The sequence below is a fragment of the Pollicipes pollicipes genome, unplaced genomic scaffold, assembly GCF_011947565.3.
Source record: "Pollicipes pollicipes isolate AB1234 unplaced genomic scaffold, Ppol_2.1 Scaffold_2555;HRSCAF=2994_pilon_pilon_pilon, whole genome shotgun sequence".
NCBI lineage: Eukaryota > Metazoa > Arthropoda > Thecostraca > Pollicipedomorpha > Pollicipedidae > Pollicipes > Pollicipes pollicipes.
The window spans coordinates 10,471,766-10,542,173 of NW_023596136.1; the positions used below are offsets into that span (position 1 = coordinate 10,471,766).

Consider the following 70,408-nt stretch of genomic DNA (forward strand, 5'->3'; position numbering starts at 1 on the left):
TAGCGCGCTCCATATGTCCAGACTGTGCGGCTAAACAGCTATTCTGGCGAGGACACTGCGGCGCTGGACGGCTGCTCTGCTCCGGGCCGGGCGACTGCACTGCTGGACGACTGCTCTGGCGAGGACACTGCGGCGATGGAGGGCTGGTCTGCTTCAGGCCGGACGACTGCGCCGCTGGGCAGCTGCTCTGGCGAGGACACTGCGGCGCTGGACGGCTGCTCTGCTCCAGGCCGGACGGCTGTGCCGCTGGGCAGCTGCTCAGGACCGGCGGCTGCTGGGTCAGACCACTCCTCTGGTGCAGCCCCATCGTCGGCCCGGGCTGGCAGCTCGCCCGGCTCGGCTGTGGGACGGCGGGGCGGGCGGTGCTCAGCGACCAGAGACGCCCGTGCGCCGGCGGGCCCTGCAGCTGGTACTGACGCGAACTTCCCGTGCCTGCGTGCTCCACCTACCGCCGACCAGCACACCACATACAACAGCGTGCCGTGGTAGGGCCTTCGCATACCGCCTAAGACATAGTCCTATGCAGGCGTATGGATGGAATCTCCATGCTCTACGATACAGAAATCAGCAACGGCAGACATTCTCAATACTGACGCGAGAAATCAAAATATGTCGGGAAACGAACGGGACACTGAACAAGTCAATACGCGACGAATGCCACTGACATGGTCTGAAAATGAAGCTTAAAGGGAGTGTTCCACATTCGTATAGGGGTTTGGGCTGATAGAGCCATTTTGAAGATCATTCTCTACAGTTCGCAACCCCGCCTTTTCAAGACTTAAAATCCTCTAGTTTCTTAGCCTGAGGCCCGTGGGCTTGTGCAGACTATTTCGTGCAGGCTATTTGAAGGTTACCCAGGCACGCATGACGCCATAGAAACTTTGCGCAAACACTGCCACCTCAATGGCCATGTAGTGCTCACAACCAATACAAATATAATCGTTGAGCTATTCGTGTCTCGCGTACGTCGGTAAACTTTCTGGCATCCAAGGATTTCGGTTGGCCGTCAACCAATGCCATGAGTTGAGCGCAAGTTACGAACACGGTTTTGGGTTGCATCAAACAGGAATTTGACCAGCGGTACGCATTATGACGGAAAATGACTTATAATTGAATAACTTATTAATATCACCATAGCCGAGTATGTGAATGCAAGTAATCCATTTTCCATCACGGACGAATATGCCTGAACGCAACGAAAAAGGGACAAAACACCCGCACATGACGATATTTGGGTCTTGCAACCAACGCACCGATTAGCACAACATCTTTCGACAAGTTGAAGCACTACCAGTGAGTCAGCCCGCCCGCTACGACGGCAACTTGGCACAGCCATCTTGGCAGCCGCTGTGACGTCATTTCAACGTTCCATGGCGCAACCCAACGATAACGTAACGAGGAGCGTATTCACCAAAATCGTTTATTGTTTGTTGATTTAGGGCACAAGCAGTCCACCGGGAAAAGCCCAACTGCGGATCATAAAAAGTGAAAGAAACAGCGAAACTGCGTTGTCTGGAGAAGTCTTACTGTGAAGGTTAAGAATGCAATAGGTATTTAAGTGTTTCCAGTGAGCGTGGCTGACCTGGCCGTCGTGCGCGCCGGCCGACACTGGTCGGCTGTCGCTGACTTGGCCGACTGGCGGCTCCCAGCGCGGGCCCGGCGGTGGCCGGCCCGGCCAGCGGGACCAGAGGGGCCCCGCCTGCCACGGCGCGGCCATCGGCCCCGGCTCAGGGGCTTAGCAGGGGCCCTCCGCAGCTCGGACGTCACCACTGCCGGACGCCGATCGGACCGGTGACGCCCCTCACACCGAGCACACTCTGTACACAACACAGCACGGCGCAGCCGGCCGCGGCGCTGTTCACAACGGGCAACGCACAATCGTATGATCGTATACAGCTGCCAAATCGGCAAACGTGACCCGTTTGTAGCATGAGTTAAGGGCCTTTCTGTTGCATAAATGTACAATAGGAAGACTGTATCAGAAAAACAACAGGAAATACGATATATATATATATATATATATATATATATATATATATATATATATATGACACTGTACACAATTTGAAATATGAACCAAAACTACATTTATTATGTGGAGGATGGCAAGAGCTTGAAGCACATCAAAAAGCCATTTATTTATACAGCCCGTCACTGAGATTGATGGGCCACGCCTGCCTGAAAAGAGCGGTCTCTACCGGGGTAATCCCACTCCCAACCCGGAACTGGAGCTCCGCTGACAGACAAATGGAATCATTCTGGGGCCGACGTCGCAGTGGAAAGTCGTGGCTCACATGGAAATGTTCCCGAATGGCGCCACCATAAGTTAACGCCAGTCATGCAGTTCCCAGGATATGACATGCTATGTGAGAGGGATTGGCGTAATTGCCGAGGGTCTTATGCTTACAGTGTAATGCCGGAGGACATACCCGGTATGTATACGTGCGTGCGTGCGTACACGGGCGCGTGTGCGTGTGTGCATGCATGCGTGCGTGCGTTTGTGCGCGAGTGTATAACGGGGGTGGAAGCATACGTCTTTAATGTTTTCCCATTAAACGGTCACCCAGTAAGCTCAGACCGCTACTGACCATTGCCAGCATCGCTGGAGGTAAGATGACTGCAGGGTCAGATCCCACTGACCCCGCGCGCAGAGGCCTCCCGGACAGGCGAGGCCGTCCCTGGCGAGCAGACGGTCAGGTCACGGCCCGGCCCGGCACACAGAGGTCACGGGGACACGTCACGCCTCCCCCAGCAGGGGCACCGGACAACTGGTGCTCCCCCGCCCGGTCCAGCACGGCGCCGGCCTGTCTCCAACACCGCCCGGGAGGGGGCGGTCCTCTGGCACCCGCAGTTACGCGTGGGTGGTGACGTCACAGGATCAGGCGTCCCACATGAATGAGCTAAATTTATGGCAACGCCTACACTGTAAGAACATCGGCAGTATTCATCCATCACTAATGAAATAATTATTTAGGACGGTCGTACACACATGTGATATGTGCAGTCCAAATATGTAATGCCACGACGGTCGCCAAGTGTGAAATTACACCGGTGCACCCAGCGTCATATCGCACCGATACACTGGGTGTCATATTACATCGGTACGCCGAGTGACAGATTAAACCCGTACATCGAGTGTCAGATCACACCGATACACCGAGTGTCATATTACATCGGCACACCGAGTGTCAGATTAAACCCGCACGTCGAGTGTCAGATCACACCGATACACCGAGTGTCAGATCACACCGATACACCGAGTGTCATATCACACCGCAGGGTGCCATATCACGTCGGTACACCCAGAGTCAGATCACACCGGTACATCGAACGCCAGATCACACTGGTACACAGAGTGCATAGGCGTAAAAACTTTTCAAAAAGTGGCGGGGAGGGGGCAGGCTCGAGGTATACTTCGGATGCTTTTTTTCCGGAAAGCAAGCCCAATGACCGGGGAGGGGGGGGGGGGGGGAAGAGGGTAGAGATGGAAGTTGTTATCGCTCTTTATTCAAATGGCATGGCTGCTACGCTAGATATGCATCTAGAGCTGTTTCTCACTGGTGCAAATCTTGCCTTTTCAACTCATCTATGTCATTCGGCAAATAACGCTCTCAAACGTCCCCACATTATTCGTCCATTTCAACATCTTTCCCGTGGAGGCGAAATTCCACGAGCAAGTAGGCATTCTGGGTCATTAAGGAGGTATCTGCCTCTACAGGGTCAATGCCAAAATCCGACCAAAATGTGATAAAAGCCATAAAACTGGAGATGCTTCTTTTAGGAAGTCAAGCCACAGAACGATGGCCCTTCTGTCATATATTGCTTATCTGGGCCCTGCTCCATCCGCCGTCGGCGGCCACTGCCCTGGCTCCGCTGTCTCCTGCATGATTTGACCTCGAGCTGATCGTATGGCTGCTTTGTTGCATATTACTGGATCAGCATTGCTACTCATTAGTGTGTAAAACATGGCTCGGACACCTGCAGCACTCTCTTTTCCCGAATTATCTTTCATTACGCTACAACACCCCAGAAAAAAACCTCCAGTAAGAAGATGCTTGCCTTAGGTATGAATTGGCCCAACACACATGTAATTTCCCACAATTCAACGTAGACAACTTGACCTACTTTTGTGTGTAGGCAGGAGCGTAGCCAGAGCCTTGCTAAGGAGGAACACAGGATTGACAAACACCCCTTTTGTGGTGCTCCCCCCTCCAAAAAAAAACAATATGGCTCACTTGCTGACAATGAATACAGTCTTCTTCGTTTCATTGCTATTTTTTCCTGTGACCATAACAAAAAACAAAAGCTACCGTGAGATCGCTTTTGTTTGCATTTTAAAGTCAGTAAGCTGCAGAAATCAGGCATTGAACGACCGCATGGAATAAATCACCAGCGCCCTTAGTCTCTAAATGTCTAAGAGACTCATTAAAACCAATAAAAGTAAGCCTTTGTCAGAATGTTTCATCTGAACTCTACAGACATTGAAGACATCGCGAAGGTAGATTATAGGTCGATGTGCTTGATCGAAATTTGAAGATGAAAACTTGACTGTAGACCGAGTGGTCAACAATGTGTATTATCGTGACCAAGTCATGTTTGTCTGGATGGAAATGTTTAACATTCGGCCGGGATCTATTAGTGATACAATTTACGTAGCGTGTTTTTAATACAAACATGGGATGCCCTTGTTCGCCTTCGAATTATTTCGATTTACTTCGATATTTCGGTATTTAAATTATTTCGATTAAATTAATTTCCATCCACTCTATTCAATTATAATGAGACCCCACCCCACTCAACAATAATGAGATCCCCTATTTCCTTCCCGACAAGAGACCCCTTCGTCCCATCGCAAAGCGTCTTCTGGCATGCAATTCTGGCGACATGGGGTGGGATCTCTTTGTCATCCGGAGGCCATTAGGATATATAATATCACATTGTTCCCCTCCCTGACACGGCAGGCCTTTTGACCCGCGCAGTTGGCCCCGGATCAGCACAGGAACCCCCAATGACGCAACAGCATCCCTGATCGCCGCAGGTGGTCCAATAATTGTCACAAAGACTCCAGTTCCATGTTTTCTGTGCTCTTCACGGATACTAAGGACTCCCTGAACGTAGATTATAGATGAGATTGGGTCCCAAATTTGTGTTAGCATTGCTAATCCATGTTCATCCTAAAATGTTCAAGATTCAGTCAGAATTTGTTACTGATAAAAAAACTATGTAATATGGTTTTGAACATGCGCGCCCGCAAGCTGTAGCAAAAACAGCCTCGACGCCCGGCGTTGCAGCCTCTATACGCCGCGCGGCGTCGGCCAACGGCTGTGATACTAAACGATGGCCAATAAGCCAAAAAAAGTGGCGCATCTTGAGGAGGATGGCTGGTGAACTAGGTAAATCGGCATGTATGTCTAATGTGGCGCAAAAGTAAGCTAAACGCAACCTTAATCTGAAAAGTGGGGAGAGGGCAGTTAACACTGTTGGCCCAACACCTTGAAAAGTGGGTGGGGGGGGGGCCATGGATCCCCTGCCCCCCCCCCCCGTTCCCACACCCATGGCAGAGCGCCATATCACACCGGTGCACCGAGTCTCAGACAGTCACAGATAGGCAGACCCAGCGTGACCTAAACGCCAACACTTTAAATTGCGGGACATGAAAAAGGGTCATAGAGAACACGCGATGTTGTTTCAGGTAGCGCAACGGATTTCGCGCGTATGACGTGAGCAAATTTGGTTTTCAGCAAAAAAGGTTGGTGTGTCTCTCATCGCGAAATTCGGTGGAGCCCCTGCACGCTTGTCTCGTGCGCAATGCATTAAACTAGGACTCTAACAGCCCAAAAAACGGGGACGCTGAAGCAAAGGGAGGAATATTTTCAGCCACTGCCTTCCCCTTTCTTCGAAAGCGGTGCACTCCTTTCACCAATTCAAATCGCGAAATACGTCAGCCGGCAACGCAGGCTATCGCCGTCCCCATGCGGTTCAGTTCGAACATACAGCACTGGCGGGTGACCGCCACGTGGGCGGCATGACAAAGGCGGCGGATCCGGGCAGGAGGTGGGACATGGCAGCAGCCCCCAGCCGTCTGAAATAATCCAGCATTAACCCGAGTAAACAAACCAAAAACCGACCACGTCGCACGGAAGAGGCAAAAGTTGCGCTGTACCCTCGCCAATGTCCTCCGATGATGCTTCACGCCCGCTGTGCAGCTGTGACTCATATACCTCGCTTTGAGATTTGCTCATAGAAATTGATTGGCACTTGACCATGCAAGTGGCCACGGATGGGATGAGACGCTGTGGCAGCGCCCGGCGGGACGGACTTGGCACTGGCAATACCCGGCGGGATGAGCTTGGCACGGCAATACTCGGCGGGATGAGCTTGGCATGGCAATACCCGGCGGGATGAGCTTGGCACGGCAATACCCGGCGGGATGAACTTGGCACTGGCAATACCCGGCGGGATGAACTTGGCACGGCAATACTCGGCGGGATGAGCTTGGCATGGCAATATCCGGCACGCTAGTTGTGCACTGACGCCGTGTTCACCCATCCGCGAGTTACTGGAGGGAGGGCCGAGGGACTTATAACACTCTTCCCTTCGGCACCCCGGGAACCGTCCGTCACTATAGTTAAGTTGACTAGAGCAACTGCCTCCCGATACGGACAGCCGTCACAGGTCGGGTTCGATTCGCTTCAGGCGCTCGCTACATGCCCTTGAATGGAATGGTCTGCGGCCGCGCTTGAGACCAGGTGACGTCATAGGGCAGGACTGACCGTGCCTTTCACGATTAGAAGATAGGGGTCAGGACTCCCGCAACAAGCACTGTTTAGCATTAGCTCTGATCTCAGAGAGCCACCCATTCAAAATATACACATGGCACCGTGCCGTCTCGACACAATACTTAATGTTCGGTGACCTCGAAACCAAAAATAAGATCCATATATACATTATATACGTATATATATATATATAATATATATATATATATATATATATATATATATATATATATATATATATTCGTTGATACTTCGGCAACGTACCTTCACCAAAACGATTAGCAGAAGTGAAATAATCCGAGTTGTAGGTTACATAAAAATAACTATATAAATACAGTTACACACACAAAATAAGTGAATATCATATTGCGCTTTCTCCGAGGAATAAGGTCATTGCTACTGTCGTATCTATATCCATAATGTTCATCGCAAATGCACTTAACAACTTACGTTATGAATCGAGAATATTGTTCTTTGACGACTTGTTGCCCGCAGCCGAATGACCGGTGTGCACACGAGCTTATTTGTATCCCAAGGCTACGGGCATACTCCCTGTTGTCTAGCTTTGCTTTACATTTTAAGTTCATCGGACAGCTGACCTTAGGTCACACCAGTCCTACGGTGGCCCGATGTAAATCGGTTTAAGGACCAGTATGTAGTGCCTCATATGTTCGATAGTTTAAATTTTGCCACGATGTGAAATTTCAGCCTAATTTTCCACTGTTTACCCAGGTCAAAACTTAGACCATGAACCAGTTCCCTGCCTGAAGGTAATGTATGGTCAGATCGCAGACCCGGTGAACGGGTACCAAATTACATGTATGTGAGGTAGAATGGTGTAGAAACTCCGAAAAAGCTTTCTATTAAAACTTATTCATTCCTGTGTACCAATGACCTATGATGAGCTGAGTAAACGTAAAAAGTCCTGTTCCCTGGCCTGTATTTTGTAAAACAAGTAAAACATGGAGGCGTGCACGTCGCGCCCGCAACATGTTTTTCGGTTAAAACTTCATCTTTGATGCACAGCAGACACGCTATGGAAAAATGATGATGTGACGCTTCATTTACGTGTTAGCATGTGGCACAGCTTATAGATTGCATGAAAACACCACTTGGATCGTTTTAACGTCACAATGCGGTGACATCACTGTGTACTTCCAGCCTATGATGTGCCAGCGTGATGTGAAATGACCCGGCATGACCTATAACGACCTCATCCAACGTGTCTGAGCCTAACGCCACAGGAATGTCACCACATATCAAGCAATGTCATGGCACGACGCGGGCCCCAATTTCGGTCCCTTTATTACCCATTACGGAGTGATTGCGGCGCGGTCAAGGCGATCTAGATCACAACAATCTGACAAAACGTAGCTCGCGTGCCCATCTACGGATACAGACAACTTGACTTCCCTGGCGTTATTCACCCGGAAGTTACGATAGAAAAGCCGGCAGGGGAAGGGCGATCCATGCACCCGCCCCACACTAAGTCACGTGTCAAAATATTTCAGCAAATCAGTGGGAATGTTATTGTTCCATGGGGTTGGTAACGTCAGTACCATTGCAGCAATTTGTGCTTGGCAAGGAACTGAGCGCAAAGTCGTCCCTAAAGCATTCTGCCGAATGGCCCAATATAAACTAAATATGTCGCAATAGCTCAAAGAGCCGGAGCACTAGCGAACTCTGCATCACATTTATACAAGATGCCGTCGATACAGCTCAGGTGAGGGACAGCGCAAATACACCTAAAGAAAACAGATCAGCGACACAGCGGATGCCGCGACTGTCGTTGGTGAAACACATCCTAAACACCTGCGATGAACACGGAAACACGAAAACCAAGGTGAGGCGGATGACGGAAAGACAGAAATCTCTATTGCGTCTGACGCATAGCGTACAGCCAAACAGTTGGCTGCGGCCCCCTTACTCCAGCCATTCTCCACCGTCTTGGCGAGTACACGCCCTCGCGGCAGACTCCGCGGTGCCGGGGATGCCGAGGTTGGGGCCGGGTTGAACCAAGCTCGGATCTGCCGCCCGGTGGCAGCGGCCGGCGCATTCAGCTGTCGCTACCGATGGTGTTCGGGCCGGTGACAGCGGCCAGAGAGCATCTGCCGCGGGACAATGGCGGCTCGGCGGTAGCCGCGGCGGGGTGGGACGCCGCCGGACCCGTGGTACAGCCGCATTGTCGGAGTTACGTCGTCCGTGCATGGATCTGGCGCTGGCCTGGCAAGTAATCGTAGTTGCGCAAGCGAAGGGGAGCACTACAAGGGACAGGGTGGCCTGCGTTGTATGGGACCTTCCATGACATCAAAGGTCTTCTGTTCCTTTATCTATTTCACATATTTAATAACAGTGGAAAATTGTTAATGGGGCGAAAAATATGTCTTTTCAGTGAGAGAGAGAAGACAAAATATCTACCCTTGCTTCAGAGCGAAACCTAAAAACGTATCGTTAGCCATTCCTGCCGCACAATATTTGAGGTGATATCAATTTTCCGGGGCATTATACAAGATGGCATACAGTTAACGACTCCTTGCAGTTGATGAGCCTTTTGGAATGCGTGATCAAAGTCCAGAACAATACATAACTTAGCGGAATAAGGAACAACTGCAAGATGAAATACGGCATTGTTAACACTTGAAATTTCGACACTTGAGATCAGAAAAATACAATCAGAGCTGTTACAGCCCCTGCGATGGCACTGTCCATTACAGTATGCATAAACATGAGCACACGCATAAAGTTGGCCAGGAAGTCTCGCACCCCTGAAAACTGCATGGGTTTATAATGTTTCGAGGGTTTTGCCAAGTGCTCAAGTCCCACTGCCTTCATTACAGACCTTTTTTCTCGGAATAACTCCCTGGTTTACGTGCGCCCCACGTGCACAACTTTTTGGACAGTTTGTTCTCCGGCTGTCGTCAGACGTTAATTGATCGTAAGAATGATCGGCTGGTTTTCAGCTCTTAGCCATGCATGCGCCGCAGCCTCGAATATCTGTTAAGTGTATCTATTGGGGTCACGTACAATATCTAAACTTATGTGCTGCTTTACGCGATCGGCTACCGCTTCAGCTTTGGTCTTGTGTCATTTTTAAGGTCAGGCCTCGGCCTCGCCTTTGATTTCAAGCCATTTCTAAATCAGGACTACGGCTTTGGCTTAATGCGATCTTAAACTGCTGGCTCCGGCAGTGTGATGGTAGTTCTTTCACTGCACTTGCGGCTACACTTCACAAAAGTTTAGTGAAAAAGAAGCAATCCCAATAGGTCAGTTGGTTAGAGCGTCTGGTTTCCCGTTCACTCAACCGTGGTGGGTAAGGTTCAAGTCATTTAAGCGCTCGCTATCTGTCCCTGAGTGGCACGGCCTGCGGCTATCGGCAGCGGCCGTACTAACGGCCAGGTGACACCAGGGGCAGGATGGATCGCGCCGCACTTGGTGGCAGGTTACCCTCCGCCGCAATCTTTTGCCGTTGGCCCGGAATGTCACAATCGCATGGTGGGATCATAGCTCACGCAACAAGCGCTGCTTAGCGTGGGCGCCGATGCCAACTGTCCATCCAATCAAGCGATTAACACGCAAGTAGCCGAAGCCGAGTCCGGCCGTGTAAAACGGCTCAAAGCCGTAGCCGGTCCGAAGTTATCGAAGGGAAACTGCAACATCCAAACCCAAAGCGAAAGCAGTAGCCAAAGCCGTCGTCGTCCTCATGCCTGCTGACAGCTTATGTTTGTGCCGCCACGGATGCTCGGAGTAGTCGAGAACCTATCACGGTATTTATTGCTTGACTTATTGATTGGGGATGTCGAGCGAAGCTGCTACACGATCATATCATAGCGCCCATGGGTTTGCCAGACAATTCAAAAGTTTTATACAAGAGATGTGTACACGGAAGGCGCTACGGCGGACTGAACTAGTCCACATTTCCCGGTCGCAGCCACCAGGTTTCACCAGCTTCTACAAAGATAAAAGGCAATTGCTTCACGCGGTAGTCCGTTTCAGATGCAGGTGCGCGATTCCGCGGCTACGCAGTGGCTGATATTACGTTCATCACAGTGTATGGAGATCTTCACCATTAATTGCAGAGACGCGTGACGGAACTGACGCCGCGCAACCGGGCAGGTCTCTTGCGTTCGGCCGGCTTCGAGTAACATGCGAGGCGACCGCACAGGAGCGCTACTCCATGAAGCCTCGGCACGCAAACTGTCACTTCTTGCGGCTGGCCCACTCCCAGCATAAAGCTCACGAAATGCTCCGGCATCTTGCCACACTATTAACATTGAAAGAACGTGCCATGAAGAAGGGTTCACGGGTAAATGCACATGACAGCCCGGGGCGCGTGCATTGAGCGCCTGGCCAGGCCTCCATCACGTGCGGAGATCGGGACATCGATCACGTTTGGTCTGTTCCACAACGGAGGTAACCATTTTGGGCATCAATATTGCGATCATCGAGCCATTTGTAGCGGCAAAACCAAACGAGACAAAATAACGTTCACAAATTACCTGAGGGGTGACAGCACTGAAATGGCCAAGACTGCACGAGACGCAAAAAAAAAATCGGCGACGGTAATGCCCCACTACCACCAGACACAACCAAACGACACGAAAAAATCATAATAAATAACATGGAAATGCGCATGCTTACTTAGTGGATGATATCGCACGAAGTACTCAGCACTTACCTACCCTTTAAGTTCGACACGTTCCCATTAATTCCACCATAATCCATGGATGCTTTTGATTCTCTCGCCCACACAACTCGCTCACGGAGCTTCGGAGCAGGGCTATTCTCAATGCCAATACAAGTACGCCGTGCAAACTCTGCCTGTTCGGCATTTTCCTCGACGTTTCCCGGTTTGAATTTTCCTTTTTGCTGACCAGAAGCAGAACGACGTTTCCCGGCTTGAATTTTTCGTTTTGCTGACCGGAAGCAGAAACGAACGACAAAAAGACAGAAGCAATGGTGAGACCACGGCTACACCAAAACCATCGCTCTACATTGGTGGCGTAGTAAAATCTACATTCGTTGTCGCACGAAGTGACCCTGCTTTCTTCACCGATTCGCTACAGCCTTTTGATCCTTAGACCAGGCTTTACTTTCCGACGGCTGGTGTTATCTGACACGAACAATGTTGAGAGAGTTGAGCCAGTCGCATCACAAGCACACCAAAATTACTTTCACGTAAATTCCCAGTCTCGTCGGGATTGTGGGCAATGAAAGAGCAGACACCACAGCAAAGGCAACCGCGCGCAGAGGCCACCGCCCCCCGCCCTCCCCGCCATCAATATATTGGTTGGTAAAGTGAAGGCCGCACTTGTGACCTACATCCGCAAGTGGCCAAAACTTTGACGAACTCGTTCATCCGCTCAGAGCCATCAAACTACTTACTGGTGAGTGGGAATCGTTCCATCGTGCCATAGGCTTAGAGGTTGCTCTTTACCAACTGCGGCTGAGGCATACTTACACTAAGCGTTCCTTTTATTTATCCGATAATGACGCGCTTCAGCGCGGATAACACGGACAACGCTCGACTGACGAGCATGTTCTTGCCTCGTGCCGTCACTGTGCAGCGAATTGGAGGTGTAACTTCATTCCAGCGCATCTCTCTTGGCTTTTGGACCGTGACCCATGATGTGATATTGTTCACGCTCTCACATTCTTACCGCACGACTTAGGCGTTATTGATAGCCCTCCGACAGCGCGACTTTATTTATCTTAGATGACTTTTAACAGGAAGTCAGTACCCCTGACCTGACCGAGTAGGGCGGACATAACCATTCACGAGACCGCAAAATGGTCACGCGGTCCATGTACCGTAAACAACAACCATTATTATGAGTAGCAGTGTGGAAAACCGGAAAACGATCGTCGAGTGAGATCATAATGCAACTGGTCTCCTGTGCGATCACCAGGACTGCGTCCTCTGCAGTGGCACAGGCGCCGCTGGAATGGCACAAAGGATGGCTAAGCACCGTTCGGAGGCAGCTTGGCGTTGGGAGTGGCAGGGGTGTCGATTTGAGGGCCACACACCCAACGGTGGGATCGTAACTGGTAGCGGATCTGATTTAATGGATGGAGCGTGAGAGAATAGAAAACAAAACCATTTTTTCGTACAGCGCCATAGGCATGATGTTGATCCTCACGATTATCACGGGGCGCATGTCTCACTGCTCCCCACTACGGGAACAAACTATTCAAGTTATAATTTTTTATAGAGCGCGACGCACATCGTCACGTCTATTTCATGGCACATCAGCGACTGCACTGGCCATATTAGAGCTCTGGGCGATGGCGCATCCGGTATTCCACATGGGAGTCCAGCGCGTTAACCACTCAACCGTCACATCCCCTCGAGATCTAAGCCAAGGACTTGATTTATAACATGAAGTTACGGACCTTGCGCGCTTTACATTTGTATCGAAAGAATTCACGGACCGAAAGCAGTTCAGTCCATCTAATATTTCATCTTTGCCAATGCCCGTCCGGGTAGCTGGCTTGCTTGTAGCGTCTGTCTTCGGACTCCCCACCCATGGCGGGATGGGAACGAGTCGCCATTTGGCAATAACTGGGATGGCCTGCGGCGGGTGATAGCGGCCGCGCTAAAGATCAGGTAACTTCAGATGGTAAGGCATCCCGAGCCCAGCATTACGGCACCTTAAAACAGGCTGTAGAAGTCTCAGACATGTTGCGGAAACGACAATTTTTCGGGCGAATTCTCGCTCACCATCTTGGTCAATTTGACTTCCCATTCATGGGTATGCATATTTTGTTCGCTGATCCTCCTCTCGTTTCAAGGCATTTCGGTCTCCACCGCACCTTTGGCTGATGACATTTTGACTACACTGTCTTAAACTTTCGCCTGTCGGTAACCTGCATTTTCACGATCAGATGGAGGGGTCAGGACCCACACAAGCCCTGCTTGGCGGCTTGTCCTAGCCGCCCTGCTTTCCGGGCTCTGATCCCAGAGATCCCTCCAATCCAAAGGTTCGGACCAAGTCTCGAAAAATGGAAGATCGAAGACGATATCGATCGACCGATGGATCCACGAAAACGATATCGATCGACCGATGGATCCATTGAAAGATAAAGCAGCTTCATTTGGTTTCCGCCTCATATGCCTATATACAATTCAAAAACAAATAAGGTTGCAGTTTTGTGTCTTGCAATGTGTACTAAGGTCCAGCGCGCTTTCTGCTGGTGAGTGGGGCAAACAGGATATACACCTTCCTCACACCATCTCGGATCGGATCTCCGTCACCGCCTTGCGGAAGGGAGGCCCAATCAGCAGACTGGGCCACTGATCGGCCGACTGGGATTCGAAATGGGCGGACGGGCCCCCATCTTCCATCAGTCGGTGGCATAACCCTTGTCCCTTGCAGCTGCCCCCGGAACTTGTCTCGAAGTTCCGCACCGTGATTCCGACAGCACGGCCACGAAGGCCGCACAGATAACAAACTGCTGAATGCCTGCTGAACAGGCATGCACTAGACCCAGCTCGTCGATGGCGAACATCCATGATTCATGCTGCAAAGACAGCAATGAAATCCATCGCATATGAAAACCTCAACGGAATACCTTTCCACTAGGTATCGTTTACGTTGAAAAAACGCCCAAATTCGCTGCAAATAATACACGTTTCGCCGAACATGTCCGGCGTAGCAGCGAGAATCTTATCGAGAATCAAAAGAATCTTAGTGCTCGCACGGAAATTAAACCTCTCCGACTTCAGCGCACGGTCGGCACTAATTTCAGACAATACAGAACCAATGTTTCAAGGAACCGTGATGTTGCGGATCTGACTCCAGGCAGACATACTTCGACAACACTTCCCTGAAGCGAAACTTCAGCGCAATTTGGCACGACTTAAGTTTGACGCCGCGAGCGCGAGATTCGGCATGACACCGCTGCCGAGTGGGCGTCCGGCGCAGTGGACGATTTATGTGCAGATTGGCCACTGGGAGCAAGGTCACAAGACAACAACTGAGCCGAGATACGGTTTGATGAGATGTTCGGAAACATTTTGTTTCTCCGAGGCAGGTTGGGAATGGAGATGGGGATACGGTAAGGTGAGGGAGGGGGAGGGGCAGCGAGACGACAATCGCGCAGTTCATTGACCTACGCTGCCTTCCTCAGCGAACACGGCAACTGCGCGCTGCCAGTCGACAGCTATTTAGCTTGTGAGATGACTTCATCTATAACGCAGACGAGTATTCTGTTTGCCTGTTGGCAGTCTCTGAAAGCCAGGTAGCTGTATGCACGCCGACCCACTTTCAACACATTCCAACATCCAACACCGCCATTGCGCATACCTTTATCACTCCGCCGTCAGCAATTCCCTTCGTCGAGAAACGACGCCAATGTCCATGTGATAGTAAGCCATTAGCGCGACAAATGTATCTATAGCGCCAAGTTGTTTCAGGAATAAACTTCTGAATTCCTAATTTTGCAAATGCTACTCTACTTCATATGTATATACATGCTGGACTATGTGCAGCGAATTGGGGTAGTTTCATTTGATTATGCCCAGCAATTGCATGCTCTACATAACCTGTAATATGTTTGATGTCTTTGATTTTTTACGCTAAGTTGTTGTCGAAAATATTTTTGGTGCTATTCAGAATAATTGGGGAACATCTGTTTAAGGCTTTTCTCCGATATGTAAGTTCCAAAGATGCTTATTCGCTGGTGTCTTCGAACTCGTTTTCCCCGATAAAATTGAATTAAGAATTTTGGGATATCGCTTTCATGCAATTTTCATCCTTACTTTACGTCTGTTATATCTTAAGTTTTGTGGTTAAGGGATGGCTGTAATTGGTGATTGAATGTCAGTATCAAGAATGCGCCATTTTGAGCTCAGGCGTCGCCGTCGTCGATTTGGCGCTGGACGGGTGATGTGTCCGAAATCAGCACAGGAGAGGGCGGTTGACCTGCACTTCTTATGTTTTGTGTGATAAGGGGGCTTTACGAGACTTCCCGTCAACATATTTTATGTCGTGATCGCGCAGATGGATGACACCAGGACACCACTGAAGCTGGCGATTTCGTCCTAGAACGGTTTTAGTTCAGGTAGGCAATTTCTCGGTGCATGCGCAAGATACATGCGTGGGAATGCGTGTAACTCAGTTGGACTGTAAAGAATCAGGACATGCCCTAATAAACTGACTACTGTGCCATTTTTGCTGTTCATTTATGTTTTTGTTAAGTTTCGTTTTTCACTTGTGGCATTTCAGGCTAGATTAAGTTACTGAAGTTGCTGTCACCAGTTGCATAGTCTATACTATTTAAAGCTGCAAGGACTGCATGCATCACTAACCAGTTCTTGGTCAATGCAAAGCAGACCCAGAACTAGGTCTCCAACCCGAATAAACTTTAAGTGACTGTCAGCTGATGACAAACTTTCTTTAAAGTGCTCAATTTGACAAACACATTGTAGGTGAAAGCCAGGTTTTTAGGGTCATCAGTTACATAGTGGATCAGTCTACCTAAAGTAATTGTATCTGCTGGTCATACCAGATGTCTTCAAACAAATCAAGCGAGACAAAAGCTGGGGCATGTCAAAAAGTGTCCCAGTCATGCCATCCTAAATAAGGTGGGAGCCCTAAATAACAAGAATCTAAATCAAGCTTAGACCACATCTGCATTCATTGAGATAGGTCAGCATTGATAATTTACTCATGGGCAGGGGAAGTTGTGACTGATATTGTTGTTCCTCTGAACTCACTTCCATCTGATCTGAAAAGTTGGACACAATTTTTACATTTAAAATGAGAGCTTATGTTGAGTATGCTGCTAGAAAGTTAAAGCTAACTTTTAGTCAACTTTTACTTAACTTAACTTTACTTTTACTTTTTGCTTCTTCTTTACTTTTTACTTTACTTTAACTTTTAGTTAAAGCTAACCTGTGACAGTGTATAGCCTGTGATATGCAATAGCATGATGTAACATCTAATCTAATCTATTGATTCAAATGTTGAGCATACATTATGATACTTATGCACTTATCTAGCATGTAGCTATAAATGTTTTTAATGACATATGCATGCAGCTGTTTCCAAGCAGTGGACTCCTTTTGCTGAAAGCCTAGCACCAAAACCTAACAAAGTGCCCTGTTTTCCACATGGCATCCTTAGTTACTGGAACATGATTGTTTTAAACCACATCAAGCACATTAAGTAAATTAAACACATTAAACCACATACCATTAGCAGCAGGCATGTTCATAATTGACACAAATTATTGTCACATTTAGCTTGTTATCTAGCTAAAACTAATTTCTGCCACTTAATATGCCCAACCAATTAAAGCAGCATAACATAAAATGGTAAGTTTATTCACCTTGCATTACAACAAGGCCCTCTTACCTTATATCAACTTGAACCACTCTGGAGTAGAGCAGTTACAGTATTTACTAGTTAGCAGGTGCAAAGTAGATGCCAGGGAAATACAAAATATTATTGGTTACCCAGTGATTAAATCACTGGCTCATGCTCCAAGCAGAAAAGTTTGCTGCTCCATTTGGGGCAGGATTAAACCTTTCAAATTGTTTGCTAACTAGTCTGCCACCTTTGCAGACTGACATGCATATGTAGCAAACACTGATAGCTCTGCAAATGAAAAGAATTAACAGCAGCCAGTTCTGCTGCATATGGCATAAACCTGCTTGTTGCAACAAGTAGAAACTGCCTCTGTCCATTCTTTCTTCTTCTGGGCCAGGCTTCGCCATGTTTCTACCCTGGATCAGCAAGGGTTGACAGCATCCATCTCACTAATTTGTAATCTGATGTAAAAATTGGACATCAGCGAGGGCAATAGTTTGCACTTGAATAATGGTAAGGGCAATAGTTTGCACTTGAGTGATGATTACTGATATACATTGGAAGGTGATGCATACTCCTAGCAATTTCTGGTAAGTTGCAGTTCATGTTGTTGGTAAATGTGATACTAACAGTGCACAACTTATCATTTGCATTACTCTTTTTGTGATCCACTTCACCATATTACCTACCAGCATGTTCTGGCATGCCTTGGTTTTTGCCAGCTTCTGCTAGATTCTGCCACCAGTAGCTTCTGCCAGCCATGTTTCACTGGTGGATCATGACTGTCAGAAAGTGCTTGTCAGCTGTTAGCAGCATTTGCCTCCCTGATCTTGTGCTATGGTCACTGTTACTCTTTGAAACTTATGAACATAGAAACATAGAATATAGAACATCAAAACATATGGCGTGATTTTCATCAATTGTAAGGGTGAAAGGGGGGTCATGATCCTCACCAAACACAAGGTCAGTAGCTAAGTCTTTTAGGCCAGAAAGCAGGCCTGTAGTGTATTTGTGACCAGAGCCAGTAACCTTGTGGTTTGTCATCCCCACAGAATATGGAATGAGAAGTGGGGAAAGGAAAACTAAATGTTTTGTTGAATAACAATATTTTCATGCATGTCCATATTCAGCAAACACCAAAAAGACCATTGACAACAAATGTTTGTGTTTTACACATAGCTGGTGCATGTTGCAGCCATTTATGGTTTTGTTGCATGTTTCATTTGGGTTATCAGTGACGTGACGTGGAATGTTTCATAATGCAAACATATGGATCATCATCAGAAATCATGCTGTTTGGTTAGTGGGGAAAAGTGCACATGTAAGAAAGGATAGTCGAGGTAGCTCATTGGCTCATGCCAGTATTTCAGTTGTGAGTGTCTGTGTTTTGTTAGTTGGATTTCATTGTGTTTGTATTTTAGTGTTGGGTTGTGATCTCCACCTATTATCTCAAATCATTTGCTGGTGTAAATATTTTGACAAGAGCTGCAAATTATGAAATTTTCCTGACAACCTAGCTGGGAGAATGATGTGGTTTACTATGCGGCTAAGATCAGCTTGACTTTAAAGGCCTTCGAATGATTCTGCATTTCAAAGGCATACCTATTTGCCAAGCACATTTGTTTGTTTTTCTTAGAATATTGATATAAAAGCACAGGCTAGTCATGATAATTTAGTGCACTTAGTATATTTGGTAACCAAGATGATCTGCAGTGGCCTCATAATTTCCACACTGTACTGATCTCATTAACCTCACAGCTCTGGAATGGTCAATGGCGGCCAAAGGGACCCTGCTCAGGCCAAACCAAGGTGGGAGGTGGTGTGTGGGAGAGACTTTTTATGTAATTTGCCTATGTTTGACATTGTGCCATATGTCGCCTTGCAGTGAACGTCGGTCCTGCAGTAGGCATCCTGTCATGTTCAAGTCGAAGCGGAAGTCCAAGAAGCTAGAGATCTCGGCACCGACCGACTTCCGCCATCGCGTGCACACGGACTTTGACGAGCGGCAGAACAAATATGTGGGCCTGCCCCCGCAGTGGGTGTCGCTGGTGGAACGGAACGCCAAGGCGCTGGAAACCCGACCGCGCGGCGTCGTCGACCCCTCTCATGTCACGCCCACCGACATGATGGACTTCAAGGTGAGTGAATGCTCCCCTCCCCCCCCTTTTGTATGCGGCCAAGCCAGGCATCTATTCTTTTACTGGAGGACAGTTGCTGTTGCATTCAGAACGTTTTTCACCTCTAATCGTCTCGCCGCAAAGCGTTCTGACCGGTTTGCGTGACTTGTTTGTTAGTCAGACTTGTGTGGCAGCTATATGTGCGGATGACACAAGTCATTCATTACACACATAATGCATATTCTCGTCGTGGGGCTCTGTTACGCTGATAATTGACATCAGGCAACCCGGACTTCACCTCGCTCACGGCAACTTCAGTCTGGGTACACGCGGTGCATGGTCAATATAGGTTGTGATAGGGAGCAGCAATTGTTTGACGTGCTCATGCGCCAGTGGCCTCGGGTGCGACGCCCGCGCCGCGCCGTCTCTGACCCCGCGGTCGTCCGTCTGACTGGCCGTCTCCCGCCGGCAGCCGGTGGTGCGCGGCGCCAGCAGCCCCACCCGCAACGGCGTGGCCGTGCTGCCCCGCTCCAGCAGCGTGGCGCGCAGCAACTCACTGCGCCAGCACTCGCCGCCGCTGCGGGTGCGCGCTGCGCAGCGTGGCCGCCAGGGTCCGGCGCCGCTGCCGGAGGAGGGTGAGCGCGACGAGCCGCCGCCGTCCCACCATCGGCCACCGCCCGGTCACGGTCCGCCAGACGGCCAGGTCAGTGGCAGGCAGTCGGTTGGCGGCCGCAGCGGCTCAGTTCGTGGTATTTTCACCGCTCACTTTCCCAGTCATCCATTGCGGCTCAGCACCGAAGAGAACGTGCTCAATCTCTCAACAATGACGTAACTGTTAACTTTTAATGCGTGTTTCTCCATGTGCGACCTATTTACGGGTTGTTTGCTATCTAAGTTGCTGCGCGCTAGTGTCGTATTTATTTATGTGATAGGCGTGTGACGATGGGAGGATCTCACGCTGCCGAAGCCGCTCTGACACGTGTGGTGTTGACATGTGCCAGGTGCGGCCGGAGAGCTACAGTGACGGCCGGTCGTCGGCGCCGGTGCGCGCCCCGCACCCGTCCCAGCTGCCGCAGCACGAGCACCAGGGGCCGCGCGGCCCGCAGCCCTCCCCGCTGCTGCGGCCCCAGCGGCCCGGCTCACAGGGCCCGCTCGTCTACCCCGGCCACCCAGGCCACCCAGGTCATCCAGGGCACCCGGGTCATCCGGCACATCCGGGTCACCCGGGTCATCCGGGACACCCGGGTCATCCCGGACATCCCGGGCACCCCGGGCACCCCGGCCATCCGGGACACCCCGGTCATCCGGGACACCCGAGCTACCCAGGCCACCCGTCGCAGCAGCGCCTGACGCCGCGGCCCGGCTCGCAGCAGGGTCATCCGATGCACGCGGGCCAGCCGCCGCACGCCAGCCCGGCCGGCCACCCGGAGCCACCGGTGCACGCCGGCCACGGCGGGCCGCCGGGGCACGGCGAGCCGCGGCCCGGCTACCCACCACGCCCGGAGCACCTGGCGGCGGCCGGCTACAGCCCGCACCCGCCGGCCGGCCCGCTGTACGGCAACACCCGGCCGCCACCGCCGGCCGCGCTCAATGACAGCGCCGACGGCTGGCCGCCGGCGCACCGCCCGCCGTCGGCCGGGCCGGCCGGCGCGCCGCAGCCGCAGCCGCGTCAGCAGCCGCCGGCCGCGCACGAGCTGTACCGGCCCGGCCCGCCGCCGGCCGGCCAGGCCTCGCCCGGCGGCCACCAGCAGCAGCAGCACTTCCCGGCCAAGGTGAGCGGAGCGCGCCGGCCGCGCCCTCCCGCCACATACCGGCCCGCACGAGCACACGATCTCTGGATGAACCAGTCGGGCTACGTGGATCGGAGCGCAGTGGCGTGACTGGATAGTGTTCGCATGTTGTACGCAGACTACGGGCTTCCAGGTCTACTACTGGCTGTCTGATCACCACACGCGGTACTGTTATAGCGTGAGCGTGCGGGCGCGGGTACGTGCGTCACGGAAGCGCTTCCACGTGCGGATTGCCTTGCCTCTGGCACGCTGTGTTGATGGGTGGCGTGGTGTCATGGCCACGCTATCCCATGCTGGCGGTGTTTGGTGTCGGTGCCTGCCGCTGTGCATCCGGCGCTGCCTGGGCGTGCGTCGCTGACTGTATATGTGTGTGTGTGTGTCTGTGCATCAGCCGCCGATGCCGCTGCCGGAGCACCCGGCCGGCGGGGCGGCGGCCAACCACCTGCCGCTGGCCGCCGGGCCGCCGCCGCACGTACCACCCAAGCCGCAGCTGCTGCCGGCCGCGCCCGCCGCCACTGAGGACCACAACCAGAACAGCGTACTCAAGCCGTCGCCGGCGGCGCGCGACAACAAGCAGCACGAGCCGCAGCGGCTGTCTCACGAGCAGGTGAGGTCCGCCGGCACCAGCGGACCGCCGCCGGTCGACTGGGGTGTCGGCGCCGGTCATATCGGAGGTCCGGTCACCATGATGTGTAAACATGAACCGCAGTGTCGGGACGCGGCGACTGTAAAACCACTGCGCAGTGCTTGTGCTGCACTGCGTCGAAGTTCGCGATCGCAACAAAGCATTCTGAGGCCAGAGTCAGTATTCAGAATAAGGCGCACAGTGTACTCAGCGTGCCCGGCAGTTTGGGTCCGGTCGGCGGCTAGCCGTGCGTACCACGTCGCTCGGCAGCCCCCGTTGGGCCCTCCCGTGACCTGGCAGTGCCCGGTGTCTGACCTGGCGCCGTGTGCCGCTCCGCCCGGCAGTTCCGAGCGGCGCTGCAGATGGTGGTGAGCCCTGGCGACCCGCGCAGCGACCTGCACTCGTTCGTCAAGATCGGCGAGGGCTCCACGGGCATCGTGTGCATCGCCACCGAGCGATCCTCCGGCCGCCAGGTGGCCGTCAAGAAGATGGACCTGCAACGCCAGCAGCGGCGCGAGCTTCTCTTTAACGAGGTATGACGGCGGGGTCCGAGTCCGCGGTGCACCACACCCACTGCGCTACCGTTTGTTGAGGTGCAAGACGTCACCAGGCTGACGCGGAGCAGGTTTGGTTCCGCTCTCGGCTGGTATGTTGGCATTGCTATCGTGAAGGAATGTGGTGTTTTGAGAAGGGAAGTGTATTGCAATTTCTCATCGCTTCCATCTCATCGTCCTCTCACATCACCGGCATTGAGCATGGCGCCGTTGCAGGTGGTGATCATGCGCGATTATCCGCACCCCAACATCGTGGAGATGTACAACTCGTTCCTGGTGGAAAACGAGCTGTGGGTGATGATGGAGTTCTTGGAGGGCGGCGCGCTCACCGACATCGTCACGCACTCGCGGATGGACGAGGTGCAGATCGCCACCGTCTGCAAGCAGTGCCTGAAGGCGCTGGCCTACCTGCACTCGCAGGGCGTCATCCACCGCGACATCAAGTCGGACTCGATCCTGCTGTCGGCCGACGGCAAGGTGCGGTGGTCCGCGGCCGTAGCGGGCAGGTGGCCCGTGCTGCCTCTCACTGGGTGTGCGGGCGATCGTGCGCAGCGGTGGGGCGTGCGTCATTCTCTCGTGTTTGGTGCTTCCCGTCCTGCCTCTTACTGGGTGTGCGGGCGATCGTGCGCAGCGGTGGGGCGTGCGTCATTCTGTCGTGTTCGGTGCCTCCCGCCTCCCCCGATGTGCGGCGGCGGAGCAGCCTTGCAGCATGCTCTCTGACTCGACGGGGATGGATGTGATGCGATGTTGAGGACCCCGGATTGATAGGGGGACTCCGCTGGCGGCTGGGACCTGTCAGCAGTGCAGGCGCGCTCCGCCGTGTTCGACCTCGTCGCCACGTCCGGCTGACACCGCCCTCTCCGCCGTCAGGTCAAGCTGTCCGACTTCGGCTTCTGCGCGCAAGTGTCGCAGGAGCTGCCGCGGCGCAAGTCGCTGGTGGGCACGCCCTACTGGATGGCGCCGGAGGTTATCTCGCGCCTGCCGTACGGGCCAGAGGTGGACATCTGGTCACTCGGTGAGGGAGCCCGGCCCGCAGAGCTGTGCCGCCACAGCGCGGCGGACGGGCGCTGGCGAAATGTTAGACTCCTGACCGGAGTACTGTGGCAGAGTACGGCAGTCGCCCATATAGTTCGCAAATCGCGAGCATTCGATGTGATCTTGCTTATATGTGTATTATTTGTTCAGCAGCAGGTTCCTGTACTCGGTTCCTGTTGTACTCGGGTCCTGTGTGTGGGGGATTATCGTTGTCCATCAAGGCGTCCAATGTGGTCATGCGCGCAAACTATCATGCATGGTCCAGACCTGCCTCTGATGCACTCAGTTAATACCACCAGTGCTGTCCTTTGATCGTCTTCTGTGGCTGTGTCCTCACCAGGCATCATGGTGATTGAGATGGTGGACGGCGAGCCGCCGTTCTTCAACGAGCCGCCGCTGCAGGCCATGCGTCGCATCCGGGACATGCCGCCGCCCAAGCTGAAGAACGCCAACAAGGTGAGAACGCGTCCAGGCATGGCGGCACATCGCCAGTCGAGCTGTTTTGCGATCTCCTCGTTATCTTCTACTGATCAGCTATAAGCTGCTTTAGGGTGATACACGGCTAACGAACCAGTAAATCTACGAAAGGTAATTGAGTTTTGCTCTATAGGTGATGTTTCTCATTTGGCGATAGCAACCGTGAACAATATTTTCTCAAATGGTGCTGTGACCTGTACGCGTGTCCACCAGCCTGGCGCCAGACAGGGCGCGGGTGGCGTTCGCCGTAGAGTGGCTGGCGTTCCAGGGTGGCTGTACCTGGCACTGTCTGTTTGCCTGTTCACCGGCTTGGCTCCAGACAGGGCGCGGGTGGCGGTCGCCGCAGAGTGGCTGGCCTTCCAGGCTGGATGTACCTGTCACTGTGCCTGTTGGTCCACAGTCGTCGTCGGCAGTCGCCGGCCAGGTGTCGGCCCGTATGCAGGGCTTCCTGGAGAAGATGCTGGTGCGCGACCCGGGCGAGCGCGCCACCGCGTACGAGCTGCTGCAGCATCCGTTCCTGACGCAGGCCAAGGGTCCCGAGGTGCTGCTGCCGCTGATGGCGGCCGGCACGTGAGGCGGCGGCGCGCCGCAACCCACGCCGCCAGCGACGCGCCGCGACGCGACGGGTTCCGCCGGCTGCTGGGTCCCGAGCGGGGCGAGTGCGTGCACGTGAAGCGTAGTTGTTAGGACGCGTTCGTGACCTTAGCCTGCCGGGTCATGGTGAACGTCAGCGAGTGTCTGTGCGTGCGTGTGCGAGTGTGGCTTCTGGTTTGAATCATTCCCAGCAGATACTTTGCGCGGAAGCTGCACGCAACCGGTTGCCTGTAGATACTGACAGATCAAAGTCCATGTGGTTCATACCATCAGGTAGTTGTGTGCAGCTATATGATGATTCTTCCCAAGAATTGTGGCAACTTTCCAGACAGGAATTGACGGAGAATGCTGTGCAGGCTGGAATACCATTTAGTACTTTTTATATGACCACTTGGGACGATGGAGACGGAGCGAGGATGCTTCCCAGCTAGACCCCAGACCATGCGCCTCGTACTTATTACATGGGGTTTTGTGCAGTTAACTGTGTAGTCCTCGATCCCTGTTGCTGTAGACATGTGCATTGATTTTCTTATCGTGATGAAGCGCGCGTCCGTACCCTTTTCGTCCTCATCCTGAGATATCAGCACCGTCCGAGTCGTGCCTCGAGTAACGACAGCCGTCCGCGCGTGGGGCCTATGTGAAGTTGTGTGAGCCGCCGTCCGGCATCGGCCGCGCCTGGTCGCCAGGGGCGCTGGTGTCCGCACAGGGTCAGCAGCCGTTGGGTAGGACCGTAGCTTCGGCCGCGCCTGGTCGCCAGGGACGCTGGCGTCCGCACATGGCCAGCAGCCGTTGGGCAGCGCCGTAGCTTCGGCTCGCCTGGTGGCCAGGGAACGCTGGTGTTCGCTCAGGGCCAGCAGCCGTTGGGCAGGGTCGTAGCTCGACCCGTAATGACCCTGTGCTGGTGCGCAGACGCGTCCTTTGCTCGGCTGAGTGACCGGTGCCGACACCACCTGGCAATGTGAGAGGTGTTCACGCAATTCCTAGAAGCCGCCCAATGGTGTAGTAACTGAGGCCAAGGTCTACAAAGCATGATAGATGGGTGTTGTGCATGTCTGTCCGTCCATCCTTGTATATGTATTGTTTCATTGTTGGACATCATGAATTTTTTATTAAATTACTTGTCAAGTTGACCAGCAGGCACATGTACCAGAAGCCTATGTAGGGAAAAGGCTGTAGGGTCATTCTTCCAGCCTCGGACGTATCTTAATACGTATGTTTGTGCTATGTGAAATATCACCAATCTTCCGAATGATTCATGCCCCTCTAGGCACACTGGTCACGTCTGTCCATCTACATTCCCTCTCGGTTGTTTGTAAATGCCAGCGACCTGACTGGGATAATCACTTGTACTTTGTGTAAGTGATCAGTGTGTCAGGAGTCCAGGCCTTGCTTACAAAGGTTGATTTTTTAATATATATGCAAAACAAAGGTTGTTTTGGTGAAAGAAAACTTAGATGACATAATTGTGACTGATAACTTAGACTAGGCATGGAGTCAGTCTCCAAAACGAAGAAAGTCTGTCATCAATAATGTGTTGGAAGCCCGCTGACAGTCTTGTGCACCCAACCACAATAGAAGTGAGAAAATAACTATTAATCTGACAAAGCCGTGGTAATGTCAGCATATCCATACTGGCATGTGCAAAAGTGGTATGTGCCCCTGGTAGTACGCCTAATGGGTGTAATCACCTACCTAATATACACCTAATGGGTGTAATCACAACTGGGGTTGGTGGGGTGAGGACCCCATTAGCATATACCTCTTGCATCTTTAGTTCCCAAGTCATGCTGAAAACATCACTTATCCTCCGGAGGGTCCACGCGGGGGATCTACGTCCACGAGCATCTCTTGACAGAGGGCCAGACGAGCCGGCTGGTGACGAGCTGGACGGTGGCTCGCACCCCCAGGTGCGACAGGTCGTGCACGTGCCGAAAGTAAGCACGGCGCAGCGGCTCTGGGATCCACGGGCGCGTTATGCCGGTGGAGTTATCCATCACGAGCGTCCGGCCAGTGGGCAGGCGGGCGTCACGCAGCTGTAAACCGTGGTCAGAGACGCGCAACCGGACGAGCTCGTCTTCCACCTGCTGAGCGGCCGCCAACGCGTCGTCAACAAGTCGTCAACGGCTGGCTCAGGCCCGAGAATCACGTCGACGGCGCGAGACAGCACGTCGGCGGCGACGTTCATCTTTCCCGGCACGTGGCGGATGTCGGTGGTGAACTGGGAGATGAGGCAATGCGCCGGGCCTCGCGCGGTGAGGGCCGGTCGCTGTTGAACGAGACGGCATGGGTCCCTCGACGGCATGCCGGAAGTGACGGATAGCGAGGTAGATCACCAGCAGTTCACGGCCGAAGGTGCTGTAGCGCCTTTCGGGCTAGCGTAGGGAGCGAGAGAAGAACCCGAGGGGCTGCCAGCGTCTCCGGACGTGCTGATGTAGCACTGTGCCGACGCCCTGGTTCGGAGCATCGACTTGGAGGTTGATAGGCGCGTCGGGCGCTGGGTGAACGAGCTGGCACCGAGTCCGCGGGCGCCGTTATACAGCAGGCGAACGCCTCTTTGGCCTCTGTAGTCCAGGTAACCTCCAGCTTGCATCGCGACTGGGCCTTAGACGTGATGTGGAGTGGGGCGAGCTGCTCTTCCGCCGACGGGACTGAAAGCGGTGGTAAAATTCCAGTATCCCGATGAATCGGCGGAGCTGGCGTACTGTCCGGGGCAGCGTGAAGTCGCGAATGGCGGCCACCCTCGACGGCAGCGGAATGATGCCCTCCGGCGTGATGAGAACTCCAGCTGAGGCGCCCCCAGGGACGCACTTAGGGCCGGTTGACCACGATGCCGTAATCGTTGAGACGGGAGAAGACGTCCCGGAGTCGGCGCTCGTGGTCGGTCAGGGTGACGTTGGCCACCAGGATGTCGTCTATGTACACGAAATCAGCCAGGTAGTCCGTGGAGGACCTCGTCCACCAGGCGTTAACACGTTTGGGCAGCATTACGAAGCCCGAACGGCATACGTGTTGCCTCATATGAAACGAATGGGGTGATGATGGCTGCCTTGTTGATGTGGGTCGGCTCCACTGGAATTTGGTGAAAGGCCCGGGAGAGGACCAGCTTTGAAAAGAAACTGCAACCGTGTAGGTCTGCGGCGAAGTCCTGGAGGTGTGGCACAGGGTAACGGCCCGGGATGGTGACTGCGTCGAGGGCGCGATGGTCGCCACAGACCCGCCAGTGGCCTGACTGACGCTTGGGCTGCAGGTGCAGCGATGGTCGCCGTCATCTAGCAACTGCTTCACCTCGGCTTTCGCAGCGGCGAGGCGGTTAGGCGCCAGTCGGCGCGCTCGAGCGACCTTGGGCGGCCCCCTGGTCTCAGTGAAGTGTGTGACATGTTGACATGTTGACATGACATGACAAGACCACGTTGGACTGGAGCTCTGGCAGATGGCGGCGAGATCAGCCCGGGAAATTCGTCCCAGAGACGGGCCAGGTGGTTGGCGCCGAGCTACAGCTCCTGCAGGCTGTTGGACCGGGAAGAATGGGAACCCGTTACCAACACGTTACCAGAGGGCAGTAGCAGCGCGCGGGCGCTCAGGTCGACAGCGAGCTCGTAGTGGTGGAGGAAGTCAGCTCCAATTACGGCTGCCTGGACATCAGCAACCAGGAACCGCCAAGTGAAGCTGCGGTCTCCCAGCCTGACGTCCTTCGCAGTGAAGCCGTGGGCGGTCACTGTGGATCCGTTGGCTGCGGTGATCCGCGGGCTGTGGGCTCCGGCTGAGCTCCGCGGGCAGCTGCGAAGTTGGTAGGACGCTGACTTGCGCGCCAGTGTCCACCATGCAAGCGGTGTCACCGTCGCAGACATAGAGAATCCGCCCCAGGAGAAGGGTGTCTGAGAGTTGGGGCGCAGGTACAATCAGGCCAGGTCGTTTCCCGCCCAGGAGCAGGGGGCCTGGCACTTCTTGGCTTGAGCGCCAAACCGTGTGTGATAATAACAGACCCCACCCCTCGGACGGGATGGTGACCTCTCTCTGGATCGTCCACGGCTCTGGCTGCGGCAGCGGCTGCAGGGAAGGGTTGACCTGTCCTGGAAGTGGTCCCTCTCCTGGTGTTTGGAGCGGACCTCTATCTGTAGCTCGCTGATGGTGGCGGTCAGGCTAACTGCAGTGGCCAACAGCTCAGTCACTGGGGCTGGTGCGGGGGTGTGAGCAGTGCTGGCTGCTGGATGACAGACAGGCTGGCTGGCTGATACACCGGCCTTGATGCTTCCATGAAGCGGTCTGCCGCACGGGCTAGGTCCTCCAGTGGCATCGTTTCATCCAGCGCGGAGAGGGCAGCAGCGTCTGTTTGAGGCAGGCGCTGGAGGACGAGCGTTCTCAGCAAGCCCTGGTCCGCTGGCGCATGACCGGCTGCTGACAGTTCGCCATCCATCCGTCTCAGACAGGAGTTGAGATGGGCGCTGTTCTTCCAGGTGCTGATTTCGCAGGAACGCCTCCAGGCGGGACGTCCTGGAGTGGAGACATTATGAAACAATTTCGCCAGATGGAAGGTTTTCACAAGGTTGAACTTTTTCTGTCGGCGTGAACAAGTAAATTAAATGGACAGGAAAGCGATTGTAGGTACAGCTGGATGAGTTAACATGGCTAAGTCCGAGTGAAGCTGATACTGCTATGGCACGATGACATCTAGTGGAGTGGACGGCAGGCGCATTTTCAGTAGCGCCACCTATAGCTTTCACAACGCCACCTGCGGTGGTAGCGCCGCCTACGATGGTGCCGCCGCCTACACGTGACGCCGTCTACAGCGCCGGGCAGCACAGCCCGGGACCGCCCTCCCCGTTGCTGCGATGAAGCGGCCCGGCATCCATCCATCGCATAGGATGCCTACTAGTCAGCTGAGCCAAGACCACCGCTGTCATGGACACCATGTGCAGGACTTGCTGCACCCGAGGAGTCTGGCGGAAGGATCGGTGAGGAGGCTCACTTGTTGGAGCGTTTTGAATGTGTGTTGTGTGGTGGTGAAATAAATATATCTATCGCTGCAGTTCGCTTCACTTGCTATGATTTTTCTGGACGCAAATGAGCCCGATTAACTTTATTTCAACAATGGCTTCTCCCTTGCTTAGCACCGGACAGCATGAGCCGGTTTAACGTAGTCCTTTCCTGGCCTTGGGCTGGAAGTAATTATCCCCGCCGCTCGGAGATGGCTTTAGGCCGTCGAGGGAGAAAAGAGAGTTTGCATTGGCCCACTTACAGCTGGAATGGTACGCCTGAAATGTGCGACAAGCGCACCACTCAAGCTTTGTCGCTGTGCCAACCATTTTTTGTGGCCAAGAGGTATTTTCATGTTGATATCATGGTAACTTTTTAAAATAAGAGTGACTTCCAGAATTCGTTTTTTATAAAAATCATATAGTAACCTAAATTACCTAAAATCCTGCGAGCACTACCATACACCACCTAACATCAAACTCAGCACGCTATTATGGCGCAAATTAGACGTGCATCGTGTGAATACAGCCAGGCGTGGCCACGCGTGCTCTGGTAAGGCTGTGAGCTTACTAGGTGTCCTGGGATTGGGCCGGACTAGTTTTGGGTAGCCCTCGCTATATTTAGCAGATGATTTGATGCGTTTCCTGCCGTAGTTCGATTCGAACCTCTCTGTTTTCCGCATGGCTGGCATTATGTGATGCGTGGGCCCGACAAGTTGTGTGTGCTGCTGTGCTCATTTGCGGACGTCGCAAGCGGATTTCGCCTGGTCAAAAAAAGCTTTGGGTGCAACAAGAGCACCATGAGTGCATCTCAAGAAGTTGGAAATGAATCTGCTGGTCAAGCAAAAAGGAGTGGGCCTCTAGAGGTCACTGGACACACTGAGATGAAGTCCAAGGTTCTTGAAAGTATAGACCGTATTAGGTCGAGTGGAAGTAAAGAAGCTAAATTGCAGCTGGATGGTAAAACACAACACTCAAAACCACACTATGTTTCCAGGAGTGAAGAAGAAGTAGGAATTACTCAGTACATTGATTCCTCAGAGGGGTTCACTGGTATCACCAAACATCGGTGGTCTGATTTCATTGTTCATGAAATAGGCATCTCTGGAAAAATTGCTGTGCTGACCAATACATCTGTTCCAGTGGTAAAAGAGTCCCCAAAACAGGATACCTCAAGGCCTGATTGGTTCCCAGAAACAGAGTGGGAGCAAGTAGCCACTTTGAGTGCTGCTGACAAAGGAGCCAGTCCTGTTAACATTCCTGCTGATCAGCTTAGCAAGGATGATAGGACTAGGTATCATGGCATCATTAAATCCTGCTTCCCAAACCTAATAACAAACACAGGCGAAGTTGACGGAAAGAAGGCAATTGTTGTGAGACAAGCCGGTGCTGCGCCTGACAAGAGAAACACATTCTGGAGGCATAAGCCATGGCCTAAAGACAGACCAAAGTTCCTCCATTTCTGCCTGTACAAGGAGAATCTAGATACATTTACTGGACTCAGCATGCTAAGCATGGATCTGAAACTTAAGTCCAACAAGTTCTTGGTAGCTGGCACAAAGGACGCGAGGGCCAAAACAACACAGATGGTGGCTGTCAAGCAAGTGACTGCTGAGAAGCTCCATGAAGCTGCTTCAAAGTTTGGCAAGCTGAAGGTTGGGAACTTTTCATATGAGGACCATCCTCTGAAGCTGGGCCAGCTGAAGGGAAACCAATTTGACATTGTGCTGCGTCACGTGCAGGGTGATGAAGAGGTGATTGCTCGTCGTATGGCCTCCTTCCAGGAGCACGGCTTCATCAACTACTATGGCCTGCAGCGGTTCGGTGTGACCAGTTCGGCCACGCACCTGGTGGGCCGAGCCATAGTGCGCAAGGAATGGCGCGCCGCCGTCGGACATGCTGCTGTCGGGCCGCGAGGACGAGCACGGTGGCAGCATGGCCAAGGCGCAGCGCGCCTGGCGCACCGAGCGCGATCCGCGGCGTGCTTACGCGCTCCTCTCCAACAAGCAGCAGCGCACCACGCTGGAAGGGCGTGTGCTGCACACGCTGTGTTCTGTGCGCGCTACGGCGTACCAGGAGGCGGTCGACCGTCTGCCGCCGGCCAGCCGCCAGTTGTATGTGCACGCCTATCAGTCGTGGCTCTGGAACCGGGTGGTGTCGCGCCGGCTGGCCGTGCACGGGCTGCGCCTGCGGTCCGGCGACCTGGTGCTAGCCACCGGTGACGAGCCCGAACCCGAGCCGGCCGCCGCCGAGGACGACGCCCCGCCGGCCGTCGATGACGAGGCGCCAACGCCGGCACCGGCTCTGCCCGGCGGTCCGCCCGACGTGCGCGCGCTGACCGAGGCCGAGCTGGCGCAGCACACGATCCACGAGCTGGTGCTGCCGCTGCCCGGCTGGGCGGTGCGCTACCCGGACAACGAGACGGCCGACTGGTACCGAGAGCTGCTGGAGGCCGACGGCGTCGACCTCAGCCGCGAGCACTGCGACTCGCTGCGCCAGTACAGCCTGGCCGGCGCCTATCGCCGCGTGCTGGCGCGGCCCGACGTCGGCCGCTGGCGGATCGCCCGCTACGCTGACCCGGCCGTCGACCTGGTGGCCAGCGACGTGGATGCACTGATGGGCCGCACGCCGCCCGCCGATGACCCGTCCGGCCCGTACCGCGCCCTGCTGCTGCAGTTCACGCTGCCGGCCTCCTGCTACGCCACCATGGCCCTGCGCGAGATCACCGGCATGGAATCCTAGTCTGGCTACTCAGATGGCGCTCAACGACGCGTACAGCGCTGAGATGCGCCGCCTTCGGCAAGGCCGCGGTGGCGCCGGCCGCTCGGAGGCCGCCCCCGCAGCGCAACCGCGCGCAGCGGGGGCCGAGGCACAGGCGGCGGTGGCACAGGTGGCGGCTGCAGAACCGGCGCGAGGTGGCGGGGAGGACTCACATGTGACGCCCTCTGGGGGCGTGATCAGCGGAGGAGAGGACGAACGGTCCGAGAAACGACCGCTCGACGACCAGATGGAAGAGAAGTCTGACAAGCGACTGAAAACGTAGACTCCCAGGCAGTCTGTTCTGTGCCGCCGTATTGGCGCATGGTGTCCGGTGATTCGTGATGGGCGTTGCAAAACGTTGAATATACCTTCAGATGAATGGTGTATCAGCAGATTTCATCAGCGTTGTTTGAAATCTGGTCATGTGGTCCCATTGATCTTCGCAATGTGTGCTTTAAAGATGGTAGATGGATGACTAAGGATGGCAGTGGTGCCACGAAACGAGCCGTGATATGGTCTTATATACTTTCCAGCATGGCTATTGGCGAGCGTGGAGCAAGAATTTGTTATCCTGTTGAGGGTCCGGACTGCGGAGTTGAGGTTGTCAGGCTACCCCCGACGTGGAGATATTAAGAACTGATTAGAATCTCAAATTTAATTTCACTGATAAGAAGCTGGCGATAGTCTGAATTCTAAATCATACCACAGTTTTAAAGTTGACGTCACTTCACGCAGACCATAAGTCACAATAATTTTGTGACGATTGTGTCGGAGTTGTCTCCTGTACCGCCGCGTTATCCGTTAAGTCTTGCGCTTATTCCCTCAGTGATACGCTGCGGGTGGTTGGACACCTAGCCGGTCTTCTGGTTAAGTGTTGGTACACGACTGATTATGTACTTTCATTCAACGAAGGCTGCTAAAAGAAGTGGTAGCGTGCCGTGCCGGTCTGAAAGGACGAGACGTAACACAACACTTCGGACATAATCAACTTGTATACAGTGGCACTGGCACTGGGAACAACAAAAACCGATTTTCCGTCGGTAGTCACTTCATCCCAGCTAGTCCGGGATGAAGAGCGCAAGCCCTCACATGTTAAGAAGAAGCGCGAAGTCTCAGCAGCATATGCAGCACTGGCCCTCCTCGCCAGTCCTAGCGAGAAAGAGAGAGGGAGAGAGCCGAATGCGTAACAAAGCCCTTTTTACCGCCGAAAGATGGTCGGTGATGGCTGGGTAAGGTCAGCCGGCCCCATGCTGGCGGATAATTGTTCGCCAGGCGTGAGCGACGCAGTTGCCATGCTAGGCTGCAGCTCAGCGGTGGCACCCGGCTCCTGCGCCCACGGTCGCGTAGCCTCTGACGATGTTCCGCCCAGCGCGTGGCACGAAACAGTGGCTGTGTAAAGCTACAGGGCACGCTGTGGCGTTCGGCAGCCGCGACGCGGTGGTCGTGCCAAGGCGCGGGGGACGCTGTGATGGCCGGCAGTGGCGACGCGGTGGTCTTGCCAAGCCGCAGGTTGCGTGGGTTGCGTAGCATCGGACACAATCCCGCCCTTCCCTGGGCGGGCAGGCGTTAGCCTTGAGCGCCGACCCCTGGGGCAGGCCGGTGCGGCGGCACTTCCAATGATGGCAGGGCGTGGACCTTGAGCGCCGGCTTTCGGGACGTACTGGTCCAGCGGCGCGGCGACCGCCTGCCTGTTCCAACAGCTCGGGGAGGTTGTGCTGGTCGCTGAGCCAGGCCGTGGTACAGCCCTTATTTCTCGCCGTCAAATTCAATATGGATGGCACGAAAGGTATGCAGAGGGCGGAGACGCTGCCGTCTTTTGTTAAACTACAGCAAAGAGAAAGCTACTGTTTGCGGCCTTAAATCTATGCAGTCAGCCGTCTCATTGAAATAGCAAGACATTACATCTGGTCAAATCCATCGGATATGGCTGCAGGCCGCGTAAGAAACGCTTGGCAGTGAGTAAGTACTAACTTAATGAAACTTCATCCTTGTCCGATAACCAGGATAAGCTCGCATCTTAGGGCCTTGGCTCGCATCGGCGTGGGGGACGCCGTGCGTGAGGCGGTTGCCTCGGGTTTTGTTCGGAGGCGAGTCCCCGGGTTGCTCGTAGCTGCCTTGGTGGAGTGCGCAGTTGGGGGGGTTGTTGCCATTCGCGTGGAATATTCTAGAGTTCCACGTCGATTATGATTATTGTTTCACTGTTCGTCAACAACTGCCGTGCCCTCCTCGCCGTGCTCTTCGCGTTATGGATATTCCTTGTCCCGAAGTCTGAAACAATTATCGCGAGCGTGTTTGTTGTAGCGTTTGTCGACACTGTGCTGTATTGGCGATCTGAAAAGAATAAGAAGTTCATCTCTTTGGTAAGAATTTTGGCAGTAATGATCAGCTATTTGCTGGCTGCATGGTGCCGTGACATACTGGTGCACTGCGTTGTACACGTGTGTTATGTCGGTGTGCTGAACCAAAGCACGCTGAACCCATAGCACACTTGCACTGAATCAGTCCAGGCCAAATGATGATTTTTATTTGGTTCTTGAATTTGTAGATTTTTCAAATCATTTGTTTGGAAACATGGGGAAGATGCCTTTTTGCTTGAAACTGCCATAGCAGCATTATACTTCCTTGAAACATCAGCCATCTGTGCACTGAAATTAGAAGTGACAGCACCAGACTCAGGGCTCTCAGGTGATGACATACATGCACTGAAATTGCTGTCTGGATGTCACTGCCTTACACCTTGTACATTCATCTAGGACAGAGGTTGCACTAGACTCCCATCAAAGTTGGGGTGCATCAAAAGATACCATATATGACAGTAGAATAATAAAATTATGTCTTTTAAACTCATCTCACAGAAGTAACAACATTAACCATTGATGCAGCATGGAGGAGACAGTGGGCTAACTCTTCCCTTTTCATGTGCAATTTTGTTGTTGTAGCAATTGGATTGCTCCACAGATTGCCAGGGATTGAAATACTGAGAGACTTAAGAAGTGCCTTTTAACAACAAAACTAACAGTTCACAAGTGGCTCATTATGAAACTATGTGATTGGTGTTACAAAAAGTCTTGTTTTGAGCTAGGGGATGTCCAACATTCCTCTTTGATCTGCCACCATGTGGTTAATACTTTAGAAACTATTCTATTGCCCTGCCACAGAGCATGAGCTTCTCTAAGTGATACCATACAGGGTTGTGAGGCTGAATGATATCTGCTTTTGTCAACATGAATGCTGCTGAAGAGCTGTCACATTTCTTAAGATAAAAACTCCAGTCTGCAATACAACATGATGACTTTTTGTTGTCATGGATTAAGCATATTTGTCAAATCATGTTCTTGTTCCCTCTGTGTGCACACAATGACAATCTTGAATCATTACTTAACACCATTGTAACATAATAACATTATTACCTTGGTGTGCTCATAATTGCAGTCTCAGATCTTCACTCACCCAGCCACCAATAATTACTCTCATGCCATTTCAGCATGGTAGAGAGAGAGCTAGGTCTGGATTTGGGTCATTATAAGATGGTTAGAGACAGCTCAGACATGCACTAACTCACATTCCATATTACTGTTTCAGCTCCCTGTTCCCATCATTGTTGTGGCATCAACTCTGGTGTTTGGATGTATTGCAATCATCTTTGGTGCTCCACTGCTCAGGTAAACTGCCCTTGGAACAAAGTATTGTGATAGATTTGTGCATGTATATACATATGTGTGTATATATATATATATATATATATATAATGTGTGTGTGTGTGTGTGTGTGTGTGTGCATGTGCATCAAGCATAGATCAAGCAGGTATCACAGAACATGATGGTTTCTTTGTGGATACTTGTATGGAATATGCTTGAAGTGTGTTCTGTTCTTGCCCCCCATCTTTGTGCACTGGTGTCACATGAAGGCATTGCTTTTCATTTGGAAGATGTTAAGCTGCCGGTCATGCTTTTCTAAGGTGGAAACCATTGGTTTTTGTTGTCAAACTGTTCAAACATATAATGTCAGGGTTTCTTTAATACCAAGATCATTGTAAATACAATTAAATGTGCTTAGAACAATTTCTTGTTATTGTCTCCTGTTCAGCTTGTAGAGAGTACACAGGTTGTTCTATTTCACAGCAAAATCTGAGTGGGGTGCATGGGTCTTATCCAATTAACACCTAAAATTTCAGTATAAACAGCATGACCCATTCCTCAAAATGCTTTCCAGGCACTGATGTCTTTGGAAGCATTGATTGTAGGTTTGTTTAGTTTTCAGTAAGGTTCTCAATTCGCGAGAATTTGCACTGAGTGATATTTCAAGGCACTGGCATGGAAACTGCTTGATCAGGGTTGATTAACCCACAACATCTCAGCGTGAACAAAATGTAGACCGTGCTTCACATCCTGCAGCTATGTGAGGCACGCACAGTTCTAACAACAAGAGAACAGACAGGGTTGGTTAAAAAGTGTTATGTAATATGTGCATCTGATTGGCTTGGGAATGAAAATAGACCCCTGGTTTTAAAGCCATTTGTAAAGCTGAGACAACTACATGAAGCTGGGTTCAAGTTGAAGCCATTGCCTTTGAAGTTTGCAACTGCAAAGCCGAAGCTGGTGGTTTCGTAATTTTGGTGGAAGCCTAGTCTGAGTCGACTGTGAACTTTGTGCATCCAAAGTGAAAACTGAAGTAAGCAGCTTCAAATGTACGAAATGTGAAGCCAAAGTTGAAGCGTTAGTGTACAATGGTGTTTTGCGGAATCAAAACTATTTAAGTGTCTGTTGAAGGCATATGGGAGCAAACAATGTCAAAAAGGCTTTGCAGAGTAATTGGTGTGAGATGTTAGAATCACATATGGAAGATGTTTCGGATCGTCTTCCTCGTCCCGTGTGCTAGTATGCAAAAGTTTCGGACATTTGATTCCCTGGCTGTCATTAGTCTTTCACTAGTCCTGACAATGGCCAGCTGGTTTTAGACCCCGTCCTCCACGTGTTGGGATCTAACGGAATCGTGTGGTATGTTGGGGTGACATGACGGGAAGGTCGCTTGTGTGAACTGCAGTCACAATTGCCATATGATCAACGTAGTCGGTGCGCCCCAAAGCCCAAATCATCATCCCCCTCTGCAGTCACAATTGCCCTGAAGCCAGAGTCATAGTTCAGAAAATGTTTGGGTCTGAAGTTGAGGTTGAAGCCCACTGTTACAAGTAGCCAAGCCGTAGCCGAGCCCGAAGTACCTGCTCAAAGCGATATGAAGCTGGAGTCGAAACCAGCCATATAAAATGGCTCAAAGTCAAAGCCGAACCCGAAGTTGTATGAAAGTAAAATTGCGGCTTCACGAAGCAGCGGAAGCTTGCACCGTACACATGTCCGGGTGCCGGTAACGTACATTGTTTCGTCAGCCACGCATCTATCAGATAGGGTAGGTAAGAACGTGTTTTTAACCTATTTGAAATGAGCTTCCAAAACTGTATGGGAAATGCCGGATGGCAGTAAACCTGAGACGAAAAGCAACAACAACCCAAACAAAAGCAAAAAACAACCCAATTGTACGTAAAAGTTATGATGAATATCGGTAGGACGGGTGCGCTGAGATATGTCATCAGTGTACTCATCCTACGACTGTGATGCCACCCGTACCACTGTTTGCCAGTGATATCGAGAACACTCTGCTGTTTGGTCTTCTGCTGTCGGCGCTCGCCGTCTACCCGACCGCACTGACATCTGGAGGCAGCGTGACGAAGATCGTCGATAGTTTCGTTGATTTCGTGTAAGTAATGTTTGCCATGGGCTCCGTGAAAACGTGTAGTGATTCTTATAACATTTAGCTCACGTCGCTGATGTGTGCCGTGCAGTGCCGTGAAACACATGTATAAGTACGACCACCAGCGGCGGCGTTGTCCTGTCACACAGATTTGACAATGTGAACCGGTAGCGAGTGTGCCGCCGCGTTTTGTGACTGTCGAGGGGGGAGGGGGGGATGGCCCGTTGACCCGTGTGTGTGCGGGTCGACTTGACTGACGACGGTTGGTGGCCGTCGAGGGGGAGGAGGCGACGGCCCGTTGACCCGTGTGCGTGCGGGGTCAACTTGTCTGACGACGGCTGGTGACCCTCGAGGGGGGGGGGGGAGGGGGGGGGGCGACGGCCCGTTGACCCGTGTGTGTGCTGCGTCGACTTAACTGACGACGGCTGGTGACCGTCGAGGGGAAGGGGGGGGGGGAGGGGGCGACGGCCCGTTGACCCGTGTGTGTGCTGCGTCGACTTAACTGACGACGGCTGGTGACCGTCGAGGGGAAGGGGGGGGGAGGGGGCGACGGCCCGTTGACCCGTGTGTGCTGCGTCGACTTAACTGACGACGGCTGGTGACCGTCGAGGGGAAGGGGGGGAGGGGGCGACGGCCCGTTGACCCGTGTGTGTGCTGCGTCGACTTAACTGACGACGGCTGTGGTGACCGTCGAGGGGAAGGGGGGAGGGGAGGGGGGCGACGGCCCGTTGACCCGTGTGTGTGCTGCGTCGACTTAACTGACGACGGCTGGTGACCGTCGAGGGGAAGGGGGGGGAGGGGGCGACGGCTCGTTGACCCGTGTGCGTGCGGCGTCGACTGGTCTGACGACGGCTGGTGACCGTCGAGGAGGGAGGGGGGACGGCCCGTTGACCCGTGTGTGTCCGGGTCGACTTGACTGACGACGGCTGGTGACTGTCGAGGAGGGAGGGGGACGGCCCGTTGACCCGTGTGCGTGCGGGCCGACTTGACTGACGACGGCTGGTGACCGTCGAGGGGGGGGGGGCACGGCCCGTTGACCCGTGTGTGTGCGGCGTCGACTTGACTGACGACGGCGACCGACGCGGTCCAGTAAGCGGTACGGCTCGCACACAGGGGCGAGTCACCGCGGCAGCAGCAGCAGCTGTCCGCGGCAGCTGGTGCCCTGGTGGGGGCCTGGCTCGGCGCCTTCGTCATCCCGCTGGACTGGGACCGACCTTGGCAGGTGAGTAGACGCGCTGGGGCCTCTTGCCGGCTAATGCGAGACCCCAGTATGCGGCCGGGCGTGAGGGGCGCGGTCTTGGAAGTGACTGTGCAGGCGCGTGTGATAGGACGTCTTTCAGCCCAGATTCGGCATACCACAGGACGGGCTCGATACAGGCGCGCGCTTGCTGCTGTTAGCGTCAGTTAGCCTGTGATATGATGGTTTAGGTGTGGTTTACCTCATACTGAGCATGCTCCTCACATATGCCAAAGGATAACAGAAGGTGCCTAATGACATTGGCCCTCACTGCACCACTTGTTCCGTCGCTGACTTGCGCTGTCATCGTCAAGTAATCACCGTGTGGCCTCAGCTGCGCGCATCACACGGCCTGTGCCGGTGATGGGCCGTTTGTGGGTCGCGCCTGTGTGCCGGCTCATTAGCCGTCCTGCGCACTGATGGTTGGCACGTGCGCTGCGTCCGGCAGGTGTGGCCGGTGCCGTGCTGCGCCGGCGCTCAGTTGGGCTCCGCGGTCGGCCGCCTCGCCGCCTCGCGCATTTGTCCGGCGGCAGCCGACTGTAAGCTGGAGTGAGGCGACACCATGCTGTCGCTGCTGCGCCGCGGCTGGGCCTGGCTGCTGCACAAGTACCGCATGTACGAGCTCAACACGTCCGTGGCGCTGCTGGAGCCCAACGAGAAGGTGGCTTTCCACAGCTTCCTGGTCTTCATCCTGTCCATGATGGTGTACTCGACGTACGTCTATCTGCCCCACTACACCATGGTGCTGTTGTCGCGGTTCGGCCTGGTGGCGCCAGCCACCGACTGACGCCGACCGCCGCACCGCCACTCCGTGTCGACGGTGCACCGCCCGCGCGGACAGTTCCAAATTATCTGTTACGTATACTACGGTGTGGTAGCGCTGGCCGCGGCCGTGTACTGGACACTCGCCGGCGTGCTGCTGTTCAAGTACTGGCACTCGGCGGCGCAGCATGGCCTCGACTGAGCCGACGCCGGCCAAGGTGCTGACCAAGAGCCAGATGAAGCGGGCGGCGCGCGACAACAAGGCGCGCACGCGCAACGTGCTCTTCAATCCGTTTCACTTCGAGTGGCCGCAGGTGCCTCGGCGGGAGGCGGACCGCCGTTCTGGACGCCGTCAGCGCCTGTTTCCCGCATTTCGACATTCCGACGAGCGTGCCTCAGGAGGAGTACGTGCGCTTGCTGGCCGCTGGCGACCGGTCGGCCATCACAGAGCGGCGCCGAGAGCTGCGCGAACAGCGCGCGCCGCTGCTGGAGGAGCGCCGCCGCTGCCTGGCCGACTGTGTGCTGGGCTTCAACGCGGCGAGCCGGGCACTGGAGGCCGGCCAGCTGGCGGCGCTGCTGGTGGAGGCCGACACGCCGGCGCTGGAGACGCGCTTCCTGCTGCCGCTAGCGGCCGGCCGCGGCTGCCTGTGCGTGTGCCTGCCGCGGCTGCGGCCGACCCTGCAGAGTCGGCTCGGTCTGACCACGGCCGTGCTGGGGCTCGCGCCGCCGGCCGCCGCCGACGGCCACCTGCTGCGGCCGCTATACGACGCCGTGCGCCGTGCCGCCCGGCCTCTGCGACCCGAGCAGCCGGCGGAGCAGCAGCGGCCGGCCGCCGGCGGAGGACCGCAGGGGCCGCCGACTGAACCGTCTCCGGGGTCGGACACCGAGCGGCCCGCGGCTGAGGCGGACACCGCGCCCGGCGGCCGAGCTGCGACGCTCTCTCCGGTAGCGTTCGACCAGGCCGACTTCATCAGCCTGTCGGCGCCGGGCCCGACCGCCGACCAGCGGGACGCGGCGCTGGCCCAGCTGGAGAACATGCTGGTGATCGACACAGTGGGCGTGCCACACAAGCGGCGGCTGGAGCTGAAGCAGGCCAGGGTGATGCGCATCACGCTAGGGCAGCAAGGCGGCCAAGCGGGCCGCCAAGCAGCAGCAGGTGGCGAAGAAGAAGAAGGGGGAGGCTAGCTCATGAGCAGTATGGGGTTGTGGCGCTGCGGCTTTTGGGAGATTGATCCCGAGCAGTTGGGGAGCAATGTATGCCTTGGTTTCCCCACCAGCGACGTATGCTTTTGATGCCTTCCACTGGGTGACGTTTGATTACAATGATCCCCACCGCGTGATGATGCCCACCAGCCAATACATAACACGTACTCGCCATTAGCCTGGCTCCGCTCCTGCCATCTAAGTTTCCGAGATGGCATGGACGGCTGCAGATTGGAATTGGATACATTTTCCTGATCCTATGACCAATCCTGGAGAGTATTGTAGCGCCGGCGCCAGGACTGGTGCATGGAGCCCATCAGTGACTGGGATCCGTCATCAGTAACGTCCCGTACCCGACATCATCGCGCACCGGTACCTGGCGTATTCAGTACAAAGACGATCATGAGGCCCGGTGGTGACAAGATAAGGTGGCACGAATCAGACGCGGAAACGTTTCACTCACTTCCGCAGCGGTCACTTTTATTTCATTGGATCTGTGTCCGTCATTTGTTACTTTTTGGGGGATTTGCCGCAATTTTAACTGCCATGGTTGTTGGAGTTCCCTGCCGGCTCTGTCTGGGGACGGCGAACACCAATCCGGCGGCCTGGGCTGGAAGTTTCAACTCTGGCCGCCGGACTGGGCTCCAACTTGAAAGCCGTGACTCGTGCGTTTGCGAGCCAGGTGCAATTGTACGCAAACGGCTACCCAATGGGCCACTTCGGCCCACGTGTATGGCCCCTGAAAACGTCAGAGTAGTCAAAAGTAAAGTGCCGTGGATTATATGTAGTTTTACAGTAGCCCGCAGGTTACCACTTAGATGTGTGACGTACGCGTGCTAATGTCAGACAATGCAGTATATTCGACTCTATAAATGACATCCCCGTTTGGTTCACACGGTGGTACGGCCGATTTATCAGCGAAACCAATAGCAGTTATCCTTTCTAGACGAAATTATACTTAACCTGCGACCCCTAAACCTTAACGGTGGAATCATCTCTTGTTTAGTTTTAAATACCTCGGCATAACATAAGATCGTCTTGCTTTCACTTTGCCTACCTGAAACAACGCTGCGCCTGACGATTTTACAATAAAATGCGTAGGACAGGGGTGCGCAACAGACAGACACTCCCCAGGGTCTTCATAGGACGGGGGTGCGCAACAGACAGACACTCCCCAGGGTCTTCGTCTCCCGGTACGCCTGATCTTGGACAACGACGGCTTCCTTTTTACTGTTTCTTCCAAAATAATCGCAACCCTGGAGACCATCCAAAGTGCTACTATCGGCATGGGGACTGGTGTGCTTCGCACCTCCCCGACCCCAAATGTGCTCGCGGAAACAGGTCCCCCCCCCCCTTTCACACCGGCGAAGAAATGCAGCTTCAGATTTTACACACGCGCCACTGCGCATGTTGATAACCCAACATAAACACCCCACACGCCTCCGCCCGAACGACACAGTTACCAACGTAAACTTCGGTACTCAACCGTCAGCAGCGGCGCTATTCCAGCGCAACGAGCCCTTAATCTCACGGATATTCCATACAGCCCAGTTCCCATTCCCAACCGTTTTGTGGCGACCCTATACCTAACGCAAAATAGCCAATCCTGGCCAGCCCCGCCCCACACGAGCCAGGGTAATGTGCAAAGGGTATTCACATGCGCGGACCCTCAGTACTCGCTATAAGCTCTGAGCACTCTTCATAATTCCCTCCATCCGATTATCAATGGTATGCGTCGAATGTTCGGCTTCCTTGCTCAACAAACTCATGGCATAGCTCCCTGGACGCCTGGATACACCGAAATTCATGAAAACTATATCGCTGACGAGGAGATAAAACGAACTGTGCTACCGGAGAGCAATCGTCTTCCTTTTCCCGTTTCCGACATTCTTGCAGTAATTAATTAACGTTTTCATTTCTGAAATCCGATTGGGATCAACGCGCTTATCACTACCTTCATCCAATCAAACCCATGCTACAGCACTGGCTGACAGTTGATAAAGACGATCATCTCAAGGATGCGTTGTTTGCCAGAATTTGCACAGGTCACACCAAAATCACGAAGTATCACGTCTTCGAGCGCGCTCCTCCGCCATGCCATCGTTGCGACATCCCACTCACAATAAATCACGTCCTTATGCACCCGGTGTTTCAACGATCGAGACAACCACTCATCAATGACACCAACGTTAATCTGCCTTCACTCAATCTCGTTTCTGTCCCCGGTGACTCCAATCCTGACTTCCTCGTTCTCATGGAATTTGTACACAGTACAGGATAAGTATAAATGATTTAAGAGGGGGGATTCCTGCATAAGTTGGCAAAAAATGTTGGTTTTTCCCCGTTGCCCAGTAGTTGTTTTTTTTCTAGATAGGATTTCCCAGAATTGGAGAACATCACACAGAACTGCAAGGTGGTGCCGGAGGGCGGAGTCCGGGACTCCTCTCCCCGTTGCTGCGGTGAAGCGGCCCGGCATCCATCCATCGCACAGGTCGTCGACAGGTCACCTGAGCCAGGGCCGCCGCTGACACGGGCAGCACACACAGGACTCACTGCACCCGAGAAGTCTGGCGGAGGGGCCGGTGAGGAGGCTCACTTTTCTTCCAAGCGCATGGAATGCGTACTGTATCGTGGTGAAATAAATGCATCTGCTGCTGTGGTTTTCCTTACCTGCTATCATTCTTCTGGTCAAAAAGGAGCCAGATTAACGTAACGTAACTTTTGAATACCCTTGTTGTTCACCGGGCAACCGGTTCAACGCAATCCTAGTCAGACCTTACGCTGGAAGTAATGGCCCCCCCCCCCCTCCTCTTAGTGGGCTAGGTCCGTCGAGGGAAAAAAGTGCTACAATGGCCGGCGAAAAAATCGCGTTGTGACGTCCATGTGGCGCTAGCCAAAAGGCGTAGTATCGCTTACGTCCGCTAGATGTCCTAGTGAGGTGGGTTCAGAGGTTGCTGTCCTGTTCCCTCCTTATTTTGCGTTCGGGCTTGCAGCGAATACCAGCTAATCAAAGAAAGCGGCAATTACCTGCCGCACGGTTACTGAGTTGGAATGGTCTCGAGTACTGATTCATATCATGGTTAATGCTAAACAGATGGGAAATATGCCGAAACAATCGTTACTGATCGGGATGCTTCCATGTCTTGCCAGAAAGTGTCAATACAACAGCCGCCCTGCTTTCCTCACGGCGTGATCCGAAGTCCTGGCAACATCCCGTTTCAGCGGGAGCACTGCAGCAGCCATCCGCAAGGGTGGCGGCAGCCGTTGCAGCGGAGCCACCCCGGCGCCAGCACAGACGTTGAACAAGGGTCCCTGTACCGGCAGACGATCCTTAGTGCCTGGCCTCAGCATGACATATGTTTCCTCACCCCTTGCATGTCTACTTAATCCCACAGGCCGAATGTGGTCATGAGTTTTGTGAGTTGGGGGGAGGGGGCTTTCCAGTGAACAATGACGAAAGCTGTTTCCAAATTGCGCCAAGAAGCGGGTTTCGCCCCGGATTTGGCCCACTTTCTTTTCAAAGTTAGGGGGCGTGGAGCCCTTACTACTGAAAAGAAAACTGCACCCCCGGTCCGATGTGTTGGCAGACATTACGGATATCTGCTCCGCCTCTGTTCGCAGCAGACATCCGCATGAAGAAAATGCCAGATGCATCTCTGGCCCTGTCCTTTTCATTTGTGGCAAACCTTAACACCGGGCTTGGCTGTTGCCCGAAACCGCTGCGAATGCTCCGGTTTGGAACGCCCTTCCCCTCCCCAAAACCTGCAGATGAAGGTCGCCTCACTCGTCGCCCGGCCTCGCGCCGGCCTTCCGACGTTTCGATGAGCCGAACTTTGTGCACGTTACGTCGGCGCCGACCGGCACCACGTGGGACCGGGACCCAGCGCCGGTGGACAACGCGTGGAGCAGGAACCCAGCGCCGGCCAGTAACACGTGGGACCGGGACCCAGCGCCGAGCGGTACTCTGTGGGGCCGGGACCCGGCGCCGGTCGGTACCACATGGGGCCGGGACCCAGCGCCGGTGGGCGATGCGTGGAGCAGGAACCCAGCGCCAGCCAGTAACACGTGGAGCCGGGACCCAGCGCCGACCGGCCGCGAGATGGGGCCGTGATAGCGGCGCCGGGCAGCTGCCGCCGCCGGAGGAGACGTGCCGATCACCGCTACGCTGGGGACGGGACCCACGTGGCGTGGCGGCCTCCGGAGGGCCGTGGGGAGCTCCCAAATGCGTGAAGGCTGTAGCATGAATCGATATTGCACCAATTTTACAAATTCACTTAACGATGCGCGTCATTCACTTATTCTGGTTTGATTTGTCGCTCATTCAAGGTGTGCCTTGCTCTGAGTGCGTAAAGCAGAGAAGTACATAACCCCGACTGCATCGGCCGCTGGTTCCCAACCAAATCTTGGCCTGACGTCACAGGCGGCTGCGGATGTCGAGCCGCCTCCTGCACCACCAGCACAGGAGCCGGGAGCTGCGCGTCGGGCGCCGGTCAGCCGTGCTCCGGCGCAGGTGGCCGGCGTGACCGGCGCAGCACGGCCGGCCGCGCCTACTCCCGCAGGAATGTCGCCCGGGCAACGCGCTCGTGCACCCTGGGACGGGGGGGGGGGGGGTCAGCTGTGTCCGGACCCCGGTCAGGTCAGAGTGGCTACCTCACACGTCGGTTCGACGAAGCGACGTTCCGCTCAGTGCGGTATGTCATTCAGGCAAAGACAGCTTACAACTCGCGACATTGGAAACACCCGCTTCGTCCTGCTCAGCTCCCCGTTCATTATTCTTATCACGCTTGCATTTGTTTGGCGACTCCCGAGTTGTCCATGACCTAGTGCTATTTAGTACTAGTATATGACCTAGTCCTCTTTAGTACTCTTTAGTGTTCTTTACCTGCACCGACAGGAGCCCCTTGGCAGGCTTGCAATCCAATCCTGGCGTTCTAGCGTCGCTACTGGCTCAAGTTATCCGGATGTATCCAGCTAACCCCGTTAGGCATTCCCGCAGACCTCCTCCCTACGTCTCCGGGCCGGCTTTACGACGTGAAAAGCAGCTGTCGGTGAGCGGCCGTGGCCGGCGGTGCCCACATGTTGCAGGCTCCCTGACGTCGGCCGCCACCTGCCGGCCTCGGCCAATCAGCGCCCGAGCTGGAGGCCGGCACGCGTTCGCCGGCTCACTACTGAGACGGCCCGGAGGGACCGGAGGGGCGCCGCGCGGGGAGAGCGGCTGAATGGGCGGAAGGTGTCGCTTTCGCACGACACAAAAGCGGCTTCGACGGCGTTGCTGCCGCGATGTACGTGCCATCCCAGCCCGTCACCGCTGCTCGCTCTCGCTCCGGCCGCCCTGTGGCCGGTCGTGCTGCTTCCGAGCCCCGGCGAGGTCGCTCGCCACCAATCGCGCCGCTTCACTGGCGCCGACACGCGCTCCAGCAAACTGCGGTTGATGTCAAGCGCCCTAGTGGTTTGGAAGTGTTTTAACCATGCTCTCGAACACGTTTTTTCTGCCGGCTGCTAGGGCTTCCAATGCTTATCTGGCGGGGCGGCCGTTAATGTTGCTGATGAATGTCAGATGCAATTATCAGTTCCGGAACGATTATAAACAGGTTGAGGTGCTACAGCCCTGACATATGTAACTTAGAGCGTTAAAATTCGTCGAAATATGACTCTGAGCAAAGCGAGGACGTACGGAGCAAATTTGCTAGCAATTTTTGGATGAAAGCCACAGCATTCCTCTGACAGTAAGTGGTAAAGGTTTTCTTTTATTATACGATGGCTGCAGCTTTCACCACACACGCACACACACACACACACACACGCACACGCACACGCACGCACGCACGCACGCACATAATCTAGATTCTACTTTACTCTGTATGTTTACCAATGACGATTTGAAACTGACATCGAAATATATGCCCGCAGAATGAAGTGTTTTGTTTTATCATGTGTAATTTTGCCCCCATTTACGCCCCGCGCAGTTTGTCCTCTGCCTCTTGTTGAGCCAAACAGTCACATTGGCTTACGCCACATCAAACTTTCTTTTCTCCTCAGAATAATGCCCCGGACCGATTCAATTCCGCTGTTTTTCGCCTCGACACGTGCGTCACGTGTCTGACCCCGCCGTGGCTGTCATCGCCGCACGTGCCCGTGCGTGGTGTCCGAGGGTGCGAATGACCACGCCGGAAGCGTCGGCAGGGTGGGGCGGGGGGAGGGGAGGGGCCATCAGCGGGGCGTCCGGCCGGCACAGGTGGCAGGCGACGGCCGGCCTCCCGCACCGATCATCTGGTCAGGGCCAGCTGGCGACCCGACCTCGCCAGGCCACCGGCCAGCTGGCGACGCCGGGCTCCGGCATCGTCCGACTGACAGGGCGGACTGCAGACGGCACAGCGGGACAGCACTGACTGCAGACGACACAGCGGGACAGCACCGACTGCAGACGGCACAGTAGGACAGCACCGACTGCCGACGGCACAGCGGGATAGCGCCGACTGCAGACGGCACAGCGGGACAGCACCGACTGCAGACGACACAGCGGGACAGCACCGACTGCGGACGGCACAGCGGGACAGCAGTGACTGCAGACGGCACAGTGGGACAGCACTAACTTCAGACGGCACGACGAGGCGGCGCTGACTGCAGACGGCACAGCGGGACGGCACTGACTTCAGACGGCACAGCGAGACGGCGCTGACTGCAAACGGCACAGCGGGACAGCACTGACTTCAGACAGCGCAGCGGGACAGCACTGACTGCAGACGGCACGGTGGGACAGCACTGACTTCAGACGGCACAGCGAGACGGCGCTGACTGCAAACGGCACAGCGGGACAGAGCCCACTGCAAACGGCACAGCGGGACAGCGCCGACTGCAGACGGCAAAGCGGAACAGCACCAACTGCTGACGGCACAGCGGGACAGCGCCGACCGCAAACGGTACAGCGGAACAGCACCGACTGCAGACGGCGCTGCAATGCTGATTGTCTCTTGAGAGGACGCAGCGGGTCAGCACTGACTAATGAGATGCCCAACAGGACAACATCTCGTCTAGCAACATGCGGCCGGACAGAACTGATGGGACACATCAGGTGTCACGATAGGCCAGCGCCGGCTCTGAGGACTTACACAGGGCGCAGCACGGAACTCGCACAATCGTGTTAAGTCTACCAGCAGTCCCATGGCCCATGCCTCGCCGATTTTCTTCGGCCTACCAAGCTGGAGCAGAGTGCACCGGCATTCGCGTTACTTTCGGCTTTACATCATTTAGCAGCCAATCTCATTAGTAGCCATATCGCGTTCATGTTGATAACAAGGAGCCGGGACAAAGCGAATTAACTGCATCCTATACCAGCCTCTGGTCATCACGGACATCGGAGTCCGACCGCGGAACGCCCTGAAAATGTGTGTTTTTCAGGCAAGCATTTTTCATATGTCGCCACGGGCCCAATGTTCCATATGAAGTGGACAGGCAGGTCATGTGCCCGCGCGTGTGCGTATGCGTGTGTGGCAAGTCCTGACCTTTTCCAAACAGCACGGCCGTCGCTGAAATGAAGAAAGGGCCTAGGAGGAAGTCAAAGCGCTGCGTAGTCGGAGGCCCCGAGTCGTCAGCTGGCCCCCAAAGCGCACACATGTCACTCCGCAGACCTCTAACCCGTGGCAATCAGAGGACGCCTAGCGACACACGGGCCTCTCACCCATAGCTGCCAGAGGACGCCTCGCAACACGCGGGCCTCTCACCCATGGCTGCCAGAGGACGCCTCGCAACACGCGGGCTTCTCACCCGTGGCAATCAGAGGAGGCCTCTCAACACGTGGGCCTCTCACCCGTTGCAATCAGAGGACGCCTCGCAACATGCGGGCCTCTCACCCGTGGCAATCAGAGGACGCCTAGCAACACCCGGGCCTCTCACCCGTGGCTGCCAGAGGACGCCTCGCAACACGAGGCCTCTCGCCCGTGGCTGCCAGAACCTCACTCCCATGCTCAGCTCGGAGCAAGCCTGAGGCCAATCAGACGGCCAAAAGAGACGAATGTCCGTCATCTGGACCACCTGCCGAAGGTGGACGCAGCGGCCGGGCCTCGGTCTAATCGTACCATCTGCGCCGGTTTTGATTTCCTCGGCAGGTGCTGGCCGGTAGTCCTCGCTGGACCAACGTAGCCTCCTGAACGCGAAGTGGACGGCGCTCAAATCTGATCTCTGTCTCGCGGCGATGCAGATTAATTTTGCGCCAATAAAGTTAAATCCTGCTGCGTGAGTGTTCAATGTGCAACAGAAATGCATCCCGAACACCCGCATACAACTGCAGGTATCCGCATCTGAGACGATTTGGGTGCCTGGTGTGACCAGTTGAGGCCCTCCAGTGATACCAGCAGCTGAGGTATTTCCTTCTGCGAGGTGAACTACATTCCATTGGTTTTATTCTCTCGAGTACGGGCTGGCTGCGAGTTTTTGTCCCCCGCTGCCATTGGATGGCTGTGATTTCTTGTCAGCTGGTGCGCAGCTCACCTTTGTTGAACTGTTTAGTGGATGGACGTTACTCTTCGTACACCACGAGCCGACGGTGGCCGCGGCTCGATGGCCTGCCTCTGGTTTCGAGTCAACAGCGATGTTAGATAAACTGAGACAAATAGAGTCCTTCAAGCTTCATGCTTTGACAAATAACGTCGTCATCCAACCGCTGTTGTCTCGTGGTAAATCTATTAACGCGTGCTGACCGGCTGAATACCCTTCGCTCGGCTGAGGGGTCAAGTCCCTATGATCTCAGAAACCACGATAGCTAGAGACGCAAAACTCACAGCAGATTGACCTGTGCGTTAACTCACTTACGTCCAAATCTGAGGCTCCTATTTCATGACCTTGGGGTCAAATGAGATCAAACAAGGTCAAGCTCCAGATTGGTGTTAAGTGCCCCCAGAACTCCTATGCAACCGCTGTGAAGCTAGGTACCTGTTCTAAGCCGAAGGTCAATGCGGTCAGCGTCCTCTTCTGGCCTTCAAATGTCAATTTTACCAAATACCTACGGGATTGCTCTTATGTTGTCATTCGAATTAGCGTCAGGGATCACGCTAGGCGGTATGGTCCTAAAAATGTTGACCTGGGCTATTTTAGGTCACTGGCCTTCTCTGACCTTAAGAAGTCCATATAAAATGTCTGTTGCGGCCCCTGACATTAAACAATTCGAAATGAGCACCAGAAGCTACTCTATACAACCATGCCATCGAGTGAAAAACAGGTTACTTTGACCTAGTACTTACCTTTATACCTGATTCTAGGTCAATCGAATTGGTCGTTGTTCTAAATTGTATTGGTTTGCTGCCTATGTGTTGGGCGATTAACTTGAAATGCCCTTCGCTGACAGCTATAGGCCGACTTTGACCTGCCGCAGGTCAGCGAGCTTACAAGGTACATCTAACTTGTATGTCAAAGGATACCCAATTGGATCCCCTACAGTTACGCAAAGTTTGGCGCCGCTACACCCCGTCGTTTGGAAAAAATATGGAAAAACTTTCAGGGAGGGGTCAATTTGACCCTCACCAAAACGTGTGTTAAATGGTTGCTTCGGTTGTCTTGTATTGGAGACGACCATGTTTACTTGTTCTGCCTGTTGGAGTCAAAGATGGATCTGGGCGTGCAAAATCTGAGTCCGGACCTGATCCAAACTCATTGCTTTTTGGGTCTGGATCAAACCCTTACCGCTGCCACTCCGAGTCCACGCTTCCGCATGCGGATAGGTCCGAGTAGAAGTCATGTCATATTGACTTACCTGCATCACGATCTGATCTCTTGTACTTTACATCTGAGTCCCAGTGTGGCTGTCCTGTGTTTGAGCCGGAGTCCGAGCACCAGCCAACCATCTCCGTATTTCACAGGTTGAAGACAGGAAAACTGTTTTGCCCAATTCGCATTCATTTTAGGCCGGAGTCAGAGTCCCAAGCTCAACGTCCTCTTAACCAGTGCCATGAGCCTGATTCATTTGTGAAGAGAATTGCCTTACGCCAGCTGAATCTCTGAGAGCCATTACCACTGACTAGAATGTGAGTCCGGCCAGCCAGGTCCGGATCACACAGAAGAGTCCGGTCAGCCAGATCCGGATCACACAGAAGAGTCCGGTCAGACAGGTCCGGATCACACAGGAGAGTCCGGCCAGCCAGGTCCGGATCACACAGAAGAGTCCGGTCAGCCAGGTCCGGATCACACAGAAGAGTCCGGTCAGACAGGTCCGGATCACACAGGAGAGAAGTGTGCCGTGTGAACGGATAACCGGGAGATGCGTGCAGTAAATGCTGCTGAGAATCGTTGTCTGTCTGCCGCTTTGCCTTGCTTTCACTTCGATACAGATATAAACGAAATAATACGCCAAGTGTGGAACCACGAATGTCGTAGTTAACTATAACTTTGAAAGTCGAGAGAACTAAGGAATCTTAGCAAATTCCACCACTCCGCGTGTTCTCCGCTTCCCACCGGGGCATGACAGCTAACAACATGCATTCTTCGACCATCCAGCTAATACCGTGTTCTCAGCTCTTCACGCATCCCTTCGGAAGTGTAGGGGAATCTGGGCCTGCCAATTATCTGGGGAATATTCTCCCCTAGCACGGCGCGAACTGGGCATGTTTCGTCGTAAAACCCACGTTAAGCAGAAAATACTAAACAGATGTTGTTTCTCGGCAGACTATATCACGCGGAAAGAAGCCGTCGGTCAGTTATCGGGGTGTTTACCATCCAACTGTCAGTGGCTTTATCGTAGCGCATAAATACTGCCACAGCCTTGAAGGTGGTGATACATTAGTCTGTCATATGATTGGGTGTCGCGCCAACCGTTTTTGCCCCGTTTATCTCCACGTTCCGGGCCATTCAATCCATCACTCCGACTCGGTCTCCCCCCCCCCCCTTTCCACTCTACTTCCCTCTATATCTTCCAATTTTTTTCTCCCTTTTCCAATCTCTTCATGAGGAGCGACCAGCGGTGACGGGCAGGAGCAGAGTCGTGACCAGCCCGCTGACAGGCTGGGGACCGACCAGCGGTGACCGGCCGGAGCAGAGTCGTGACCAGCCCGCTGACAGGCTGGGGACCGACCAGCGGTGACCGGCCGGAGCAGAGTCGTGACCAGCCCGCTGACAGGCTGGGGACCGACCAGCGGTGACCGGCCGGAGCAGAGCCGGGACCAGCCCGCTGACAGGCTGGGGGCCGACCAGCGGTGGCCGGCCGGAGTAGACCGGAGTAGAGTCGTGTAGAGTAGAGTAGACCGGAGTAGAGTCGTGACCAGCCACTGACACGCTGGGGAGCTCGCTGACAGGCTGAGGACCGACCAGCGGTGACCGGCCGGAGCAGAGTCGTGACCGGGCCGCTGACAGGCTGGGCACCGACCAGCAGTGACCAGCCGGAGCAGAGCCGGGACCAGCCCGCTGACAGGCTGGGGACCGACCAGCGGTGGCCGGCCGGAGCAGAGTCGTGACCGGGCCGCTGACAGGCTGGAGACCGACCAGCGGTGACCGGCCGGAGCAGAGTCGTGACCAGCCCGCTGACAGGCTGAGGACCGAGCCGTGACCGGGCCGGGCGCGGAGCCGTGGCCATCATTTTCAGTCGATGGCCACGGCGCCGCGCCTCCTGGAACTAATGTGGCCGGCCGCGCCGCAGGACTGCGGCTATGACTGCTGCGGAACGCCATGGGAGCTGTTTAATCCAGGAACGCTCGTCGTTGAAGGCTTGAACACCAGACGCGATGCTGGGCGGCGCTGGCGTCACTGCGACCTCGGACGTCACGTGATGCTGGGCAGCGCTGGCGTCGCTGCGACCTCGGACGTCACGTGATGCGCTTGTGCAGAGTCCAGCCGACGTACCAGTGACGTTCGTGACGCTGACGACTCGGGCCGAGTGTTGAGCTCCCTGGCCGGCGGCTACAGACCACAGTCACGGCTTCGCTGACGGACCGAGTGTTGAGCTCCCTGGCCGGCGGCTACAGACCACAGCCACGGCTTCGCTGACGGGCCGAGTGTTGAGCTCCCTGGCCAGCGGCTACAGACCACAGTCACGGCTTCGCTGACGGGCCGTGTGTTGAGCTCCCTGGCCAGCGGCTACAGACCACAGTCACGGCTTCGCTGACGGGCCGCCTCGCCGTGCGAATTGCGGTTAACCGGTGGCCCTGGTGCATTTCGTCTTGGGTCCCCTGCATCATTCTGCTCACCGCATTCTCACGCTGACTTCAAGGTGCAATTATGATGTCATCACATTCTCGCCTGGCCATATCATTAATTTCTAAACGACCTATCTACTAGGGCTGTCTGCAGCGCAGTGGAGCCATAAATCCGACTGGAAGGACCTCGCTCACATTAGACTAGATAAGATTCATGGAATGTGTCACATGGCACATTTATATACGAACCCTGAATGTTAGAACAGACTGCTAAATGTTCCTGGTGGTTTATCCAAAATATGTATGCATGTTTTAATACCTTTTTGCGTTCCGTGACGATTCGTTCTGCTCCTAAGTTTTGCTCGAGTCATGAGCAAGTCATGTTTGAGCCGAATCTATTCGATGTCAGATTATTTATTTGTCGTGTTTCCATCCAACCTTGCGTACACCCTGTATTTCCCCAGAACTCCACGCCAAACCAACGTCGGGGTCTCATAAGCACCATCGGATAGTTTTTGCTTCTGAAAGGTCTGAACCCGGGAGCGAGGTCCGGGAGGTGGTGAGACAGTGGCATGTGAGGCGGTGAGTCGGTGCGCATGTGAGGCGGTGAGATGGTGACGCATGTGAGACGGTGAGGCGGTGCGCAGGTGAGACGGTGAGGCGGTGTGCAGGTGAGACGGTGAGGCGGTGCGCATGTGAGGCGGTGAGATGGTGACGCATGTGAGACGGTGAGGCGGTGCGCATGTGAGGCGGTGAGGCGGTGCGCAGGTGAGACGGTGAGGCGGTGCGCAGGTGAGACGGTGAGGCGGTGCGCATGTGAGGCGGTGAGATGGTGACAGCATGTGAGGCGGTGAGACGGTGCGCAGGTGAGACGGTGAGACGCGCGCTGGAGCGTCGGGTGCGCTCGCCGCGTGCCGCCCGCACGCTGCCGGCCTGCCTTCAGTTACTCACTTCACGGCTGTCTGCGCGTTGGTCGCTGAAGGAGGTCTCAGTTCTGATTTGACTATTTAGCACCGGCTTCTCCACGATTTCCAAAGCATGCAGCAAGCACACCGCGTGGGACAGGCTGGTGCGGCGTCTCACACGCAGGCTACAGCGTGGGTTAGCAGGCCGCACGTGATCACGGGCCACGTGTCCTGCGTTTACACGGCTAAGACCTCTTACGGCAGTGCTGGCGGTAGGTCTAGCACGTGGTGTCCACACCGAACTGACGCTGACGCCGCCTCTGGTTTGGCGACGGCTGGCCGGCCCACTCGCAGGTTATTTGCCATCAGCGAGACACGGACCATCCCGCTCGCTCTACCCGTGCTGATGGCTGGCTCGACAATAAGCGGCAAGCGAAGCTAAGTGGCGCCACGTGTCTGAATCAGCCCGCAGCACGGTGGCCGTCGCAGTTGGTTCGCGTGGATGACCTCGCACGTTAGTTTGCGGCTGAACCGGCCCTGCCCGGTGTTATCGAGAGCTAATAAACGTCCATCACCGCCAGCATTTGAACCCATTGTTCCAGTCCGGTCTCCAGCCGCCGCTCCGCAGCCTTCGGCTGTCGTAAGAACGCAATCACCAATTAGGTGCGATTGTCTCCACGCCAAATTAATGGACGCCGCGGCGACGGCTTCGCCCCGCTGCCGCCGACCGCAGCACCGCTCGTCCGTTTCCCGTCGCGGTTTCAGCTGGCGGGCAGCGCCTGTGTGGAAAGTCTGGCATTCTGGCCAACGAGCGCGTGAGCTCTCCGAGAAATCCGAGCTGGCGCAGACACTGCAGTCTTTTCCAGGGACCACCTGACATTCTCGCGTTCATGGCCTGCTGGTGAGCTGAGTTATGACCTTCAACCAAGGCCGTGCGGGTCAAGTAAGACTGAACTGCTGGTTCAGACTAGGGGTCGGCCAAGTCTCCTACCGCATCCCGTCGTTATCTCACGCCCGCGGCCGACTTTTTCAGCCTGCGGGTTCCTTGGACGTGAGCCGGCGCGGGCGACCCCTCAGAATGGAGGGGGCCGCCCGGCTGCCACCTCACCGTCCGCAGAAGGCCGGCCTTGTTTTAGCGCTCGTCAATGGTCGGGAAGATTACCATTGATTGGCGGCGGCATCTGGTGGCCACACCATCCTGTTTGTGGCCGCCACCTGTTCCGGCTGGCGGCACCGACAGCAGCGGCTGGCTCCGCCGCGCTGCTCCCCACCTCCGGCGCCGGCGCCGCCAGCCGTGGTGCCAGGCGAGCGCCGCAGGACTCTCCCCCAGCGGTGCTGCAGGTGGGGCCTGATGAGCGACGGAAGCCCGGCAGCCTGGCGTAAGACTGCCGCGACGGTCAGATAACAATGCAAGTTTTGGCTGCCAGGCCAAGTCGATCGCTATCTTTCACGATCAACAGCTGAGATCCAATACTAGTTGATTTAGATTCCCAGGTATTACAAATTATTCGGCTCCCCTCCATACCAAATTGAGCAGGATGAGCCGAGTTCAGAGCAGTTGCGCCCCCTTGTCTGAGTTCGCAGTTTGGGCTTATTCTCCGATTCCCACGTGTTATCTGACAAATTAATTATAATAATTGCGCAGCTGGTTGCGTTGCAGCTTCCGGTATCTGCGCGCTGCTGCCTGCCCTGCTGATGGCCGGCTCGGCGACGTGAGACCAGTCTAGGTTGTGACGGGGGGGGGGGGGGGGGGGGCTGCGTAGAGTCGCCGCGCTTCACACAGACTCGACAGCTTCACCACGCACTCTCTTGCTTTGTATGCCGTTTTTGGAATGCTCGTCATTTAGGTATGAATTTGGGTTGCCGACCCCAGTCATTGCATACATCTCATACAGGAGCGAGCGAGTCTACGTACGTACGAGCGAGTCTATGTACTTCGCGCTTTGGCTACGTAGCTGTGCACGGATTCTAGGCAATCCCATAAGTTATAACTCGCTTATTGGTGAGTGCACATTTACTTTCCGCTTGCTTCGCTTCGCAAAAACACGACGCCGTTGGCGCTGGCAGTGTCGCGACCAATGACGTAAGATCGTCTCGACTTCTCAGCAGTATCGAGTGCATCTCAAATAACATTTGTAAGCTGTTCAAGACTCATGGATCCCTCGGACACATTCTCCCTGCAGCGCTGCTCTATGCACTCAGCGTATCGAGCAAAGAGCACGCAGCTGTGATTTCGGTTGATCCGCTGAGCGAAAAGGTGGTACCGTTGGCGTCGGCATAGTTCTGCCTCCAGCAACATGACACTGATTCGCTTGTTACGTTATGATAAGTTTCTCTAGTTTTGGTTTAGAAGCCTTTACGAGTAAGATTTGCTCTAGCCAATACACCCGCTACCCATAGCGTGACGTCCATGCCTGCACCCGCTACCCCTAGCGTGACGTCCATACCTGCACCCGCTACCCATAGCGTAACGTCCATGCCTGCACCCGCTACCCATAGCGTGACGTCCATACCTGCACCCGCTACCCATAGCGTAACGTCCATGCCTGCACCCGCTGCTCATAGCGTGGCGTCCATACCTGCACTCGCTACCCTTTCCTGGCCATTTTGCTCACCTGCGATCCGCGCGATGACGTTTTCCAGCACCATTTTTAATTTCTTGAACAGTGTCCGGAAGCTTGGACCCTTGATTTCTTTAGAGCGGCGATGCTTGACAAAAATAGGATAAACTGAATCAGCGATAACTAAAAGAAACGCAGTCAGTAATGCTGTGTAGTATTGTATGAATTGTCATGTACTCCTCTTTTCTTAAGCGTCTAAACCACCTGTTTTACACACACACACACACACACACACACACACACACACACACACACACACACACACACACACACACACACACACACACACACACACACACACACACACACACACACACACACACACACACATATATGTATATATATATATATATATATATATATATATATATATATATATATATATATGTGCGCATTCATTGATTGTAACTTTCTTGGTTGCTTGTCCGAGGCGTCATACGGTACACTTGCCGTGTTTGGTGTGTCGATGCAAAATATTTGTAATGTTATTATTCGTTGGCATTTCGATCAATTCGATGATTTTTCTCTAAACAAGAACATCACACACGGAACATGTAGTCATTCACAACACACCAAAAAGTCCGTAGTTCTTTTCGTTTGTTTTGCAAAATTCCCGCTAAACTCATTTGAAAATGTAAAAAAGAATCACAAGAGCGTAATTTTGATTCCAAATATCAGAGAGCCTGTGCCAACCGTAGATACTCGCGCCAGGGATAAGGTCTTCAGTTGCCTTAGGCGTGAATCTGGCAGAAGTATGGGAGGGAGGGGGGGGGGGGGGAGGCGAATGGACGATGTGTGATTTCATGCTCCTTGAACAATGCTGCTGTATTACAAATTATCATTCAAGCGATCAAAGCTTCTACGAACAGGTGAGCAAAGGTAGCATTTTGTATTGTCATACAGGAAACAACAGACGCGCCGTACCAAAAAGCGAAAACGGGACCGATTTGCTCTGTGTATAGCCAACGATGTGATTCCGAATCACTGATATATATATATATATATATATATATATATATATATATATTGTATGCATGTGTGTGTGTGTGTCGTGTGTGTGTGTGTGTGTGTGTGTGTGTGTGCGCGTGTGCTTGTAAAATCCAAGATGACACCTTGAAAAGGTTGTTATATGTTTAAAATCATTCTTTCACATATTTATTCATATTACATATATTTGAGTGCCTAGAAAAAACATCTTTACGATAGCCTTTTGGACACGAACACACTTCTCCCAATTTCAGGATTACCCACGTCTGCTAGTGTCTTGCAAATGACGTGTTAAGCAGCGGAGCGCGGAGACGAAAGCCTGTAATCTGTGTCCAGAAACACAGTTTCGCGACAAGAGTTCGGAGGGGGGGGGGGGACTGAACAGCGAAAAATAAGGCGACCTAGCCCTAAAAAGTCAACAAACGGACTGATCCTCGGGTCTTCCCCACTTTTATCTCAAATCTGGAAGCGGGCTGAAGTCCCCTGTACGTAACTGAATAGCAAATTACACTCCTGCTTGTATCTCGAGCTCCTAGATCACAATGATCACACGAAGACGCCAGCGCGGTCCGGTAATTTCCCGGACCGGGTTGCCGGACACCAACGTTCGGCAGTTTTCAACAGTACTTGCCGTGTAGTGTGCCGCACTCTTAAGTGCGTAGAAGCACTTATGTTTATATCGGGACGTTTTTATCTTCACCAGGGATGGAAGCCCCCAGCCGGTGGTGCCGTTTTCATCTTCGCCAGGATGGAAGCCCCCAGCCGGTGGTGCCGTTTTCATCTTCACCAGAATGGGAGCCCCCCAGCCGGTGGTGCCGTTTTCATCTTCGCCAGGATGGAAGCCCCCAGCCGGTGGCGCGCATATGATGAGCAGGCCGATGGTTGTTTCCCATCCGCCGTTCGTGGGCACTGTTTTGCAGCAGCTGCGCGGCCGGCAGACGGTGAGGCAAGGGAGGAGAATCGGGAGGGGGGGGGACTGTGGCACGCGCCTGCCCCTCCAGACGCCGGTAACAAACTCCAGCTGTCCCCGGAGTAAGGGGTCGGATGGGAGGGGAGCGGGCACAAGGGGGGGGGGGGGGGTATCCCACGGCTCGGACAAAACAGGCGCTGGAAGTCGGCGTCGCGCCGTTCGCTACGCTGCTGTGGAACACATCGAAACAGCTGGCTACTTACTGAGCGAGGCCCCAACCAGGAGGTGGGCGGGGCGAGCGGAAGGCCGAGAATGCAGACTCGTGGACGGGGAAAATCTCGGAATTGTGGTCCTTTGAACCCAAGGTTTACGGAAATACTCCGCTTTGTTATTAATGTACGAGTATTGCATGGGTCAGGCCCGTCTATAACAGCAGTACTAAATGCCCTTATTCATGTGGAATGAGACATTTAGTACATCGGGGGAAAATAAGGGAAAATATGTGCATTTGCTTTAATATTTGTTTTGTTTGGATTTGATTGTTTCACTCTTCATTACATATACATATACATATATTTATATACATACATATATGTATATATATATATATATATATATATATATATATATATATATATATATATATATATATATATATGTGTGTGTGTGTGTGTGTGTGTGTGTGTGTGTGTGTGTGTGTGTGTGTGTGTGTGTGTGTGTGTGTGTGTGTGTGTGTGTGTGTGTGTGTGTGTGTGTGTGTGTGTGTGTGTGTGTGTGTGTGTGTGTGTGTGTGTGTGTGTGTGTGTGTGTGTGTGTGTATGTAAATATATATAGTTGTACTCAAAACGCATCTGTATCTCAATTCTCCTTTTTTTTCTACGAGGAATAACGCCATCATTTCCGTCTTACTTAAATACTGGTTTCATGTAGATGTTATGCTCTTCGCTGCTGTATTGATCAAGGTACGTCATTTCCGCCTAATTTAAATTCATCTAAGTGAACAGATTTTGTCGGTCACATGAGCCAAGTTGACTGAATATATTAGGGCTTCCTTCGAAATCTGGGCCTCCGGGCGCCTCGGCATCATGGCCATGCGGGCTGTTGCCATGTTCCCATTCATTATCACAGATGGCCTTCCGATATCGATGCTGGATTTTGTTTGCAGTTTCACTGGGCCCGTCTGATGTTCGTGCATGCTTTTATTTCGGACCACATTCACCATTAGTCGTTTTAGTAGATTATAAATGCCTGGAACATGGGACCATGAGAAGGACATACAATCCTACCCGGTTGTGGAAGGCTGTGTGTCGGTGACCACAGCACGCGCTCGGGTGAGTCCACCGCTCCAGCTGATCGGCTGTGCCTCGGCGGCCGGGCTCACCCTGGCCCCCGCCGGCCAACCCAGCGAGCGCCGTCGGCTGGAGCGGCGGCCTCTCAGCGGCGCGGCCGGTCACCGGGCCGGTCCTCGCAGCGGCAGGTGCCGGCCGGCCGGGGCCGGGCAGCTGCCGCCGCGCTGGCGCGAGCAGGGCGAGCCCGGCCGCCGCCGCCGCCGCCGCCGCCGCCGGAGTCTACAGCGCCACCGGCAGCGGCGAAGGTAGCCGGGCGGCCTTCCGCGCGGCGGCGGCCCGCTGCCGGCGTGGGCGCCAGCTGCCGCCGGCCGCCGCCACCACCTGTCCAGCCGGCCCGGCCCGGTGACCGAATCTCGTCCCTCGTGACGACGTCAGGCGGCGGCGGAGGTCACCTGGTGCGGGACAGCCGGGCGGCGGCAGCACCGCCGCCGGCGCTCGCGACGCTGCATGTATTCTTACTTCACATTGGAAGGTGTGCCGCCGATGTTTTCTGCCTCGCGTCAGGTGGCGTCGAGCTATGCAAATGCTCGTGTGCTTGGACACAATAAATGCATTAGGGTTTTCAGACAATAGTCGTTTCTAACCTTCACACTTTCATTTAAGGCGTTACAGCGTAGATGCCAAAGCTTCAGCTGTTGCTGTCGGTCTGGTGCTCCACATAGTCCCAAACATCGGGCCACCCCTGCGGCAAGGGGGCGCCAGGCTGTCTCGCCGGGTCCGTACATACCCCGCCCCAAGGCCGAACCCAGCCTGAGCCCTGACCGCTCCTTCAATCGGCGCCGGTCGCCCACGGTTCTGCCTCCCTCTGCCGGCACATGGCGTGAGTCGCCAGACCTCTCGATCCCTCTGCCGGCACATGGCGTGAGTCGCAGACCTCTCGATCCCTCTGCCGGCACGTGGCGTGAGTCGCCAGACCTCTCGATCCCTCCGCCAGTTTAGCTCATAATGATTCATGTTACGCATGCTGGAGGATGAACTGAACCGTAGAGCGCCAGCCATTGTCCGATTCAGAAAGCCATACGAACTCCATCAAATTGCAGACGTGGTCACCAATGCGCACCTCATGCACGTGCTTTTTATGCCTTGAACTGTAGGGTATTTCCACTATGTACAGAACGGTTGACAAATGTTTGCTAGCAAGCGTATCGTTGGTGCAGCTTTCGTTTGTTTGACTCTCCGCAGATCACCTAGGTTTGCCTAGGTTTGTCTACATACCGAACCACCCATACCGAGCAGTTTTATCGAAATGTGTGTGTGTGGGGGGGGGGGGGGGGGAGCAGATGGGCTTAATAGTAAGCGACGCCGTCCCAGACGCCTCCACCTGCCCACTACGCCCTCTGCTGGCCCAGAATCCCGCCTCGCAGCATCAGCGCGAGCCGCCGAGCTAATGTTGAGGAACAGCGCCCCGGCCCTGAGAGGAGGTCCGAGGAGAAGCCAGAACACGGAGACCGGCGCTCGGTGCACGAGAGACGAGCGAGCGTGACCTGAGCCGAGACAGGCTGCTCTGACCGCTGGACCTGAGCCGAGACAGGCTGCCCTGAGCGGCCTTGATCTGAGCCGAGACAGGCTGCTCTGACCGCTGGACCTGAGCCGAGACAGGCTGCCCTGAGCGGCCTTGATCTGAGCCGAGACAGGTTGCCCTGACCGACCTGGACCTGAGCCGAGACAGGCTGTTCTGAGCGGCCTTGACCTGGGCCGAGACAGGCTGCCCTGAGCGGTCTTGACCTGGGCCGAGACAGGCTGCCCTGACCGACCTGGATCTGAGCCAGGACAGGCTGCCCTGACCGACCCTAACCTGAGCCGAGGCAGGCTGCCCTGACCGACCTTGACCTGAGCCGGGACAGGCTGCCATGACCAACCTGGACCCGAGTCAAACAAGTTGCCATGACCGACCTTGACCTGAACCGAGGGAGGCTGCCTTGACCGAACTTGAGCTGAGCCGAAGCGGGCTTCCCTAAGTTCGCCAGCACGGCAAAATTATTGAGGTCCGTGTCGAGCCATGGTCCCTGGTGTCAGTGCCGGACCATGGGCTCCGTGGGCCAATATAAGTAGCATGTTTATCAGAGCCATATTAAGTCATCGATGAGCGGCTGGAGTTTACGATATGAGAGTGGATAGACCGACCATAGGAGCCGTGCAATAAAGTCTCCCGATGCTCTGCATGCTGACTTTATATGCTCAACGGTTAAAAAGACTGCGAATCACTGACATGCACTTCAAAATCAGTACGGATGGGCACCTTTGGTTATGATTTTATGGACTGCAGCAATGGATCCGTGAAGCACTACCGATAGTACACGTGTTCCAGGTCATCAATGGCCTGCAGGCAAACACTGCACATGCAGTATGTGCTTAGATCTGGCCTCGGACTGTTTCATCAACCCACCGCAAATTTACTACCATTCCAGTCATTCAAGCGTTGCAGAGGAAGGCATCATCGTAAATAGGCTTGCCTATCTCGTAACCCTGGAGCTATTATATTTGCGTCACCTGACAATAAGTCTGACATTTGTTTGCGTTCTTCGATTGAATGTTAATTTCTAGTTCGCATAAGATGGACGTTTTGCTATCATTCAGACTTAAGTTGACTCATATGCCTCTTCATTTTCGCTGTTACGCTAGACATTACCAGATCTACTTCTAAAAGTGACGCAATTCGACTACCAGCAGTACTGACAACTTGTTTGAAGGTGTGGAGAAACGAAGATGTGGTGAGTTTCCTTCACTTTGTCCAGTCGTTTTAATGATAAGGGCTTCGGTCACATCTGCAGATAGCCTCACACCCCCGCTTCTGATATCTGCGCCAGGCAAATTTTAACATCTGCCACCGAGGCCTGGAATAGCATCGACCTGTTTTGGAGCGGGCCGTTTTGTGTTTGCTGTGCTCTTTGGCCGGTCTGGCGGCCGGCAGCTGGTTTGGAACGGCCGCCGGCGTGCGCTCTTTACCGGCTTGTTTTGTGGCTCTGCCCGGGCGCCCCGGCGCGCCTGGGAGCGGCGCAGGTAGCGGGCCATGGCGCGACCCCCTCGGCTGGCGCGACGCCGCACCATCTGCCTGGGAGCGAGGGCCACGCGCCGTTCGCCGCCACCCGCCCGCCGCCAGCCGGCTGGGACCGAGACCGCGCACTCGCCGGCACACCGAGGCCCAGATCATGTCCAGGCGGCGGCCGATCTCCCAACTGGGATGCCTTCTCCTGGTGCGTGCCGAGTGGCTCGCTGTGAGTGTGGTATGGTTAGATCTGTTGGCTGCTGATCAGTCGCTAAATAGGAGGCCTTACACTGTCTGTAGCATCTTGGTCTGTGTTGTGCTCGTAACGGTCACGCTGTGAATGAAATTAGAAGCGACGAACATGATGTGTACCGCCTATTTTCAATCAAGTACGGACTAAGCGCTCGGCGTATAGCACAGCTTCACCGGGCCAGTGACGAGCTGTTCAGCCGGGCGCCGTGTCTGAGGCCCGAGTCGCAGGTGGCAGCTGCATGTCCAGCGCAGCTTCACCGGGCCAGTGACGAGCTGTTCAGCCGAGCGCCGTGTCTGAGGCCCGAGTCGCAGGTGGCAGCTGCATGTCCAGCGCAGCTTCACCGGGCCAGTGACGAGCTGCTCAGCCGAGCACCGTGTCTGAGGCCCGAGTCGCAGGCGGCAGCTGCATGTCCAGCGCAGCGCGTGCGGCCCAGTGCGGCCCGGCCGGAGAGGGCCGGCCGCCTGGGGCGCTCTCTGGCGGCGGCCGCCCGCCGGCTGGCCGTCCGCCGTCAGTGGCGGGCCGGCCGGCGCGGGCTCAGGCTGTGCGGAGCGGAGGGGCGATCGCCACAGCACCGGACCCGATGTGTGCGCGCCCGGCGTGACCACCATGCGGCGGCTGCAGCTGCTCCGACTGACGCTGCTCGTCGCCGCCTGCCTCGCCCCGGTGAGTACGTGACGCTCGACCGAGCACCACTCTCAGGCGGCAGCTCGGCTCAGGCCGTAGGCAGGCGAGAAGTTTGGTGCGGGGTCGAACCCGTGCTGCTACGTGAGGCTGTTAAGGAGAGTTCAGATTTACTCAGTTAATTCCAGATATTACCTCGATTACTGTATTATGTTTATACAGCATATCCTAGGCAGTTCTTTCGCGATTAGCATATCAGGACCAGCAGGCGACTTGGAGGTTAACGACTGTCCCGTGGTCGTAATCGGCTTCCATCTCGCCTAAAAAAAAACATCAGCTACTCGGTATCACCTTCCGATGTAGTTATGCACTTCTTAGTGTTTTTTATGCGTATTTCAACGGAAATTGAGTCCATCTCTGCTGACTGACGTGCTACATTATTGCTTTCAAATCGCATACCACATCAAAATTGTTCGTAGCAACAACGGTCATGGATTGTCAAAACTGTGCGGTTTATGTGTAAGGTTTATGTTCGTGGGATGTTCCGAGAGCTTCTGTGAAGTGCACTCCTTAACGTTTGGGCCCCAGACTCACACGCGTGCCCAGGACGGATTTGAGCAAAACAACACAGGTAAAATCCCCTACGCTTGGTAATGAGGGACACGCATTAAAGCTTGCATTTTGCCTTCAGCGACAGGTCTGATATAAACATTTCGCTGTCAGCGACAGGTCTGCTATACAACCACTGCGCGTCTGGGAAACCAGAGGTACGGGGTTCGATTCCCCGCGGTCCGCGCCCTTCCTGCCAGGGTGAGAGGCAGGCGACGCTATATAGCCTCAGCAGCTGAGTGCGTCGTAAAGCCTCACAAGTCTGCTTTACATCATTCGCCTTGACATGGGCGTATCTATGTTATATCATGTTTATTTGATAGAGATCCTGACCATCTATTCTTTTTCGTTCAGTGGAAGTCATATTATTTTTACAACCCTGTTGCAAGTTGAACAATTCACGGTTGCAGAAATGACGGAAGTTTTTTCAATGGTTCCGTTGCCCTTGTTGATGACACTGCGTACAGGCCATTATGGCTCGCATAACGCGGGGGCTGAAGCATATGTGACAGCCTCGATGCATTTAAGACCCCATAAAGCTGGCTAATAGGACACGAGCAGACCAGTTGATGGTCCTCACGGACGCGGCGAGGTCGAGACCCTCGACTGACCGTGTCGTTTCCCGCTGTGTGCGGCCGGGACGGGGCGGGGTCCTCCATCTGCGGCATGGACTGGCAGTTGTCTGCCCTGCCGCCGACCTCCGTCGCTCCGGACGGGTACCGCCGCGGCGCGTGCGGACGTGCTCCACCAGCGTCGGCTGGGGTCGTCTGCCCTGCCGCCGGCCCGTCACACCGGGGCAGGATGCCATCGCGGTCGCTGTGAAAGCTTGCGCGACCCAGGCCCGCCGTGTTCCGCTGCGCCCGAGGCGTAGGCGGACGGGAGGCAACCCGGGCCTGCAGTGCCCCACTGCGCCTGGGGCCTACGACGAGCGGGAGGCGACGTGGATGACACGCACTGTGTGGCGGCTTTGGCAGGCTCTGGGAGCAGCGTAGCGCCTCGTGGAGGACGCCACACCACTTGTCCTGGATATTGTGCGGCGGGAGATGTATGCATTGCCTGCAAATACACTGCAACATGCTCTCCAGGCGAGCTATGTCGTGCTATCAGCGGGCCAGGCGTGCACCTTGTGTTTCATGCGTGTAGCGATTTCTTCAGAATACAAAGCTGGTCCATGCTGTCTGACTAGGACAGACGGCACTGCGTCTCTGACAGGTGATGATCAAGTGACTATGCACTGGTATGGCCCATGAATGTGATAGTGCACCAGCCGTCGAAGAGCTCCACGGACTGGCGTGGCCCGTGCGGAACTGCCTCGGATTGATGGATGATCTAAAACCGCGGACGACGTAGGACATTTGACGCGGCAAATTGTTAGGTGATATATAAATCCCCATGTGACAGATGACGTCAGAACTGCGCGCGACTGCGAACTGATGATGGACCCCACATGGCCTTCGTTGAGTCGATGCGAAAGTGTTGCAATGTTGACAGAGTGCTCCAGGGGCGTGGCCAAACGGGAGGGGGGGGGGGGAAGTCCTGCGCTCTCTGAGCCAGGGGGCATACACTCGGCACGGAACGCTTTCGCAGGAATTCGGTCCAAATTTGCGGAGATTGACTTTGGAGAGATCAACTCCCCCCTTCGGGAAAATTCTGGGTGCGTACCTGGATGGCGTCCGAAATTACGATACGTCCGTCGCCAGGCGGTGACCGTGTGACTGACAGACGTCATCAGACCTGACACCATCATTCCGTCAGCAGTCTGTGTGACAGACGTCATCAGACTTGACGCCCTCCTCCCATCAGCATACGGGGTGTTCGTGTGACAGACGTCATCAGACCTGACACCATCCTTCCATCAACATGCGGGGTGTCCGTGTGACAGACGTCATCGGACCTGACACCATCCTTCCGTCAACATGCGGGGTGTCCGTGTGACAGACGTCATCAGACCTGACACCATCCTTCCATCAACATGCCGGGTGTCCGTATGACAGACGTCATCAGACATGACGCCACCTTCCCATCAACAGGCGGGGTGTCCGTGTGACAGACGCCGTCAGACCTGACACCCTCCTCCCGTCAACAGGCGAGCGCCGGCGGCGTATTCGAGCTGAAGATCCGTGGCTTCGAGAACCGTCTGGGCGAAGACAGCGCGGGCGCGTGCTGTCGCGGCCCTCGCTCGGCGCGCGGCCTGTGTGCCGCCGCCTGCGCCACCCGCCTGCGTGTCTGCCTGATGCACTACCAGCGCGTCATCGATGCGCAGCCGGAGTGCACGTTCGGCGAGGCGCTGACGCCTGTGCTCGGCGGCAACACATTTCGACTGGGCGACACCAGCAATGGCAGCTTCGTCAACCCCATCGCCTTCCCCTTCAACTTCTCGTGGCCGGTGAGTCGCCACGCGCTGTCCTTGGCGCCAATGAGAGGGGGGGGGGGGGGGGGGTCGCTGCTGGAGATATGCGCGCATAGAGAAACGGTGTGCCATGCTCACTGCCAGCGTTGGGAAGGACTGGACCCGTGTACTCATTTCACAGCGGAACACCACCGTCCCGACCTGGCTCTCCGACACTGGGCAACGTTAGCTCACTCCATGACTAACAGCACTATGACGGGGCTTCCACTGGAGCTCACCAACCGCTACAACTTCTCCATGTATGGAGCCAGTTGGGAGCCGCGGGAGAGCGATGGGCGGAGGTGCATCTGATGCCCTTTGACCTCTTTTTACGATCTTGCTATGGCGGCTAGGGTAGCCTTTATTACCGGCCTGCGCCATTGTGCACGGAGGTTGCCGCGATGCGCATGCATGCCTTCAACCATTGGGCATAGCTAGCTCTCTCTTTCTCTGTACAGTTTTACGGCCGACAGAGCGTGCCGTGTGCTGTCTTGGGGCCTGCTGTCGCACATTTGGTCGCGTGCCTCACACGATCTCATCCACTCCGACATGGTAGATGTCTGTTGCCTCTCACTGCGGCAGATAAAAATCAGCCTTCCGCGACAACCGTGACCGTCGCACACCGCCCCGTCGTTACTAGTGTTCACCTAGCGGGTAAATTATGAGCTACACCGAGAGCGGTATCGTGCGGTCGGCCAGGAAAGTCGCTGATTTCCGGCAGCGGCGCCAGCAGGGGTTTTCCTCGCCGGCCTGTGCGGAGGCCGCGCGGCCGAGCCGCCCTTTGCGTGACTATATATATATATATATATATATATATATATATATATATATATATATATATATATATATGCGTGCGTGCGTGCGTGCGTGCGTGCGTGCGTGCGTGTGCGGTGTGTGTGTGTGTGTGTGTGTGTGTGTGTGTGTGTGTGTGTGTGTGTGTGTGTGTGTGTGTGTGTGTGTGTGTGTGTGTGTGTGTGTGGTGTGTGTGCGCGCGCATGCGCGTGTATCTCGTCCTTTACATTTAGACAAGAGGCCGTTATAGCTGCAACCCATTGCAGGTAGTCGTAGTAACTGTCCATATCAGTGCCTGCATCTGGAGAGGTCGAGGTCGGCCGCCTGCCTCCAGACCCGGCCGCCATCAGCCGCGCAGCCCCCTCCGACGCCGTTCCGGGCCAACACGTGACTCGGACACAGAGACTGCCGGCGTCGGGCTGTGGCTAACAGCTGGCACCCACTGCTTAGCGTCTCCGCACGCTTCATGGGCCGCTCTGAGGAGAGTGACCTGGGTCAGGGACTCTGTCCCACCGGCGCTGGTGTTGATGCCGGCGTCGGGTACGGACGATACAACGTCTAGCGGTTTATGCAGTGCTAAGCCTTGCTTTTTCACCGGAAGGTATGCTGCGCATGTTTTTCCTGTCGCTGCCTTGAAAGGCTAATACTGCAAAGAGCGCGCATATGACGCCGCACTGAACATGCATGAGCCGGGGGGGGGGGGGGGGGGGGGGGGAATGTTCCAGTGACAGTTTTCCACTCGTGTGGCTGATTGGGCGCAGTAGCTTTACCAAAAGATTCCACGCTTAGCAACTGATGCGTCACCGTTAGGCCGCCGCGGGGTGTGTGCGCTCTCAGTGGGTACCTGATCCGGACAGTGCACCCCGGCCGAAGTTCCGCTGATGTCCGATGCGTCATCTTAGTCGCCGCGGGGGTGTGCGCTCTCAGTGGGTACCTGATCCGACAGTGCGCCCCGGCCGAGCCCGCCCGGGTTCCGCTGATGTCCGATGCGTCACCTTTAGCCGCCGCAGGGTGTGCGCTCTCAGTGGGTACCTGATCCGGACAGTGCGCGTCGGCCGAGGTTCCGCTGATGTCGATGCGTCGCCGGCGAGCAGTGGCTATTACAGCCATCAGACTTTGTCATAGGCTGCCACTTGCGGTAGGCAATTTGAGATGGTTCTGAAATTCAAGGCACTCTAAGTTGTTCAATACAAACGCTGTGGAGCAGGCCTGTGGCCAGGTGGGAGCACCGGATGTCCGCGCATGCCCTGGAGTGCATGCCCTGGAGTGTGTGACGTAACCCAGTCTGTTCCGTGTTACCCTTGTGTTCGATGCATAATGGTTTCCCAGGAATTTGGTGAACACTTCCAGTTGTGTTGAGATCTGCAACAAATTGCAAAAGGAGCAAATCTTAAATGCGCTTGTTATATTCTAGACAAATGCATCTTCTTACACGAAATGACCGCCTTTTTGCTTGAATGTTGTTGCTCTCTCTGAAAGTTTGGTTTGTGTACGGGATTGCTGTTAAGCCATGGTCAGTAAATGGTGCCATTCGTCCAAGTTCCCTAGTGACTGGTCAGCGAGCCTCGAAGAGCAAAGGTTCGTGGCCTGCCTGGAAGATTGGCTAATCGCTGGGATAATATCCGTCAAAATCGCATATTTCTCAAGTCGACAGACCACAGAGGTGTTCCCTATTTTAAACATACATTTAATGTTACGAGGGCCATGTAACCAAAGACCCTCAAAACACCTTGAACCCTGGCATTGGCAGGATCAGCGAAAAAAGCGGAGGAATGCGATGTCACCAGAGCCATTTCCAAGACGACGATATTTTCGGGTTCCATCGTAGGCTGGCGCGAAGCCTCCTGATCTGCTCCTAGGTCCGCCCTGGATGTCTTCCCATGATGCACTGCATTTGACGCATGCGTGATGTAGGCAACTGCATTGGTAGGCGAGAACAAGGACTGTCCCTGCGCGCCGCGGCGAGTTCTGCCTCAGCCCCATCTAGGGACATCTGATGATCGGTGTCGTCGGTTCGTGCATCAGATCAGAGCCGCCACAATGCCGGTGACGTTTGCAGCGTCAGCCCACCGCCCAGGCTAAATGGATGATCCGACGATCTCCCGATCTCACATAGCGACACCAGTCAGACCCTGTTCGAGTCCCATCAATGGATGAGGTGCCGATCTCCCGATCTCACAGCGACACCAGTCAGACCCTGTTCGAGCCCCATCAATGAAAGTCATGTCCTTCGATTCAATCCGAGGCAGGTGCCTTGCTGGCTTTAGTGAGCCGATTCCAGTGCCCTACCGCCACCTTGCTGTGCGCCGCGGTCGGTACTGTGCCGACGCTGTGGTCGGTGCGCTGCGGTCGGACTGTGCTTACACTGTGGTCGGTGCGCTACGGTCGGTACTGTGCTTACACTGTGGTCGGTACGCTGCGGTCGGTACTGTGCTTACACTGTGGTCGGTACCGCCGCGGTCGGTACCTGCGCTTACTCTGTGGTCGGTACGCCGCGGTCGGTACTGCGCTTACACTGTGGTCGGTACGCTGCGGTCGATACTGTGCTGACCACTCGCGGTCGGTGCGCTACGGTCGGTACTGTGCTTACTCTGCGGGTCGGTGCGCTGCGTTCGGTACTCTGCGGCTTACGCTGTGGTCTGTACCGTGCCTACTCCGTGGTCCGCGCCCCCGCCGTGTAACCCGCGGCGTCCAGCGGTGCAGACTGACGGCCTGCACCCCTGCGGTCACCCTGCGGGCCCGACGGCGGGCCGCTGTAATCACCTCCCGTTACGTCCTGCGGACTGCACAGTGTGACGGCTGCTGGTGGTCCTGTCTGCACAGGATCTGAAAATGGTCATGTCGGTGGGCTTTTACGACTCATGTAACAATTTAGCGCGTTAGCGCCGCGGTCATCTCAAGGTAGTTAC

At 54.7% G+C, this 70,408-nt stretch overlaps 3 protein-coding genes and 1 long non-coding RNA gene across 5 annotated transcripts; 3 read left to right on the top strand and 1 right to left on the bottom strand.

Moving 5' to 3' along the window:
- Positions 1-1,777: 1,777 nt before the first annotated feature.
- Positions 1,778-15,137, bottom strand: LOC119097919 (uncharacterized). Its single transcript, XR_005094216.1, has 3 exons — positions 15,083-15,137; positions 2,589-2,678; positions 1,778-1,817 (listed from the first exon to the last, which is right to left on the bottom strand). It is a non-coding gene; the product is annotated as an uncharacterized LOC119097919 (long non-coding RNA).
- Positions 15,138-15,533: 396 nt separating this feature from the next.
- On the top strand, positions 15,534-25,750 carry mbt (serine/threonine-protein kinase PAK mbt). The gene is made up of 11 exons (XM_037232298.1): positions 15,534-15,839; positions 18,975-19,227; positions 19,679-19,789; positions 20,380-20,505; positions 20,955-20,978; positions 21,454-21,603; positions 21,966-22,154; positions 22,392-22,652; positions 23,046-23,190; positions 23,551-23,666; positions 24,088-25,750. Exons 2-11 carry the CDS (start codon positions 19,006-19,008, stop codon positions 24,259-24,261), a joined length of 1,518 nt encoding a protein of 505 aa, XP_037088193.1. The 5' UTR covers positions 15,534-15,839; positions 18,975-19,005; the 3' UTR covers positions 24,262-25,750.
- Positions 25,751-31,033: 5,283 nt separating this feature from the next.
- On the top strand, positions 31,034-32,398 carry Pus7 (pseudouridine synthase 7). Its single transcript, XM_037234880.1, has one exon. It carries the CDS (start codon positions 31,151-31,153, stop codon positions 31,994-31,996), a length of 846 nt encoding a protein of 281 aa, XP_037090775.1. The 5' UTR covers positions 31,034-31,150; the 3' UTR covers positions 31,997-32,398.
- Positions 32,399-33,551: 1,153 nt separating this feature from the next.
- On the top strand, positions 33,552-40,000 carry PIG-F (phosphatidylinositol glycan anchor biosynthesis class F). Of its 2 annotated transcripts, none has more exons than XM_037232057.1 (5): positions 33,552-33,800; positions 35,597-35,676; positions 37,649-37,765; positions 38,873-38,981; positions 39,445-40,000. In XM_037232057.1, exons 1-5 carry the CDS (start codon positions 33,789-33,791, stop codon positions 39,547-39,549), a joined length of 423 nt encoding a protein of 140 aa, XP_037087952.1. In that variant the 5' UTR covers positions 33,552-33,788; the 3' UTR covers positions 39,550-40,000. The 2 variants fall into 2 exon arrangements, with proteins under 2 accessions (XP_037087952.1, XP_037087942.1); XM_037232047.1 differs by lacking the exon at positions 33,552-33,800 and adding an exon at positions 34,112-34,374.
- The last annotated feature ends 30,408 nt before the right edge of the window (positions 40,001-70,408 follow it).

What these genes read in the sequence shown, in the direction of transcription:
- mbt (XM_037232298.1), top strand. Translation starts at nt 19,006, where the DNA reads ATGTTCAAGTCGAAGCGGAAGTCCAAGAAGCTAGAGATCTCGGCACCG. An exon ending in AGCACTCGCCGCCGCTGCGG is followed by an intron (nt 19,790 to 20,379) that starts GTGCGCGCTGCG and finishes CCGGCCACCCAG; the next exon opens with GCCACCCAGGTCATCCAGGG. An exon ending in CGGCCATCCGGGACACCCCG is followed by an intron (nt 20,506 to 20,954) that starts GTCATCCGGGAC and finishes GGCGGCCACCAG; the next exon opens with CAGCAGCAGCACTTCCCGGC.
- Pus7 (XM_037234880.1), top strand. Translation starts at nt 31,151, where the DNA reads ATGCTGCTGTCGGGCCGCGAGGACGAGCACGGTGGCAGCATGGCCAAG.
- PIG-F (XM_037232047.1), top strand. Translation starts at nt 34,198, where the DNA reads ATGATTATTGTTTCACTGTTCGTCAACAACTGCCGTGCCCTCCTCGCC. An exon ending in ATAAGAAGTTCATCTCTTTG is followed by an intron (nt 34,375 to 35,596) that starts GTAAGAATTTTG and finishes TTACTGTTTCAG; the next exon opens with CTCCCTGTTCCCATCATTGT. An exon ending in GATAGTTTCGTTGATTTCGT is followed by an intron (nt 37,766 to 38,872) that starts GTAAGTAATGTT and finishes GCTCGCACACAG; the next exon opens with GGGCGAGTCACCGCGGCAGC.